At 36.0% G+C, this 60,948-nt stretch overlaps 1 protein-coding gene across 2 annotated transcripts; it reads left to right on the top strand.

Moving 5' to 3' along the window:
* Positions 1–3,143: 3,143 nt before the first annotated feature.
* Positions 3,144–51,354, top strand: TBC1D19 (TBC1 domain family member 19). Of its 2 annotated transcripts, none has more exons than XM_015625443.3 (21): positions 3,144–3,303; positions 13,164–13,236; positions 14,005–14,050; positions 15,805–15,880; positions 21,616–21,690; positions 22,616–22,679; positions 23,621–23,667; positions 25,232–25,342; positions 26,171–26,243; positions 27,065–27,103; positions 29,539–29,651; positions 34,722–34,796; positions 35,235–35,297; positions 41,091–41,175; positions 43,416–43,460; positions 44,643–44,675; positions 46,993–47,102; positions 48,164–48,255; positions 48,989–49,104; positions 49,919–49,989; positions 50,974–51,354. In XM_015625443.3, the coding sequence occupies exons 1-21, from the start codon at positions 3,205–3,207 to the stop codon at positions 51,046–51,048; spliced, it is 1,581 nt and encodes a 526-aa protein (XP_015480929.1). In that variant the 5' UTR covers positions 3,144–3,204; the 3' UTR covers positions 51,049–51,354. The 2 variants fall into 2 exon arrangements, with proteins under 2 accessions (XP_015480929.1, XP_033369638.1); XM_033513747.1 differs by lacking the exon at positions 3,144–3,303 and adding an exon at positions 10,045–10,121.
* Positions 51,355–60,948: the final 9,594 nt, after the last annotated feature.

The raw sequence follows: 60,948 nt of genomic DNA, 5'->3' as shown, positions 1-60,948 counted from the left end.
TTGTTGGGTTGGGTTGTTGTTTTTTGGTTTTGATTTGGTTTGGGATTTTTGGTTTTTGTTTTTTATTTTCCTGAACCTGGGTTTCTGTGTCATTTGGCTGATTTGGGACACAACCATCCTTACACCTGACCCAGATTGCCACTGGGGTTGGCCGTATATTCATCCTCCTGGTATTGTCATCCTTCTGGTATTGTCTCCTGTAGCACAAAAAAAGGGGAATAACTTAGAAAGCTACACAATATTTATGATACTCTGTCAGGCTGAATTCACTGTGTAGTGCTATGTAGTGAACTGCCTCCTTTGCAGTGCCTAATTTGGAGGTCAACTGCCATATTACATGGAAAAAGCCAAGCTGACTGACTACATAATTTTTATTTTCTGTTTCCAAATTCTTGATGCTTTCCAGACCTGTTGTAGCAGATTAATTAAATATGCTTGGGATACCAGTATCAAGTACTGTTAAGTGAAGTAGCTTGACACAAAACGCAGTAAAGTAAGGTAGATCACTGCAGCTGCAAATGGAGGAAGAATACAAAGGGAAGAAAATTAGTGTTCAAGGGTGTAAGACTGAGACACTGAGAAGGAACGACCAACAACCCAAAATAGAAAATCTATGACATCTACACCAGACCCCCTGATAAAACCAACAAGCTACCTCTGGTATGTGGTGCTGGACATCACCAAACCACTCTATGCTTACTGTACTTGCTTGCTTTCTTGCAGTTTACAAGTAAATCATGATGAAAAAACTGTAATTGTCAAAAACTTAACACATGAACCAAGTTAAACCAGTTGTGTGATACCAAGGGGATAGGCTAAAGCATTAGCTGGGATTCCTGCCAATGCCTGTTATTTAAGTGATATTTTCTAATAATGACCCTGTATTTCTCAAGCTGCTATGTAGTACTTTCCTTGTAAGGAAACAAAAAAGAAGCACACACTTAAGCATGAGATTTCTTAACTAGATATGGTAGGCAACACAAGAAGCTGTTAACAGCCCTTGGTAAGATTCTGTAGATTATCTCTTTATATCACCCTACTTTTAAGCTTGGATTGGCATTTACAAGAAGCAAGTTTTCCTACCCATACTGGAGATGTAACTGACCAAAGAGAAACCCAGTGGAAGGAAACCAGACTAGAAACAGCCTAAAACCATGAAGACTAACAGATGTGCATACGCAGAGGGTTATAAAGGCAACCTTGGAGCAGAGGTAGTCAACCTCTGCAAGAAATTACTCATCCACAGCTGCCGTTAGTTTTTTGTTCTGTTTTCTTGACCTCTAGTGATCGGGATGGCTTTTGCAGATCTGCAAAGTCTTATGCATTGCACGTGAAACTCACCTGTTGTATGGTTTCCCCATATTCCCCAGCAGCAGGGAAACACACCCTTCTAATCAGCACCGTGTTGTGTCTTCTGTCCCACTCCAAGGCCTGTCACGAGACTGTGTTGTGCTGCCAGAAGGAATGCACCCAGCCTCTGAGTCCTCACACATCAAGTAGCCCTAACAAGCAACACACTCACCAAATACAATGTAAGACTTCCAGCCCTGTGGCAGTCCACAGGTTTGCTTACCAATGGGAAAGGAAAACACTGCTGAGGACTGTGCCAGGCAAGGGGGGAGGGCTTTCTCTTACACTTGCAGCCGAAATGTAAAACTCAGCAGAGCTTATGTTCATGCTCCAGTTTTCTGCATGTGCTTTCCTTAGCAGGTGACATTCCCGCACAAACAAATGATCCAAAATAAATAAATGATTAAAAAAACCCAAAATAAATAAACCAAAATGAGTTGAGGTACTCTCTGTATGGGTATATTTTGCAGACTTTTTTTATGAACTAGCACAGAAAGCTATTACACTTTGTATACCTGTTCAGTTGGGAATGTAGACAAAAATATCATTAACCCTCTCAATACACTAGGAGAAAAAAAAAATGTGCTTACTGTTGCCCCTAACATCATACATGCACGTAAGCAAAGAACTGACAGAAAAACTGATGCAAATCAGAATAGACACTCAAGGGATTGGTAAACAACTGGGGGCTTGATTTCCCCATGCTCTTCATGAACTGAGAAGCAAACTCTCCTCGGTATCTTGATTAGCATAAGTGACATTTTCAGGTTTCTCTACAGTTCATTAAAGAATTTCATATCTGACTTTCTGGTACTATTCTTCCTTGAACTTCATGTTCATGCTCACAGATAAGTCAAAACTGGTTGCAGACAAATGAGTTCGGGTGCATTTTTGTATCTAATATATGCAGTTGTTTTTCCTATTGACATAACTGATGACAGTGATAATTTCCTCATATCTGTCACTCCCAACAGTGAAAAACTTACTCCTGATGTTTCAGGATCTTGAAACATTCTTTGTTTTACAGAGGTCATCCTCAGAGCTGAAAACGGGTCAGAGGATGCTGCTGCTTTAGAGGCCATCGATCAGCTTTTCCACGTTATCTCCTCTCTTAGCTCATTTATCAGCTCTTCTGGGACTTCAAAAATGGGCATGTTGACTTAGTAAATTAGTTTATAAAGTAAAAAATTGATTACATGGTTCTGTTAGTGGTGCACATAGGAATTTCCCAGAGAAGCTCAATAGATCAGTTCCCCGCCTGTACATCAAGCAGGGGTGTGCACATAGTGCCACACAGCTGCTCGGCTCAAGTGAGGATTGTGTCGGTTCTCGCTGCTGAGCCTCAACTAACCATGCCGAGCAGACAAGGCAAAATATCCAAAAGTGCAAGAAAACTTCGCGTCAATACAGGCCGACTTGTGTCCCTCAAGAAGCACACAGAAACGTGTCTTCGGGGTGGACAAACCTGACCATAAAGAGCTATCCTCCCAGGACCCTGGCCATCCCAGCAGCTGAATCGCCGCTGCGCTGGAACCAGGGCTCCTCATCTCTCTCTCTTCCCCTCTTTCTTTCTGTGCTTATATAGGAGGTGATGGCATAACAATTTCCAGTAATTTTCTAATAAAACTTTCTGATTTCTTGCGGACCCTCTGACTTTTGTCGCTCCTTTCGACCAGGAGCATCTACGGCTCTTGGGGGCTTCCTTCCCATCCAGGGCGGGGCGGCGGCGGCGGGAACCTTTCATTGCGGCGCCGCTTCCCGCCCGGACGCAGCCGCAGGGCGGCGCCGCGGCCGCCGTTGCCGGGTAACGCGGCGGTGCGGCGGCGAAGGCGGCCCGGCCGCGAAGGGGCCGCGATGCTGGACCCGGACCGCGGGCTGTCCCTCACCATCGCGAGGGTCGTGCAGCGGCTGCAGGGCTCCAGCCTCCACTCACAGCTGGAGCGACAGGCCCGGGTGAGCCCTGACCTGCCGCTGTGCCCCCACGCACGCCTCCCTTCCGCGCTGCCCCTCCCCGGCGCTTTGTTCCCCGCCGTCGCCCCCGGCCCGTGTGGCCTTCTCGTGGGCAGGGGGTCCGGGGCCTCTCGGCGCCGCTTGTCCCCTCCCTCTTTTCCTCCTTGTCCCGCTCCTCTCCCTCCTCGGCCGGCCGGAGAGCGGTGTGTTTGGTTTCCAGAGCCCTGTTTATTGTGTTTCCCCTTGGGACCCAAGGATTTCGCAGTGAATATGACGACTATCCGTCTGAAATCTCACTGCTTCAAATATAGGTCCTGGAACGAATTGCTTTTTTAATCTTTAATTTGGGGAGCTTTAAATTCCACCCAGCCTCCCCCGCTCCCCTAGTGTCCCTGAGAAAATGAGGATTTGGTGACAGGAAGTGAAAATAAATGAAAAACCACGTATGGAAGTAAATTTTAGTATAGCTGGGAAAACAATTGCGCTTTTTTTCTATTTAATAGCTTATCTGCACTTGGAGCCTGATTTTCATATTTCAGCTGAATTTAATTTAGAATGTTTCAGATTAAAATTGCATCAATTTTCATGATCATAATAACCTAGCCATGGTGCTGTAACAAATATTTGTGCATTATTGAAATATTTTGGGTAGGGTTTTATAAAATCTTGTACTTTTGGTTTTGGGGGTTTTTTTGGTTTTTTTTTTTTTTTTCAAACATTGTTTAAAATTATGCAGGGGTTTTTGGGGCTATTTTTTGGTTTGTTTCTGTTGTTGCTTTTATATATATATATATATATTTAGGATACCATGCCCATTATCTGTCTATTAATTTTGTTGCATTTTTAAATGAAACATGATTTTCCTCTTTGAATGTCCCTGAAGCTTTCTATAGCAAGTGACATCACTGCCTGTCTTTTGTTTGTTTTGTATTTAGATTTGCTGATTTGGTCTCTAAATGCTTTTATAAATGTGTGTCTGCCTTGCTTCTGTTGGCAGGGCTTTCTAAATATTTGAATAAGCCAATGTGCATGACTTGAAGGGGGCTGGAATTATCAAAGAGTTTAGAGGCTGGGCTCTGCTAAATGTTGGGAAATTGAGTATTCTAAATAACCTGACATGAGGAGTGGAGAGTCAGACTGTCTCCTCAAAGCCGGTGGTGAACAGGGCTCCCTCCTAACAACTCTGTTCCTGTTTCTAACAAACCTGAATGCACTCCCTTGCATTCTTTTATCCATGTCTCTGGCAGGCCTGCTTTCACAGTTATTCAATAGTTTGCATGGGTTTTTTGAGACAGGAGAAAGCTTGGTGTCCTCAGGATTGTCTGGGTGTTTAGAAGCTGCTGGTGGGTGGCTGTTTCATGGAGCCATTTTGTGCAGGTGGACACTGAGAATGTGAGCAGTGCCCTCCCAAGGTGGTGTTTGGAGTTTGAATGGGCAGTGAGGTGCCCAAATCCCTGTTGGAAGTGAGGTTGTATCTGCTGTGATGGCTTTGCAGAGTACTGTTTTACAGATTTCTTGGAGAAGAAAAAAAAGTGTTTATATAGGTCGTGATCTCCTAGTCATATGAAGTGCTAGGGGAAAAGAAAACAGGGCGACAAATATTCAAGTTGATTCTTAGAGTTGTGTTTGAAGGGTTTATAATAGAAGGTTAAATCAGAGCTATAGTTTAGTGATCTGAAAGTTTATAGATACATCAACAATGGGATTTTTCAATCCAATTAATTATCTCGTGGATATTGTAATTTAAATTGGTAGAGCCAGATGTAGACTGTGTTTGTCAGGAATCTGTATGTTCTTGTTAGAGAGGGGTTTTATATTGGCCTTGTGTGCATTTACATTCTTTCATGTACGGAAGACTTGTTTTGTTTATAAAGCTTGGATAGTATGTTAGTGCTGTACCATGCAGTTGCAAGGGCCCCATAGTCAGTGGCTTGTCTTCTGCCCTTCCCTTAGCAGCTGTACAGAATTCTGAAAGTTTCTGAATTTTGCTTCAGTATCAAGTTAATGATTGATATTCCATTACACGGGGTATTGCTGGAGTTCCATTGTCAAATATGAAATTTTAGCTGTTGCTGTGCATCACACCTGAACTCTAGTTTATTGGTAGGATGTGATGGAGTTTTTTGTCTGCTGGTTAACAGTGCTTGGTCTGCACCAGTTGTGATTTTGAAAGGTGATCCTTTTTAGCAGATTTTAAACTTTTTGGAGATGCACAGTGTATTTTGAGAAGTCTTTGGAAGCAATGCATCAGAGTGAAACTTACTTTTGGTTTGGATATTTATACTGCAGTTATACTTCACAAATATTCTTCATCTCTTAAGATGGAAAATGATGTTGTTGATATTTGTTCCTCAAAAATATTTACTGTCTCTGAAACAATCAGAATGGATCGTAAAGTCCATTGTAATATTGCCTGAAATTCTGAGAGAACATGTAGTCTCACAAACAGTATTTTAGCTGTGAGAAAAGCTATGTTTTACAAATTCATCTCTTCTTTCATTTTCTAGGAAGGAGAGTTCAGGATGAATGGTTTCATTGATGAGTTAATGGAATTTTGGGAAAAACACAGTGTCCTGACATAATTTGTGAGAGGTGATAGAGTAGCCCTGTGGTTATGAACTGATCAAACCAGTGCTTTGCTTGGCTGTCACTGGGAGCCTGAGCAAGTGTCAAGGGCTGTGATACACAATCTCTTTGAAATAACTTTGGCATGGGCATCAAATGATTTGCTGTCACAGCTTGACCTCTGGGGATACCAAGATAATCACATTTTTATCCCAAGGATTGAAGTAGAGGTAGTGTCATATGCTTGTAAGTGATGAGTGAATAAGTAAATTAATGTTAAGTTGGTTTTTGTAGGTTGAGTCTTGCTATATTTATCTATTACTGCAGTTAATAAGAGACATTCATTCGGGTAATAGTGCTAATGTGCATATCGTTTGATTTGGAATTTCTTCTGAACGTATTTTGTAGTGTGTTTGATAGGAAGGAGTAACAGTGACTAAGAGGCAAAGTATTAGGTAGTAACTTTTCAAACAGGTAGCATTGCTGCTGACATTAGTGGGCTAGCAGAGGAGAGACCTCATTTTCTGGACACAACTTCACTGTGCAAGTTTGTAATAAAATTTGCACTTTTTAAATCTCAATTTGTCTCTTCCCTTTCTGAATTGTAAATGTTTTTAAGGTAGAGATTAGAGGTGTTTAGAAAAACTAAGACATGGACATGGGACATAAGACAAGAACAAAATGCAGTTTTAAACCAAATTATTCTGTGAAATCTTGCAAAAATTCTGCTTCAGGGAGTATCTGTGCCAGTGAACTGACAATAAAAATTAAGCCATTCAGAGACATGAAAAAAAAGATACCTTTTTGGCACATTTTCATTTGCAGACAATTCAGAAAATTTATTTTTCATAATCTTTGAAGGAAGTTGGGCTTTATTAATCAGTTAAGATTAATCAATCTTAATTTTTTTCCTATGCAAACCTCTAATAGAAAAAAGTCTATTGCCCAGAGTTGCTAAGAACCTCTAGTGACCAGGGGCAAATAACAAAGTTAAAAAAATACCCTAACAAAAGCAACCAACAAACAAAAGCTTCAGTAATTTAGTTCTAAAGAACTTTTCTAGAACAGGAGTTGACAAAAAATGAAAGGTTCTAAATGAAAAGATAAAGGTTGTAAATTATGTTTTAAATGGTACAAGAAAGACACAGTGGAAGGAGTCCCCCTGGCATTGTCTGCATAAATGTTCTCAGATGTTTCCTGTAGGTATGGCTGGAGTGGGACAGGGGAACTTGTAAAAAGGCATGGTAAGGGCTGTTATAGTAGGCTAGAAGGGGTAATGTAAGTGTAAAAATCAGGCCTGATACCCCATCCCACCCCACTCCAGCAATTAATTTGGGGAGTGAGAACAAATTGATGGAGGTATCTGAGGGTACAAAGAAGGGTGGAGGGGAGATGTCATGATCAGAAACACTGTCCAGAGGAGGGGAATCTGCCATCCTTTGAGCAGACCTGCAATAAACCGGAAGGGTTTAAAGGCAATATGGATCAAAGGGAGAGGTAAGGGTCTTTACAAGACTTCAGATGGAGCAAAGGAAGAGAGGACTTGCTTTGGGAGCACCAGGAGCATTGGAGCCAGAGCAGTGCCTGTCTGTGCTTCTAAATAAAGGGCAGGTAAATAAGCTTCAAATAATTTGTATGAAGTGAATGGTTTGCAAGATATCTCAGAATGTTGTTTTCATGATATTTTTTGCCAGTTAAAAAAAAAAAAGAAATTTATATAAATCTCAACTTAAATAAAAGATCAAATTAAGAAGGAGAATGTTTCTGTGCAATGTAGCATTTATTTAATAAAAATTAGCAAACAAATGGAGGCTCATGAGTCATCATGGATAATTAATGGTTCATTTTCGTGTATTGTATTTGGCAAAGGATTTATTATCCCTGGTGATAGAGCTTGTACCTTTGTTTTAAGTGGTTCAGCAGTAATATTTGCATTACAGTGAATTTTAAATTGAATGTAGTTAAGTGTGTGTTGATCAGATGATGGAGTTCAGAAGCAATGCAAGCTTGATTGGCAGAGTAGTACTTTTTTAGTAATGTGGATTTTGTTTTTTGCCTTGTGTGTGTATTTTCAGCACTAATTTTATATTAAAAATCTAGAAAATTTATTAAACATTAAACTTACATCATTGAAATATATCCTTGTGTCTTGTAGTATAACATTTGAGGCTGTTTACTTCCATATGAGGCTGATTGAAGCTCTCTGTATCTGCGAGGTTATTTTTGCTTGTATAAGGAAGTTCACAATACTTTTTCCCTTAGTATATTTCATGTAGAAATTTAGAAGGGTTGGAAGATAGTCAGTGTAATCAGGGTTTCACGCACTGAAATTTGTTTAGTTAGGCTCAGAGTGATTCTTCTTTCTTTTACAGAAATCTATAACCAAATAAAACCTCTCCCTTAAAGTTGTGGGACTTTTAAGTTTTTAGTGAGTGTTAATGTTGAAATTGTTGTGATTGTGCTTGAAGTGGTTTTTACCAAGTCAGCTTGGTCCTGATAAAGTCCAGTTATGGTAGAATGAAGTACATAAAGAAAGGTGAATATTTATTGGCGTTCAATGAATTTACTTCTTCTAAAGATGGATTATATTTGGGGATTGTGTTTTATTGTAATTTGGGAAATAATAGCAATAAAACAAAAAAACATTGTGTACTTCTGCAAAAACATACTGAACACTAATAAATGCTTTGACAGGGTACATGTTTATCTAAATAAAAAAGGCTTTGAAGAGAAATTATGGTCGATAGCCTGTAAAAATATTAGGATTGTGTAAAGTTATTTACAGAACTGTTTGCAACAGGATAAAAATATGTGTTCACCTGATGTGATTCCACATTTCATTATAGTTGGATCACTTCTCTGCAGTGTTTATTCTTGTTGACAAAAGAAATAGTTTAACACAGGAGTTATGCTGGAACACTTTGTTCTGTCAAGCCTCCTCTTACTAGTATGTTGCTTGTCCTCTAGTTATTTTCCTATGCTTCTTTGAATGTTGTGGTTGATCATCTCTTGCGTGATCAATGCTGCTCCAGTCATGATGACTAAATGCCACAAATTTAGATGATAATTTGCAAATAGGTTGATCTCTGTGTTCAGTTCCTCTGTGAATCAATTTACTATTTCCACCAACTTTATTATTTTACTGTTGTGCTATCCTTTTGCTTGCTTTCAGCCACAGCAGTGTTGAATGTCTGGATTTTCTTCCATCTTGGCATCCAGGTTCAGAGAGATTACATTTAGAGTATGACTTAACGATGATGACTGCCCAGATCTCAGCGGGATACCTTGCCAAAATCAAAGACATACACACAAGATTGTTAGTGGTACCTTAAGCATCAGTGAATTTGGCAAAATTTTAAAGTTCCCTGAACTACCCTACTGTTCTGTAGGTGAAGGATGGGGGATGCCCAGAATGGCTGTAATGATAGCTCGTTTTATGAAGGAGTAGATGTGTCTTGATTCACAAGAAGCTGACCAAGACTGTAGAGGAACATAGACATCCCACGCCTGGACCTCAGTGCCCTCCATAAGATTATGCAAATGTTAGTTTTACAGGAAAAAATGTTAGGCATTAACATTTATTAAAAATAATTTGTTATTTCTTGCTGAAATGTTTGGCTTTCTTCCCCATTTCCTTTCAGGGCTCTGAAAGTATTGGCCTGACTCGGCCTGTGAATATTTGACTTTTTCCCTGTACTTGCTGTCACCCTTTGTCTTCATGGATAGTTCCCCTATATTGCTCACTTTCCATTACCCTGCTTGTGATAGACTTCTTATAGTAGTATATAGTAGTATAGTATAGTAGTAAAACAGATCATATTTTTCTTATAGAACTAAGATACCCTTTCATCAAGGTGTGTGTATTGAAATTGGTAGTTCTACATAGGTGTTTGCTGTGTTTTGAGCATGCAGGGAATTAATTCAGTTCATGAGTACAAATCTTGTCAACGTGGGATTTTCTCCCAATAAATCTTAGGCAGGCATTTTTATCTGTGTAAAACTGTAGTAATGTTTTTTTATCTAAATAAAATTTTGTCAACATTTTTTTCATTCTAGCAAAAAATCACAGGGAATGAAAATGCAAATGAACGTTAGTATGTTGTGTCAAGCAGTTTAAAACAAGCCAACCCTACCTAAAGTATAAATATCTAAATGTGTTTTCCATACAACACAGAAATAAATTAGATCAGTTAATCCAAAGGAAAAACAAGATTATGTGGGAGACCCGGACTAGCAATTTTGTAACATCAACTCTGGTAAGTCTCTTTGATTCCTCAATTAAGTTCCCATAAATACCCAAAGAAGTACTATACTGTTAAGTTACAGCAAAACAGTTCTGAAGAGAGTTCCTTTAACTTACCAAATGAGTATTTTTCCTTGTTGTGTTATACAGAGCTAGAGTATGGTCTGTGTTAGAGCTGGCTGCAGCTGCCAGCTGAACTGTTTGCCACATTCTCAAGTATCTAATTTCTGATTTGAAACCTCATCAGGAATCCAGTGGGCAATGAGTCCCAAACAGTTTCTGTGGCTCTCTTGTTCTGCTTCGCATTTAGGAACGTGTTGATTTTAGTACACAGGTAAACAACAGGGAGAGTGTAAAGTAAACAACAGGGAGAGTGTAAATAGGAGGAGGCTTTTGCAACTGAACCCTGAATTGGTGAAAGTGGAGGCAAAAGTGCCCACAAAATTTTGGGGGGAATTTTCAAATATCTTTTATGAAAAATTGTCTTAGTAAAGCTTTTTCAGCAAAGAGAAGCAAAATGACAAAGGAAAGGTGCTAAAGATAGATGTTTTGATAAATTAAAGATTAGCCTAAGAATATTGGCTGCTGCAGGGCTAGGGATAATGAAATAATACTTGATTGAATACACGGGCATGAGGAGGTGAAGATAACCAGTGCAGGTTGATGCCCTAATGTAATCTTTGGAGAAAATTTTCCCCAATGTGCTGTCCTGATTCCTTTTTGACTGCCTTTCTGCTACATACAGGAAAGTCACTGGATTTTATGTTCTGCAGCTGGGGAGCAGGCTCTGTTGGGAACAGCAGTTACAAGAAAGACTTCTGTTGTTCTTTTGGCCTGCCAGGGAAAATGGGAAGTAGTCTGTGGGCTGAATTCCTTAATGCCTTCTAATGTGATATGCTGTGTCAATTTCCAGAATTTCCAAGAATCTCAAAAAAAACCCCTGTTGTTTGTCAATAGGAGTATCAGATATTCCTTTATAAGCCAAGAGCTCACAGGTGTGTGGACAGCAGAGAATTAAAATACTGTTCTGATTGCAGTTCCATCATGTCTTGTACTGTTTTCAGTGTCAAGATAATTAACCCATTTTATAGCAGATTGTACAGGAGCTTTCTTTTTTGTGTGATTCATCATCTGTCAATGAGTTGTATTTGTGAGGGTATTTTTTTGTGCATCTAAAAAGTGTGCCAGGCCTGACAGGTGAACACCCCGTGGACCTTGGGATTAGAATTAGCCATATTTAACTCAAAGACAAAGCTGAACATTTACAAAAGGATGCACAAAAACTTCTGAGGAACAGTGTGGCAAAATCTGCCCTGCTTGATGTGTGTTACTTTATTTAAAATTTCTGCAGAAGAGGCACAAAACCACTGCCTTGCTGCAGAGAAAACCCTCAGCCTGACTATGTCCAAAAAGGACATAGGACTTCCCATCCTATGGGAATTCCTTCCTTCAGAAGGAATTCTTCATAAAATACTCCTTGAGTTTTTGCTTAAAAGGGTATTTTGTGAGCTGCCCATGGTCTCACATAAAAATCTTTGTTTCCTAGACATTAGCAACGATCCACTGCCAACTTTTACCATTGTGCTGAATGAAATACGTGTTTGTCGTCTGACATGAGAGTTATGCAACTCACCACACCCTCTGATCTGTACTTATGACAACCTTTCTTTCTCAGAAGCATGCTTACATTCTCTTTGCTATCTTGGGCAATAAACCAAACAAAAATGCCTTCCTTACCTGTAATGGCAAGGGGATTTGAAATAAGAGCAGAAGTGCTGATGCTGTCATTCTCTCCATTATTATCCATTCTTCATCTGGGGAAAATGGAAAGGTTTCCTTAAAATTCTGCATTGTGAATTCACCTAGACCGACTTTTCCAGTGCAGAAACGCCTTTTCTTTAGAAACTGTAGGGCAAATGACAGGATTTTGGAGTTTTAGTTGTGTGTGTCATGGACTTAAAGTATGCCAAGCTGTCATTAGTGCTGTTAGGGCTGGAAAACTGCACAAGTTGGTGAAAGATTATTTTTAATTGAATAATAATTATAGAAGTTATATTGCAGCAAGTAAGCTTTCTGCTTTCTTAGAATAGAATCAGTAGCTGATACACCTATAGCATATTGTTGAGTAGCTTTTAGTAAGAGATTTCTCACATTTCTATGTAGATTATATGGCCATATGCTTCTAACATATGCCTGGAGCTGTCATGGCTGTGGACACAGTTATTTTCAAGTTAGCATGCAACGTTGATATTTTTTTTCTAAACCTTTAACTTTATTATCTGATGATCAGCTATTGCCATGTACCATGCTTAGAAGAATATGTATTAGAAGGCACTTCACAGAATCTTCTGCGTTTCTGCTTGTTGTCCTTTTGGACCTTTGTGATATGTCCATTTTCTCCTCTTGCTCTAGCTGTAGAAGGAGATGCTGTAGCAGCTGGTCCTGCTGTTGCTGAAAGATGTGCAGCACCATCTGTGTGGTGGTGTCATGGTATGGTTGCAAAGCTGGTTAGTGTGTTGAGTGCATTTCATTGCAATATACACAGTAGTCACAGCTGCAGTGGGGAATGTTTGGCGCACAGTTGGTTTATTTGGTTTGAAAATGGCATTTCTTACCTGAAAGAGGTGAACTGTGGAAGGTTGAGTGAAAAATTATGGAATGTTTTCAGTTTTATTTTTTCAGGTGAAATACATTGACTAGCTTCTAGTTTTTCCCATGTGTACCTTATGACCAATTAATGTGTATAGTCTAGCATTGGGCTAAGTATGTGGGGTATTTGCTTAGATTATTAAATGTATATGTTTATATGCATTCATTGCATATTCTACTCTTTTCTTCTCTCTTCTTTCCCACATACACCTTTTAGCATTGATGAAAAAGATAAAGACATTGAGTGAGAAAAAAGTTAAGTGATATTTTTGGCTGCTATAGCCATTGCTCAAGAAGGGAGTTTGCTTTGTGTGTATCCTTAAGCATGCTTGTTACTTACTTAGTAACTGGAATAATGTAATTTCTCTTTAGTTCTTGATGCTTATTTATTTATTTTTCATATTAGGTTAGCCTACACAAACCAGAAATTAGGCTGGAATCACTAAAAGAGGATATTAAGGATTTTCTGAAGACATCAGGTTTGTAATACTTCGTTGATATATTTGTGAGTAGGATAGATGTATGTAAGAACGTATGTGATATAAGGGATGAAAACAGTAGTTTGTGGAGCTTGATGTCTCGTCACTGACAGTAGCCAGAAGCAGACATTCAGTGATTCTAGATTATTAAATCAGATAGAGAAAATTTAAAAGAGAGAGTGTTATTGGATTCCATCTGCATTTTGAAAAACATACTATGCAAAGTGCTTTTATAATTTTATAAGATACAGTGATTTTTTTGAAAGTTGTGAGTGAAGCGAGAGTTCAGTCACTTCTGAAAATGGAAATTTACTTCCATGGAGACACTCTTGAAAATTTTACCTTTAGTTAAATTTCCAATTTGCATTGAAAGTTGTAGGATATGTTACTGTAATGTGAGGAATTTATGATAAATTATCTAAGATTTATAATCATCAGGAATACTGTGTCTATTAATATTAATTGTTGGTTTAATAAAATGATGGCTTTGAAAAAATAGAATGTAAATTTTTTAACCAAAACTGTACTGTAATTATTTGAACAGCAGATGGAAATAAAGGATATTCAGTCTCTACAGAGGTTTCATCTTGCAGTTTTTTCCTGTCTTAATTAGATTAAGGTTTCCTTGTCTCTTCCTGTCTCTCTGGTAGGTAGACATGAACTGAGACCAGACATAAAACTCCAGTGACTGCAAAGCAACCTCTGATTGATGTTCCAGTAGTATTAATTCCTAAAGTTGTCTTCTGATTGTTTTTTTTATTTTAACAGGTTGGGAAAAGAAGCTTCAGAATGCTGTTTATAGTGAACTCAATGTGTGAGTTTATTTAGTATTTTCATTTAGTGAGTTCTACTCACATGATTTACTTTTGATCCATTCGTTTATAGAGATGTATGGTGTGTTACTATAATCTGCAATATCTATCATAGCAAGGGTACCTGCTTAGTTTCTGTTTTTAAAGTGCCATTATTTCTTTTTCATCCTAGTGAAAATACTGGACTCAAGTGGGTTTTAAAGAATAAGTTAAATAAATATCACCACATTTTGAAGTTACTTTAGTATTTTCCTTTTTGCTTTATTTCTAAAGGTTCCAAAGGTCTTAATAGGATTCTTACGTAAATGAGGTAGTTTCTGCAAATGGGTTTTAATTGAGGTATTTATCACAGCATTGCACATAATGGTTGTATTAATTATTTTTTAAAATCTTTAAGGTATGAAATCTCTAGGCTTCCCAGGTCAGTGCTCATCATGCTTGGGGTATGGTTATAAACACAGTAAAATTGGTCAAGTTTCCTTTTTATTAATGTTCAGCAAATGTCAGATTAGACTTCTGGGAAGCATAATTTTTTGTTACATTCTAGCACAGTGGAAAGGTGAATTTCATAACAGATAGAGCCATAAATGCAGCTATAAAATAAGAAATATGTATGCAAATCTGTTTGTGCTAATTTAAATAAGTTTGTTAGAGTACCAGTTTAGCATAATGTATATTTAGGAGTATGTGGGATTTAATTCAGCAAAATATTTCTATCTGTTAGTAAGGATTCATCTTCATCATATCTTTCCAGGGAAAAATATTTACCTGTCTCTAGGGCTAATGCACGGAAATAAGCAGCAAAATAACAAAATTAGCCCTTGAAAATTGAAATTAAGTATGAACACTATGATTTTATGAGCATTGTGGAAAAGCCAAGAAACATAATTTCTGAAATCTGTTCGTATTGATTCTATTTTACACACTGGGCCAGAATAGTCCATAACAAATTTGCAGCAGGTAAAAGAATGACTTTATCAGTTAAAAATAGGAAGAAATTTGGGGTGGATTTCCCAAAAAAAAAATCATTCTTTGATTGAATGCATTCAAAGAAATGAAAATTCAGGCTATTAGAGAAGCTGTGTGTAAATTTTGCTTCCTGAAAGACATTTGAGATACTTAAAATTAAGCTGGATGAGATGTTTGGCAAAAGCTCATTGGAAATAACTTGCATTGCTGAAAGATAAATTAGTGTTTTGGTTTGGTTTTTAATTTTTGTTCCAGCTTTTATATTTTTTCATAATGCAATTGATGAGTGAATATTCAGCTTTGCTTAACTCAACACCTCAAACTTCTAATTACTTTGGACATGTGCATGTTCACTACTGATTTTGAAAAGGAAACCCTAAAAAAAATTGTTTTTTTGAAAAAATGTGATGACTTGGAGACGGAAAGTTCCAGGGAATCATAAACATGACATGATGTGAAGAGAGTACACCTTTAAAACACCTGATTTGTTAATGTAATTATTTTATTTCTTTTATAAATAAGTGCAATTACAAGGATGTGCTATTTTTAATACAAGAAAAACTCACTTTGAAATGTTATCAATTCTTGCAAATTGTTATCTTATTTGTATCCATAGAATGGATGAGGAAAAAATACTTTAAAAAATAATACTCACTTTGATCAACATACACTTGTGGTTTTGTTAGTGCTCTCATGAAAGAAGTTATATTTAGGTTTACAAATACAGGATTAATTAAGCAAAATAAAACATCAGAATATTTAAAGTTTACCATATTTTTTTCTTAAGGTTTCCTTCGCCATGTCATCCTGCAGCACCACCTGAACATATTAAAGAACCTTTAGCCTATATGAGGAAAGCACAGGTTGGTGGTTATCAATTTTACCATTCATATCACATCTTTAATTAGACTGTTTGACTCTGTAGAATGTTATTGTCTTTCTAGGTTTTATATGTTAGGAAAAGCACAGATTTGTAATTGCATCAAAGTTAATAGTAGTATTGTATGGATATTGTATGTGACATTTTACATAAATACAGAAAATGCTCAAGTAATTCTCCAGCCATGAAAGAAGTAGGATACAGTGGCAGGTAGGTGAAAAATAGAGAATAGAGATATGTGAATATGTCAAAGAAGAGAATTTGTTTTCATTGGGAAGAAAAAAAGGGTTAGCTATAGGTCATTTCATTTAGGGTTACAAAAACATTTTTTTGAAGGGACACAGGCAGTTACATGATGAAAGATAACAGGCTGCAGAGATAGCAAGATCTTCAGAAAGAAGAGATATATTTAGTTCTAAGAAATGTGAAAGGAAGATGAAAAATAGAGAGCTAAGGAGCTTAAGGCATATTGAAGGAGAATAAGAGAAACTGGACTGTAAAGGTTAAATGAGGATTTTTGGTGTCAGGAAAAAATACTTTTGCTTTGTTTTATTTTTTTTTTCCCCCAGTATATGCCATTTGAAATAAACAAAAAAAATCCACATAAAAATATAAAAAAAATTATCAAGCTTCAAGAATATGATCTAACCAAAACATAGGTAGAGATAAAAGTGTATTTAACTGTGCTGTGCCTAGAAATACATTGCAGTATTCTTTTACAGAATATTCAACAAATTGTGTTACTTTTACAATCATATTGTTGTTTATTCCCTGATGTCTTATCTCTCTGTACTGAGTTTCCGTCTTTAGGATTTGGGGCTTTAATCAATTGTGTGGTGTGAAATGTAATGCCACAATTTGCTGTGTGAAAAGAATTACTCTCATTAGTTTATTAATGCAAAAGCCACAGAGATATATCTATATGCATGTTTCTCTGAACCAGTTTCTTGGGCTATTATTTTACAAAAGTGTATGTAATACTTGTAGTGTTTTTAGCCGTATGTAGAAAGGCCTGTTATTCCAGTGCTTTAAAAATGAGCAGAAGAAGTCCTGTCTGCTAGTTTCAAAATTTGATTCCCTATTTCAAAGGGAATTAGTCATCCATGTCCTCTGGGTGGGTTAACCCTGGTAGGCAGCTCAGCCACTCACTCACTTTGCCTCAGGAAAAGTAGAGAATCAAAAGGGCAAAAGTGAGAAATCATGTTACAAAGACGGTTTAATTGGCAGAGCAAAATCTACACATGTCAACAAAGCAAAATAGGAATATATTCATTACTTTCCATCGTCAGGCAACTTTTGTTTTGCCCAGCTTCTTTATTTGGAACATTATGTTGTATGGTTTAGGATATCTCATTGCCCATTAGGAGTCAGGTGTCCTAGCTCTTTCTCCTCCCAATTTCTTGTGCATTCCCAGCATCCTTGCCATTGGTAAGCATTAGAGAAGACCTTGAAGCTAAATATGCACTTCTCAGCAATAGCTAAAACCTTGGTGTGTTATCAACACCTTTTTGGTCACAAATCCAAAAGAAAGCACCATACCAGCTACTATGAAGAAAGTTAACTCTATCCCAGACAGACCAGTAGATAGTCTTTTAAACCCTTTCTTGAAATACAGCTTCTTGATGAAGATTTGTGAATCCTTTCCATAGAAAAATACTGGTAAATTAGGGTAGTTGTGAAATAGTAATAAATGCACTGTTAGAGAACTAACATTATCTTTTCTAAAACCACTGAGATACATGCTAGTGTTTGATTTTCAAGATGACACACATTTATCACTGCAGATAATAGCCCTGTAAGAAAACAAGCATAATCAGAGCAATTGAATGACAACTAGCTTTTGTTACTCTTCTTGATGAAAGATGAATAAATAATGTTAAAAGCTTACAAAGTCAGTGTTTTAATTATTTTATTTGTTTAAAATACTTGGAAATAGCTAAAATATAAGTGTACAGATTTCTAATACCTTTTGGGAGAGAAATAAAAGTGAAACCTTAATTTGCTTCCACAGGTATTGAAAATCTAATTAACATTTTTACAGTAAAGACTGGGGGATTTTTTTATTTGTAGGTAGATTTTTTTTTAATTTTTACTTTATTTTCATTTAGCATCACAGCTGTTGGAAAAATTATTTTGGTGCTATCATCAAAATTTGTCCCCATAGAAAAAAATTGTCCATATAAGTCATATTTGTCTCATTCTATTTTTATTAGATACAGTCACCATTTAAGATGCTGTTTTCATTGTTATAAGTTTGTTAAAAATTTCTTAATCCTTTTCTATCTTAATTAATTTTGCTCTACTTCAGAATTCTAGAAGTGAGAGTACTACTCCCAGAAAAAACATCTCTGATAGTTACTGGAATGACTTTGAATCAGTGATTAAAATGATATTAATATTTTTTCTAGAGTAGGTATTAAAATGTTCATAGTTAACCCTTTTTCTCCTCACATTGGTTCTGTTTTCTCATAGATGGCAGACTGAAGTTTTTATATTGCTTTCTTTTTCCTACCTTGAAAGAAAACCAGGTTTCTAGTGAAGGATAGAGCATTAATAGCAATGAGTAGTAGTGCTGTAAGTCACAGGATGATAGAATGGTTGAGGTTGGAAAGGACCTTAAAGATCTGGTTTCAGCATTCCCTTGCAAGGATACCTCCCACTAGATCAGGTTGCTCAGAGCACCACTTTCTGGCATGGGGCATCCACAACTACTCTGGGAAACATGTTCAATCTCTCACCACCTCACAGTAAAGAATGTCTTCCTCATATCTCATCTTTGTTTAAATCCATTCCCCCTTGTCCTATCACTACATGCCCTTGTTAATAATCCTTCTCACCCACTCCAGGTGGTGCCTTTAGGTATTGGAGACCATTCTGGGATGCTATGAAATAGTTTCCAAATTGCAGTACTACCTTTCTCAGTTTCAGCTATTTTACTGAATAATTGTAACCATAGCAATCCTAGTAGTGTGTTTTCTTAGTGTTAAATTTCTTTATAAATCTAGAAGAATCATCTTGTTAAATGTATTGTTCCCACCAGTAAAATGATTTTATGAGCTCTGCCTCTGCCTTTTATTTCTGTCAAGAACAGTGCATTCAGTTTCTGCTCACCTCAGGTGACTACTATCCTGGAGAGAAGGCATGGTATCTTGGTTGGAAAGGCTGTATAACCCTCACTTCAGTTTTGTCTTCTTTGCATTTATTTGAATATCTTTTACTGGGTCTTGAAAGCTGAATTATGTCACAGTTTATGACTGTGTATAAGTGGTTTATTACCAACATGTTGCAACCCCAGTGCAATAAGTGATTAATGTCTGATGTGGCAGTTTAAGTCAGACCAAGTATGTTGACCTCCATTGCTCTTTGGCATTAGATGGTTCTTGGTCTTGCAAAACTGCCATCTGTCTCTTCTTTTCATGTCTTTAAGCATATATTTGCTATGCCCCCACCCGCCTGTTCCCCTTTAATTTTGATGGTATCATGATGTGATGGTTCCAATGGTTGCAGAAGTGGCCACTTCAGAAGGGAGAGTCACTGTGCAGAAAAACTTGGATATGCTGGAAGAGTAGGCTAACAAGAACCTTATGATGTACAAGCAGAAATGTGAAGTCTGGCATGTGGGAAAACATAATCCAGGAGTCTAGCACAGGCTTGGATCTACCTTGGATCTTTAGGCTGGGGAGCAGCCTGAATGAAATGAACCTGAAGGACCTGGTGGACAGCAAGCTCCATGTGGGTGGACAGTGTGCTGCTGCAGCAAAGAAAGGCAACAGGATGCTGGGTTGCATCAATGTGGGCATCACCAGCAGAGATAAAGAAGTCATTATACCACTCCACTTAACACTTGTCACATCTGGAGTACTGTGTTCTGTTTTGGTCCTCACTGTACGATAAAGGATGTGGACAGACTGAAGAGGGTCCAGAGAAGGTCCACAGAGATGTTCGAAGAACTGGGAAGCCTGGCACATGAGGAAAGGCTGAGAGAACTTGTTCAGTCTTGAGAAATGGAGCTTAGGAGAGAACTTGTTCCAGTACTTAAAGGGTGGCAGCAAGAGAAAATGGGGACTCCTTTTCACAAAGAATCACGTGGAAGAGATGAGAAGTAACCAGGTACATGTTACTCGTGGGGAGATTCTGATTGGACAGAAGTGGAAAAATTTTCACATAGGGAACAATCAGCCATTAGAATAATCTTCTTAAGGAGACAACATTGGACACTTAGGATTTGACTGGACAAGAGGCTGGGCCATCTAATCAAGACCATGCTTTTACCAAAAAAGACTTTACATTCAACTTTGCTTTTGCTACTACTACCTGTGTATTCTCCATTTCCACTTTCTTATCCTATATGGTCTAGTAATGTTCATGCTCTCTTATTTCTTATTTCTCTAGCAACAAAACCTCACTTAGCAAAATAGTAAATGCTCGATGATACCATTTTGTGAGAGATGAACCAGTTTGTGGCATGGTGGTGTGTAACTGCAGCACTTAAAAAGAATTTAAATATGATAATACAATTAAGGAAAAATATTAAACAGAGCATGATAGAAAATATGCACTTTGGAAAAAATTCCTTATAGTCAAAACTCAGATCTCAATGTTTTGTTTATGCAAAAGAAAGTGAAGGGATGATTTGATTGTGAAGAAAAATTTCTGGTGAAAGCTATTTTTTTGATGGAAAAAAAGCATGAGAGGATCTTGTAAGTGAGCTTGTAAATGAAAGCTAAAATGAAACAATTATAGACAAGATTTTTAATTTTTCTTTTTAAGAGAACAATGCCCTTCCCTTCATTTGCTTCCTGTCAAATAAACTGCAGCCTCTTTTGGACAGAATTTTGAGGAGCATGGTTAAAAAGTAACTAACTGTTGTAAAATTTGTGTCTAGAGCAAATTACAAGTAATAAATAGTACTGAATGGAATTAAGAGGAGTCTGTGCGTTACTGTGATCAAGGTCTGGCTTGTATAAAACCCACCAGTGGTGCTCTAATCACAGAAACAAAGTAGTAAGTCCATTGACAAGGAAGTCAAGACTAATTGGCATTAACTTCAGAGGAATTAGCCATGGAGTAGGCACTATTGAAGCCTAATGCAATTGTCAGAAGAATCTGGTTGCTTTTTAAGCTGTCCATTGGCCACTGAGGATTGTCTACTTCTGGTTTTCTCTGACTAGAGAGCAATTTCCTGTGCATTGTGTTAGAAGAACTATTTTTTTAAGCATTACAGAATACTAGATTTCTGACTTCCTTAATTTCTGACAACATCTAAGATACTTCTTGTGGCGAAAGAGTACCAGTCTCTTCAGGCCCCAAAGTGGAGAAGGTATTTGCTATGCACAGTTGCTTGACCTTTTATAATTGTTTTTAATTTTAAAATTAAAATTTTAAATTTGTTAAATGTTTATCTATAAAGAAGCTTGATCATTAGGCATATATAAAAGATCAGTAATTGTGAAATACGTGCTTTTTTAAAGATCTGAAATATGAACTACTAAGTTTTCTGGTTCTTTTTTTGTGTTGTAAAGAATGAAATCTGTTTGATCTTGTTGCCATGCAAAGAAGCATGTAAATATTCCCTTCATGTATTTGCAGATGTCAGTAAGTGACTCTTGCTATCCTTTTATATATATCTGACTTCAAAAAACTGCTTGTTATTACCAAGTAAATTCAATTTTCAGGAAAAATAAATTCCTTATTATTTATCTTTTGTGTGTGTTTTAGGGAAGCTGGGAGAAGCGAATTCTGAAAAGTCTGAACAGCATGTGCACAGAGCTCAATATCCCACTAGCACAGAAGGTAATGCATTGATAATTTTCTCCTTTCAAATGACATTTTCTCTGAAATTAAGCCTCGTCTTGCACACTTGTAATGTAATCTTCATTTTAGACATGGTTATGAAGAGCTGCAGGTCCAGTATAAATAATGCAGAATAATTTTCAGAGGTGGTGGCAATGAATGCATCAGCTCAACTTGGGAGAAGATTAAGACTCTACATAGATTTTCCTCTTTGCTGTTACAGTAATTATCCTCTTGAGGGAGCAGCATGTTGGAAAGCTAATTACTGTGTTCATTGCTCTTAACAGAGTATTGTTTGTGCAGTCTGTGTGCAATACAGATGTGCTTTGTGTGCAGAGAAAGCTGTAGTTGAATTGGTGCACGAGGAGAGGGAGATACTGGTACATCACTGATTTTGTTTGTCATTCATTCTGGTCTGTTTTTTTGGCTTTTTTTTTAATTATTAATATAGAGGCTTTGATTTTAAAGGTCTTGGAATTAGGGAGTAAAATTAGAATGTTATGTCTATTCTCCTGTTATACCTTTATGATAGGTGGCAGAACCTCTATGGTTCATCATGAGCTAAAGATGAGGCTGTATTTGGTTTTCATGACTGCCAGGGACAGGAATTTGATAGAGTCCAACAGCTCTATGGAATGGGCAGTAAATCTCCAGTGACAAAAAACTGAGAACTAAATATCCCTCAATCATTACTAAACACCTGAAACTATTTAATGGGCTTCTTTCCTTCTGGGAACTGGAACTTGGGCTTTCTACAGTATAATGTATCTTCAGGCTAGGGATAATTTGTAAGCAAATAAGTTTGTATTGCTGTTTTGTAAAACATTGCATTAATGTATAGTTGATATCAATACCTATTTGGAATAGGCATTTTTTTATTCATTCTGTTTAAAAAAAAGAAGATACACTTTTTTGTGCCTTTCAGAGGCCTGTAAATGAACAAAAAGAACTGCTTAGTAAATGGAATGAAATGGGAACTGATGAGCCAGGTAAGGTCAACTAAATTTATATGCATTAAAGTTTGGCACATTGAAAGGTAGCATGCACATTTTACTTACCAGTCAAAGCTTAATCTAATCTGTTCAAGGCAAATTGATTTTGATCTTTCTTTCATTGGTAATGTGTCATTATGCCTAAATAAATATTTATTTCATTGTTATTTTGTTTCAAGTTAGTATAATAACATTAAATCATTACTGAGAGGTTAGTGTATAATACTTCATATTCCAGCACTTTAGAAATTTATTCAGCTAGGACACAGCTCCTCTTATTATAAACTCAGGCTAACAGAAAATGTTCAGAACTATGGATAATTAAGCTCAGATGTTTACTTGACAAAAGATAAAAACATCTCTTGCACAGAATAATCAGTGATATTATACTTTGGGAGAGCAAGGCTAACTCTCATGTTAATTCATAGCCAAGTTCCTTAAAAAAGATTTTGCAGAGGAGCTGGTTTGTATCACACTATCACCTCTCTGATGGAAAACACTTTTCATGGATTTTTTTAGTACTGCTCCCCAGTTTTCATTTGAGAACAGTACGTATAATTCAGTAATCTAAGCTGTTAAAAGATATCCTGCTTTTGAAAATCATATCTTTCCTAAGTCTAAGAATGATTCAATGTCTAAACACTTATGAGTATTAAGTAAAAGCTTCCTGTGACTACCGTTCACTTCACAGAATCATAGAATGGTTTGGTCTGGAAGGGATCTTGAAGAACACCCTCCATTTATCTGAGGCTTACAAAAATAAGGCATTATCAGTAGCATAATCATGACAGAATGTCGGTAGTTGTTGCAATGATATTTGTGATGATGTTATTTTGATCTTTAATCTGTTGTTTAAATTTCTAGATTGTGTTATTGATAAGGCACATGGGTTTTTGATGTTTTGATTTTAACACAGTGTCATTGAAATCTTAATTCAGATCTAAGTCTTTTCCGGCCTGTTTATGCACCTAAAGATTTTCTTGAGGTAAGTCTCCATAAAACAATACTCAGCCATTGGCTTATATCCAGTATAGTTATTTTATATGAAGTGGGAAAAATAATTTTTTAAGTGTATTTCATACTAGCTGTCATTCATAGGAAGTGAAATTTGGCATGGTTTTTCTGAATCCATGTTTGGTTTACAAAACAAAATGCTATTGTCCTTTCTTTTTTTAAACTGCAATTTTAAATTGTACCTGTGATAAACTTCTCTAAAGCATAGTCTGGGCCCAACTTTTTTTCCTTGGAGAGTGATTGTCAACTGATTTTGTAAACATTTTACATTTTAGATTCCAATATATTAAGCTCATAAATCATAATATGTGAAGCTAATAGACTGTTTGATAGTAGATTGCAGATTCGTATGCAGTTGAAATTGCAAGTCATCTAGGAAGGTTGTGAAAAATCAAACAGGAAATAAGACTGTGTGGAATTTCAGGGCTTTTGTATGTAATCAATCTGAACCATTAAAAAAAATGGTGACTGTGGAATCTTTAAAGTCTTTAATGTCAGTATTATTCATCATTTTCTATGACTCAAGCACAGAACATCATAGTAAAACAGTACTTATTACATACTAGTCCTTTTTTTCAGTTAATCAAAATGATGTTGAAAATGTTCTGTTTATTTTATTATCCATCAATGTACTAACAGCCATGATGTATTTTTAATCTTGGATCTGTAAATAAATCCGTCCTTTTTTTTAGCTTTATTCAGTGATCCTCATGATCACTCTCTTTTTCTTCTATACTGTTTTCTTTCCAGAGTTTGCAGTTTCTTTAAATTAACAAGTCTGACAGTGAGATTATATGGTCTTAGAATACTTAAAAGAGTGAGAATTGTAAAGGTATGATGTTACTAAAGAATTCCATGACAGCTGGAAATTCATGTTAGAAAGAATCTTTGCAGTTCAACACAATATCAAAATCTGTGCCTTGGAATAACAGTACGTACGAGGCTGTAAATTCCTTTATTTGTCTTAGTTATTTACCTTGACATGATTCCTTGTCCTTTAAATTATATTTGCTTTACATTTTCAATTCTGTAATTTCTTTTTCTTGTATGAAAGAAGGTATTTTGATATGTTGTTATTTAGTAGGGAATTACTTTAGCAGCAAATTATGTAGCACTTTTATTGGAAGCTCTTTAAGACTGCCAGTGTAAGAAGATGGATAAAAATTCTTTCAGAGAAAAGTAATACTGAAGAATATCCTGAATACTGTAGCCATCAGAAATATATTGTTGGCATAGCTTAAATAAGGAAGTAAATTTTAGTCAAGACATTACTATGTAGCCAGCACTTAATTGCATATAATAAAAATTATTTGTGCTTTTTTATTGAGCTGACTTTTCAAAGTAGACTATGTTAGCTTCCTTTAAAATTTCAATACTTTTTGATTTTGAAAATGTTGAGATATTATTTGATAATCTGCGTCTATATAAATGAGCTGTGGAAAATTATTTTATGCTGAATGTACTGTTTGTAATGCTGATAATGTTGAGAAGAGTTCTGAATGTAAGCAAGAAATGACAGAGCTACAATTTTTAAGGTACTAATGAATCTTCGAAACCCAAATTATGAAAATGGAGAGCAACCTAGTTTCAGAAATCATCTAGGACTAATTCAGGTTCCCTTAAAAGTTAAAGATATTCCAGAATTGGTAAGTATATTTTTTTCTTGTAAGAGGTTTCTATAATAGTTATTTGTTGTTGCTAATGAAAATGATTCTAACAAATAAGAAGGAATATTAGTATCATCAAAAATTCCTCATTTTCAAAGTGAAAATCAATCTAAGTATGTAGTTGAAATACAGAGCATAAAGAAGTTCTGTGAAAAAACATTTTTAGTGAAAAATAAAACATAAACAGTATATTTTCTGCCAGTAGGGATGTTTTCATTTTGTGCCACACAGGTTTAATTTGTGCCAAAAATACACTTCTGTACATGTTATTCACTTAATAATTTTTCTTCTGTACAAGAAACTTCAAATTTGTAGTACATTTCAATTCTGCAGATGTGTAAGAGATCAGTAGCCTGACAATGAGTTAGCTTCTGACTTCTCAATATAATGACTTCTCAATATAATTTTAAATCCCATTATTTTCAGGTTGTAAATTAAATGTTTGAGTACTAGTGTATTATATAGGAGTGCTTTTCTAAATGCTTCAGTGATGAGGCTCTTGGCGATTTTATGCTAGTAGAAAAACTTTCACCTGGGTTGGAAAAGAGATGGGAATTAGAGGTCCTTAAGCTGATCTTTCATTCACCATTCACTACATCTAGGTGTAGCTCATACTTGACATGCAAACTGGGGCTTATAACTAAGACTAGAGGAAGAATTTATGTGAGAGTCTATTTCAAATGTGTGTATTTAGAAGAACTTAATTTGGTTCAGAAAATATTCACATTAAGTGTTTCAGAAGAAATCCCAAGTGATTTAGAGAATTAAACATATTAATTATGTTGTTATGGTTCTTGTCCTTTTCAGAAAGAAGACTTTAGCGAACTAAGCTTAAATATAGGACAGCTAGGTATTGATGATTCAGCACAAGTGCCTCCTGGTAAGCTAATGCCATGCTCCAGTCATTCAAACAGAACACTAATGAGTAGAATCCTTCAAAATTATCAAAACATTTGTGTATTTTTCCCATAGAAAACCATAAATATTAGTTCTGTAACTATGATTGTAGTGATTTTCATAGTAAAATATAGCTAATAATAGAAAATATTGCATATATGAAGAGTCAGATTTGGAGAATATTTAAAGTCATAAGCTTAAGTAGAGAATACATTAATTTCAATATGTTTGAACACTTTAGGATCTAGAGAACCACACTGCCTGTTTCCAGAAATACAGATATTATCAGTAAATATTAGTCCAGCTAACAGATCGGCGCATAGATATATATAAATATGTATGTACACAAGTATACATAGAAATACACACACAAACATATTTAAAATAACTGTTGTCAAGAAAATATTACAGGACATATCCATACATTAATATTCAGTAACTTCAATAGTGTATAATCTCTCCTGGTTTTCCATGTATTTCTATTGCTGTAGAAAGAGGTTTTAAAATGGTCTTTCCACATAAAAATGGAAAGCACTGCTGTATTACATGATTTTTCTTTTTAAATTGAAACTTGCCTAATTGAAAATTATGTTATATAGTGCTGCTTTGATATTCATATTTTTGAAACACACAATTAGTTTTTGAAAAAGGACTTAGACTCTGATGCAGGTTAATTTTTAGTGATGTTGGCAGTAAATAGCAACTGAATGTAATGATGCGTGCCAAAAATATAAAATACGTTATCAGCTGAAGTGTCTTTTTCATTTATTTTTTGCCATGCTTTTCTGTATCTTTATTTTCTAGAGTTCTTTGAAAATGAACATGTACGTATTGGGCAGAAAGGTATGGATCTGCTTTTATCTGTAATAAACTGTGAGTAATTAAGAATGCATTTCGTAAATTTGTATTTGCTTGTACCTCTTAAAATTTTAAGAACTTAGACTAGCACAAAGCATTATCAGTAATACCATTGTAATTTAGATAGACAGCCACTAATACTGTTGTCATTTAGACAGGGACAGAAAAGCAAACATTTGCAGTCTACCAGTAGCTACCAGATAAAAAGTTCCACAGATATTTCAATAAAAACAAAATATGAAGCACACAGACATTTTTTTTTGGTGGCAACTTAACTTATTCCACTACTAAATTTCAGCTGAAAATCAAAATTCTGTGGAGTCCCTTCTCTGCACACAAAGTCCTCATCACTGTAATGAGATCTATGCCTTTGTGTCAGAATAGTCTTTTTAATAATCATTTGCAATTGCAGAATCTTGCAGTACTTAGCCACTATGGAGTATTCTCTTGTCTCTCTCTACTTCTTTTTCTGAAAACTTCCAGGATTGTTTTCATAGGTTAAGAAATAACCTACAAAAGGAAGGGGCAGTTAAAAGAAATAATAATTTAATAGTTTAAGTTTGCTTATAGAAGAAACATACAAGGAATGGTTGAAATCTACCAGTATTTACTCATTACTTCTCTTTTGTTTCCTGCTGAATATTAGCATCAAAGGGAAAAATAGGCAGGATGCTGTCCCAAAAGTGCTCCATCCTATTTTTTTTTGTTGCAGTAACAAAACAATGATCTTTCTTTCTTACTTCTTTTATTGTCATCTTTCCATCCTGCACTGTCAGTTTTCTAGTCCAAGAGCAACTCATTAGGTACTCTTCACCTCTCTCTTCTTTTCCCATTCTTCCAAATAAACTATATTTTCTGAACTTCCTAAGCCATTCATTCAACTCCACATTGTTGTTCACATTCATTATCTCCTGTCTATACCAAGCAGCTTGATTCTAAAGAATGCCTTAGCTTTTCCTATATTCAAAGGCTAAAAGTCTTGTAAATATATAAGCTAAATGCCTTGACCATAAACTGAAATCCCTTTTCATTCAGTGGGAATCCTGCTGCATGCTCTAATAGGTGTTAGTTATGACTTTATTTGCCACTGAGGTATTGATTTTGCTTTCATATTAGATGTATTGCCAAGTCTGAGGATTTTATTTTGTTGTGTTTAGCAAAACCCATCTTGTAAATACCAAAACTTTTTTTTAATATTTTGTATGTCAGTAAGAAATATTAAAGTCAATACTCATGGATGCCAGGATGAATCACAGTGTTTCTGAAGTTCTGTGGAGAATGTAGGAATGGGGTTTTTTTGCCCTCTTCATGCAGGAACAAAGGATCATAGAGAAGTCTGTGTTAAAGCTCTGCAAGTTAAACAAAAATTTGGCAAACTGATCTATTCAGTATTTAAGCAAAAAAGGAAGGAAAGAAAAATCAATTAGATATTCAATTCCAAACTTCATCCTTCTTAGTCATATCAGAGCAGATATTATGAATATCAAATTCAGTGAGATATAGAAAAACAAACTGTTTCATAGGCATTTCAGAAGAACTACAGGATATAGTTTTGGAAACTTCCGAGTAACGGTTGAACACCTATGTAATATCTAGATAATAACAGAAAAATTTCTCCCAACTCTCTCTCTCTTTTGTGAAAGATATTTTGAGTATGAGGGTACAGTTAATCACGTACCCTTGGTGAGGAACACTTTTACCAGATTACAATAGCTGAAGGTGTATGCCTTTCAAGTTTCTAGATTTAAGTATGGAACCAGATAATCTGTTTTATAGTATGTGCAGTACTGTATTCAGCATGAGGCCCTTGTGACAGAGTAGCCTAACGTTTCACAACAGTGACCCAAATAAGCAAATCTGTCAGCAGTAGAGTATTTGTTTTATGTCAATATAAAGGTGAACCAACATCTTTTGAGGTCTTTATCCTCTAGAGAAAATACACCAATAATGAGAGAACATGACAGTACACTCTGGAATGGAAAATTCTTGCCACAGTTATCTGTGAAGATCCTCATATAGCTAACATGAGAAGAAGGAAGGCACAAAAAAAGACAGAATGAGTGGCAATCTCCTATTTGAACTTGGATACCACTGATATTTAAACCAGGAGTATTTTGTGGCTATAAATGGCTGCTTGTTCAGTTTAGTAGCTGCAACTAGCCTTGATATAGTCATGTGTACATACTAAGTGCTCTTTTATGACAGAATGTAATACAGCCTTGCTGATTAATACCAATTAATACCAATACCAATTCCCAAGGAATTGCTTTAAAAATTGCACTGTGAAAAACAGGTATTTTCAGTATTTCCCTATTAGCTAATGCTTACAGCATAGTAAGCCAAATTTTAAAGTTAAAAATTAAGGTATTTGATGGAAGTCTTATACTACATCAACTTTTTACCTGCTTTGGTTCTTTCAGTTTTAGCAGAGCAAGATAGTGCTGCAGCTCAGCAGTATGTTCGTCAGGGATGTCCAACAGCACTCCGAGCTGATCTGTGGGCTCTCATTCTTAACATTTCTAATCAGCCAGAGGTAAGTAGCAAAGGGAGAGTAAAATGTGAAGACTAGGTGAAAACAAAAGTGCAAACAGGTATCTTCTACTGATATTTTTTCCAAAACAGAAATGCTCTACTGAGTTGTCACAGAAACTGATAAACATTTTATGTTTATCATAAAAAGCTCTGTGCTGTGGTGAAGTCCTTGCCACTCTTCCTAATTTTTAATAGATATGTGATCAAAGTACTGTAGAACAAATTATTCAACTGGCATGACTGTCTCTTGAGATTTTCCTATATGATGCTTACACTTTTAGAAGGGGGCAAGAAAAAAGATCTGAGAAGATTCATCCTCTCATATCTTTGCCAAATTTTATGAAAAGATGTGTTATATCTTTTTTCTGGTCTTCGCATATTTGGGGAAACTTTGATGTGAGGCTTTTATATGTGTACACGATAATTTACCTTGTGATAATTTTTTACATACTTAGCAAATTGCATTTCTCAGCTATAGATGAAAAAGAAAAACTATGTACTCATACATTATTCTGAGACTGAGTGCAGTAGAAATTTTACTTTAGGAGACATTCTGCAGGATACAGAGCCTTGAGACTGAACTGAGTAGATTGTGCAGGGAATTAGTGCTGAGACAATACTTTGTGATGATGCTGAAAGAACTCTAGAAAGGTGAGGGCAAGTAGCTAGAAAATGGCAATGGTAACATTGAGACAAAGTGATAAGGGTAGAAAAAGTGATGCAGACTGGGAAATTAGTCTACTACTTTGAGACTGTTGAAAGGAATGAAAAACAGTGAAATACAAAATGCACCCTCAGTCCCCATAAAAACCAGGAACTATCAAGCTGGGACAAGATACACTATGTTGAAGTAAATAATTTAAGCTGTGAGGTAAGTGCATGTAAATGTTTTTCTGTCATGCAAAACTGAAACTGTTCTTCTAATGTAACAACTGTCATAATCTTCTGTCTTTTCCAAAACTATTTCTGCATAGCATTTTTTATCCCGGGATCTAAGTTAAAGTTGTTTTATGGACTTTGAGTACTAAAAATAGAAATATGTTTAAAAGATCGATTTCCTGAGTGAGATCAAGCAGACTGCCCATGAATCAGGTGGAATGGCACGAGGGTTACCACAGCTGTAAGCTGAATATCTATGGTTCAGTTTAAGCAGTGCTTTTACTGATGTTTCTTACACAGAAGTGAGCTGTGACTGCTGCCGAAATGCTAACACCCTGAGATGTTCTTCTTGCATAGACTGAATACAGGACTTTATTTTTTGTAAAGTATAGCAAAGCAGTTTCCATATGCATGTAGCTGTTTTATGATCTGCTGAATTTCATATAGACTTTATGGATTTATCTGACACTTATTTTCTCTACCTCTTGAGAACAGTTTTTTTGTTGGAGTTGAGTTGTCTGTTTACAGACATTCCTTGCTGTAATATTTCTGATTTGCAGTTTAGGCTCTATTACGTTTATAGCTGTACGAGTCTCTAAATCACATGAACTTTGAATTTCCTTTCTTTAATGTGAAACATTATGAGGGTTTGGTATGGGCAGCAGTGTGTGTGCTAGCATCTGATATTTTTATTTGGAAAATTTTATTCAGTAAAGCTCAGCCTCTGTATAAAGCTAATTTACAGCCAAGCAAGAGATGATACTAACAATCTACATTGTAATCATAAAAATGATAAACTGTGAGCTCAGAATGCAGGATTATTTAGAAATGTATAAACACATTGCCTGACAATGAATTGTTTCTCAGTTTTCATTTGTAATGGTACACTTTAGAGGAACAGTGTTAAAAGAGCCTTTTTAAGGTTGCAAAGACAAACATTTGAAGGTGAACAGTGTCATAGTTAATACTGTCTGTATAAACAGTCCAATTTGCTGTATATATATTTTAATCATATGACCTTGAATCACAGGATTACAGTTATTTCCTGTGGGATGTCTGTCTCACTGCACAAAATGGAAGGCACAGACTTACTGAGAATCTGTTTAATTTTTTTTTCCTTCTGTTCACAGTGTTACACAATTGTTTATTCTCTGCATGCTACTGAAACAGTGTTTAGGAAAGAAATTTGTTCATTATCTGGTAGGCTTTTTGTCCCCCTCTAATTTTTTTGAATTAATTGGTGAAAAATCTTAAGTCTGGAAATTCCAGCATGCAAAAATCAGTAATGCTTTACTTTGCTATAGGTTTTACTGAATGTAGTTTGCAAGGTTTAAAAACTTACTAAGTAGTTGAGGTAGTAAGTTCATAATGGGACATTATGTGTATCTTATCAGAACGATTTTTTAGATTAGGATCAGTAGACAAAGGTCCCCACTGTACCATTCAAACAGCAAAAAAGCAGTTACAGTAGCAGACTGTCATCATCTTTGGCTGGAAAAGGATGTACTTTACAAGTAGATTTCACAGATCTCTGGTAAAAGGAGAATAAGCTTTGGACCCTCGTCAAGGATTTACCAGGAGGGTTGTCTTGAACTCTTATGTCTGTTTTCTCTTTATGTAATCTAATTAGGTTTTTGTTTTGTCCTTGTTAGATTTGAGAGGCAAATGCAATAGTGCAATCACATGGGAAGGGTAACTGAAAATGGGTCATGACCTGCCAACAGTTCATCAGTGAGAGTGTAGCTTTGGTACCAGGGATTTCATGTCCTGCACATGCCAGCACAGAGGCTGCTGAGTAATCCAAACCTTTATTTCAGAAAAGGTGAATATCCAGATTCTGCTTAAAGTAGCTTTGCTGGGTTCTGCTGAAAAGTACTTTTCTCTCTTGCCCATAAGCTCCTTTCAGACCTCCTTTGTGCTCTCAAGTGGATACTTTATGAATGTTTTGGGGGAAATTTTGGGATGTGGGATAAGGTCAAGAAGTCTGGTCACTGCAGTCCTGAAGTGTACTTGACTTCAGTTTGGAAAGATGAGGAGGTGTGGTATAAAAATACATCATTTTCAGTGAAGCTGCTGTCTATATAAAAATGCACCATATTTTTAAAAGGGAAAAGGTTTACAAAACAAAGTTGCATGAAGATTTGGCAAAGAAGAAATGTTAAATTAGATGAAAATGGTAAGATTTTTGTTTTATAACTGAAAACATTTTAAATAAAATAAGAAATGTAACACATTTTTTGACATTCCCGAAACTTGCCAGTAGTGGAATTTCTTATCTGGAGAAAGAAATGCAGCCAATAAATAGTAAAAGAGGACTTGAATCATTTTTAAAGGCTGAGTGAGGCTCTTAAAATATTCCTCACTTTTAAGTGATTGATCTCCAGAGAGTCTTATGTCTTGAAAGTAAATCTTGTTTATGATTCAGATCTAAGGAGTAAATCTATTAATACAGCATAACTATAAGCCTCTTGTCTTATTGAGAGACATGGGCAAGGTCCTCTTGTAGCCAAGTTGTGGCTGAAATCCTGGCATGATTCTCAAGCCCAACTTCATTTTGCATCACAGCAATCACAATTTAAGAGAGAATGAATGGCAAGTAAGGAGTTAAAACCTAGAAGGAGTTAAATTCCTAGAATGGTTATAATTGCGTAAGCTTTGCAAGTCCTTTTTTAATAATTTCTGATTTATTTCCTGAACTTTTTCTGCATTAGTTCTATTTCCAGTGAACAGTTTGTCCTTCTGGTCTTCTTAGAATCATAGAATTGGGTTGGAGAGACCTTAAAGATTATCATTCCAACCTCCTAACCATGGGTTTTGGTTTGTGGTTTCTTTGGTTTTGGTTGTTGTTTTGTTTTTTTTTTTAATACTAACTTTTTGTGTTTTAATACAGACCATCACTGGAGATGGCAAAAAAAAAGTTATTAATTTGGCAGTGTTAGACTTGATTAGACTACAGTATTGATGCTTTAAAATGTTCACTTGAGTATTCGAATAATTTCTTGTAGCTTTGAAGAGCAGAATGCTATGTTCATACTGCAGATACTTTGCATTTAGTAAATATTTATGTCTGATCATTCCTAAACAAATATTTATACCTCCCCCTTTTTTTTTTCTCAAAAGTAAAATTTAAATATTTTCCCTGCGGGAGGCATCAGTACTTAGTATATACAGCTTTTGTCCTCATTTCAACTTAGCAGTTTAGTAATATGTTAATTTTAATAGTTTCTAAGTGTGTACTATTCACCATTCTCTCCCTCTCAGGATTTCATCTTATTTTCCACTTGTTCTTCAAATCCTCACTCTAGACTTGTATTTATCAAAGAAATCAGCAGTAAATCTGTGATGTTTGGAATATACAAATATTTGTGTGGTGTCTATTTAGATACCTCAAAATCGAAATAGTTTTATGAAGTGGGAAAGATCTTTGGGATGGCTGACTTAATTTATCAAATAGTTCAAATCAATCAGAAATTGTTATTCATAGTTGTAGATGTAGTGGCAGAGAGATATTTAGGGATTTGTGAGTTACAGAATGACAATGTGATATTCTCTTTTTCCTTGTCAAGCTCTTTCTAAGAAGGAAGGGATAGAATTAGTAAAAGCAGAGAAGTTTGTTCTGATTTTTCCCCATTGTTTCACCTGTGTGTGTTCTATAGACATTCAGAAAATAACTGGAGTTTAAAAACAGGTCCTATTTTTTGTATTCTTCACCAGTTTTTTTTATATATTTATCATTTAATCTTTGCACAAATTTAAACTGTTTACAGGTTCATACTAGTTTAATGTCAAATATTTGCAGCAACTCACTAATGCTTAAAGATAAGGCAGAACCTATTGGTGGAGAGGTGCATGAAAATACAGGATAATAAAGAAATAAAACATAATGATTTTGGGCACTGAAATGCTTTTAGGTAGAGAGAACCAAAGGTTGGATTATATGGGTCTTTAGTTTGAACTAATCTCTTCATTCTCATTTTATTACTTAACTGAAGGCAAAGTCATTTTATAATGTCTCAATCTCAATTCTTAGGCTTAAACTAGAACAAACCATGGTAGATGCTTCATAAATATGCAGTGCCTTTTTTTCAGTTGAATACATGTTTTTTTTCAATTGCTGAAAAGAATTTTTTTTTCTTTAAATATAAATTCAGGTCATGTCTCAGATAGATGATGGTAATATTCTTAATTTTAGGACATCTTGTATTATGAACAGCTTAAGTCAAACGTGATTCAACATGACCTTTTAGTGGACAGCCTGATTTACAAAGTAAGTAATTCACTAAACAGTGAGTGATTTATGTGCTCATCATACTAGTGTCATGTTGTTTTTTTAACAAGGAAAATACATGATGGCTTGGTTTTGAGGATGTAAAAATAATTAGTGTGACTTTATTGTGAACTTATTCCTTGTGCCTGTGTTGTCTTTCACGTAAGACATTTGAGTTGAACCATTAATTATAAAGGAATAGTGTCTTCATTTGAAGGAGTAACTGGGTTTGGGAGCAAAAACAAACAGGGTATGACAGCTTCCATTTCAAGTTGCAATGCTGAATGCTTAATCATCAAGTTAATGTAGCATTTTTTAGTTTTAAAATGTGAAGTCTAAGTTTAACTGTAGTTATTTGAATGAAAGTGGTAAATTTAGCCTCCATGGGAGTCTGAAGAGAGGTCTTTTGGCTTCAAACTCTTGTATTTTTTATTACAGGATGTAAAGCTGACAGCAAGCAATGATGACTACTATTTTGTATTTGAGGATTATTTGTATCAGGTATGTAGCTATTTTTTGGTTAGAAAACCTAGGAGGTATACTCCTGTAGGATTGTATCATCTTTGGAGAAAGAACTGCCTTTTTAAGGCAGAGGACAGTGGTACAAATATATCTGTTTGCTGCGTGTATTTTCCCTTCCGAATAGTGAACTTGGACACCTAAACAGATTAAGCAAGGCAAGCTTCTAAAACTCCAGCTGTGAAAGACCATATGCAATGTCTTTTCAGTGCACTTAGCTGGAAAATATCAAGTCAGCCATATTTTTCCCCTTTCCAGCTTCGCAATAAATAACCTCCAACAATTAAAAGCTGTTGTGTACAAGAGAAATTAAGACTTGAGAAGTATATTCAGGGTTCTATTTAAAAAAAAAAACCTTGCTTTACAGTGACCTATTGCAATAAGTATACTGACATTTTTTAATTTAAAAACATTGATTCTGAGTAAGGTAGTGACAGGTATGGTTACTTGTAGGATTTCATCACAAAGCTGTTTCTAGCAATCAGGAGTCCAGCTAATTTATAAAGAATTACCTTTGTTGGTGCCTATCAAATGCCTATAATTAGAAGGAGATTACATCTGTGAATTTCCTAATGTGTAGTTGATTGCAGTGTCAACATAACTGTCATACAGCAAACTTAACATTTCCACAGTGCTTTTGATTTCATTAGTCATATCTGTTATGTCAGACTTGCTTATTTTTTTTTGTTTAGAGCTATGTGAAACTAAATAATTTCTTCTTTGGTGGGAATATATAAAACTGCTAGTAATTTAACTAGGCAAGAGACTGTCCTTAGCGCTGCTTAGTCCATATAGATATGCAAAAATATGCAGTACTGTTTAAGCATATTATCCAAGCACGTCTGCATGCAATTCAGCATTTAAACATTCATAGTTAAATTTATAACCTCATGAAATTATGACCTTTTTTATTTGAAAATAGGCACAACATTAAGATCTGTATCTGAATTTGTTTCAGAATTAAAGTTTCCCCTCAACCCCGATCACCTACCCAGTGCCGCTTCAGAATAGGTATGAGGCCCTGGACCTAGAGGGTCAGCCAGATGACAGAGAGGAAAATGATCTGCCCAGTGGGCCTCCCAATTACACTTCTTCATCAGACAGATCACCACCTCTAACATTAAAAAGAGAAGAGGGGAAGTCATAGTGGGTGACTCCCTTCTGAGGGGAACAGAGGGCCCCATATGTTGACTGGACCCATTGCACAGGGAGGTCTGTTGCCTCTCTGGGGCCTGGATGTGGGATATCACTGAGAGACTCCCTGGGCTGATTCAGCCCTGTGATAATTACCCACCCACTGCTGACACTCCAGGCTGGCAGTGATGAGATTGAAGAGAAGAGTGTCAGGACAATTAAAAGGGACTTTAGGGCACCTGGTCATGAGGTTGATAGGGCAGGAGCACAGGTAGTGTTCTGCTCAGTCCCTTTAGTGGCAGGGGAAAACAATGAAAGGAATAGGAGAGCCCACATTATCAGCAAGTGGCTCAAGGGTTGGTGTCATCAGCAGAATTTGGGGTTCTTTGATCGTGGGGCAACTTTTTCAGCACCTGGCCTGCTGGAACCAGATGGGCTCCATCTCTCTGTTAAGGGCAGAAGGATTTTAGCACATGGCCTGGCAGAACTCATTGAGAGGACTTTTTTCCTCTCCCAACCTAATTTGCAAATGCTTTACTGCCAATTTTGTTATATAGCCCCTGGAAAAATTTTGTAGTATGAGTCACTGTGATATGGGATATAATTTATTGATTGAATATGATAAATAGAATTAAATATTGGCTAAATAAGATAGATAATGAAAATGTTAGTTTAAACCAGATACATTATTTCTGGGTTTTCACTGGATTTATGGCTTTGTTTCATGACTAGTTACTGCCTCTCAAGTTGGCCAAGTCATTGAGCAGAGTGTGTCCTTTGTGTGTTGTGGAATAGATGAAATGTCCATCAAAACAAGAACATTTGGGCTTAAAATAATGATGACGATATTCTGTTGCATTGGTACCTCTTTAGTAGCATACAGTTGTTCATTACATCATTTATTTCCTTTAATATATTTGCTTTCTTTTTCCCAAACTTTATTTCTTTTTATATCTTCTTCATAATTATTGAAATAAAATGCAAGAGCTTTTTAATAAAGCAGTTTATTTTTGATAAAAGCTTTGATTTTGGGTTTTCTTTCCCTCAGTGATTTAAATTCAGTGGTTTTCTTTTCAGTTGGATTATAAATATCCAATAATTTGGTTAATATTTCTGTACTTGAAAAGGGGTTTGTGCCATTGTTTTCTTTAGCACTATCATTCTGTTAATGAGGAAAATAATACATGGATTAGTAGATTTGTAAATTCTTTATTTCAGGCCAGAAGTTAAATTTGAATACTTTAGTCTTACATCCTGCAGAATGAATACATGCAAAGAACCTCACCCAGAGATTTTGGGTATAGTCATAACTTAGGTTTGAGCTACAGTCTATCTCTTCTAAAGATGCAGAGTCTTCATTTAAAGGCTTCCAGATACTGTTACTGGACACTGTATTCCTAAAAAAAAAGGGCCTCAAATGAAGGTTACATTCTTTCCCCTATGAGAGAGCATAGTTTATGTCCTGTTCAGATAAGTTTCTCTTTTGTTCACCTCAGTTAACATACACATAGAATTACATTTGCCTGTGTATTGTTATTGTCAGTAGTATTTTGGCAGCTATGAACATGATTGTGTATTGCACAAAAATAATATTTAGCTTAAACTGTTCGAGATAAAGAAAGTATTAGTTGTTTTTAAAAAATGTTTGTATTTGAGAAATAGTTTTGAAGTTCATAAAGGAAAAAAGTCTCGAAATATGACCTGCTTTCCATAAAAAAAAAAAAAATTAAAACAATAATATTCAGATGTGTCATTTTGCGTGTTTCCTTTTGACAAATGCTGATATGCAGAAGATGTTTGCACCAATTAGTGGGAAGGAAAAATCCATTAATTTTATTCACAATAAATTATGTAATGAAACATTTCCTCCTTTCACACCTTGACTACAGGTAAAATAAACTCTTAAAAACTTCGAGAGCAAAGTGTCCTGGGTTCAGCTAGGGTAGAGTTAATTTCTTCTCAGTAGCTGTTACAGTGCTGTGTTTTGGATTGGGAATGAGAATGGTGTTGATAACACACTGCTGCTTTGGGGTATTGCTCAGTTGTGTTTATCCCAAGGACTTTTTCCATGTCTCATGCTCCGCCAGTGAGGAGGTACACAAAATAAAGTGGGAGGGAGCATAGCCAGGACTCATCAAAGGGGTATTCCACACCACAGAACGTCATGCCCAGTATATAAATTGGGGGGAGTTGACTGGAACTGGGTGGCTGATCTGGGTTTGGGAAGGGTCTGGTATTAGTCTTTTATTGTCATTATCATTTGCCATTATTCACTTGCTAAACTGTTCTTATCTCAGTCTACAAATTTTACTTTGATTCTCTTTCCCATTCCACCAGGGTGGAGGGGGAGAGGGAGGGTTGAGTGAGTATCTGCGTGATACTTAGTTTCCAGCTGGTCTTAAACCCCAGGAGGCTTCAGGTGCACAAAAGTCAGCAGTGAGCTGAAGTCTGCCTTATGACTGCCCTCTCGTGTATATTCTTCATAGTGCAGCCTTTCAGTGCGTGAAAACATGAAGATTCTAAAGTACAATACTAATTACTACATTTTTTACAACTCCAGTTAGGATAAGATTCTTTATTGTTGGGTTTTTTTCTATGAATGTGTCGTGGTTTAAAACCAATAACTAAGAAAATTACTTATTTTTTGCTGTGAGATATGGATTAGAATAAGGGCAAAACAGGCATAAAACTTAAAAGGAATAAAGAAAGTTTATTGACAAACAATAAGAATAAGAACACCAGAATAAACTTCTAGAAAAACCTTTTCATCCCTTATCTATTTACTATTCTCTCGTTCACATGACAACAGAGACAAAAACTTTGGAACTTTGGTGGTTAAAACAGTCCCAATTCTTGCTACAGTCTTTTCACCTGTCTTTGTAGAGAAACAGAAGTTTCTTCCTGTTAATTTATGGAGTTTCTCACAAGAAAACTATTTTTGTTATAGTTTTCCATTGCCCTGATATCAGCTGCCCAGAGCTGCTGTTATCAGAGCCCACCCCTCCCATTTTCACATCACTCTGAGATGTGTATGGGTCATGAGTCGAGGGATAGTATTTTTAAGGATGAGTATTCAAAGGAAAAAAAAAAAAGTCTTCTTCATCTGCTACTGTGAGCTTCACTAGACAGCAGTTTTCTCATTGCCTTTCAAGGCTTCAAATCTCTCAGCACTTCACTATACCATAATCACTCAAGTTTACACTTTGAATACTTTATTCCTCCCTGCATACTTATCATGAATTAAAGGAGTTTTTTTCCAGGACTTCATTGTCCATCTCCATAGTTTAACAGAAAGACATTTCAGCTAAATTAAAGCATCTTCTTAATTCTCTACCTTTCTTGAAGTTTCTTTTCTTTCTTGTCACTGGTAGTTTATAAAGTCTCTTTTCATGCTGATCATTCTCCTTTTCTCTCCCTGGATAAAAAAGTTAATCCGCAAGTCTCATCTGGGTAATGAAAGAGTTAAAATCTTGCCCAGGCTGTTGTAGGTAGTTCTGTGGCCTCGGCTGGTGCAGGAACTGGAGCCGTCTGTGATGGAGAGTTCTTCATGGCTGCTCTAGAGAGTGTGGTCACTGTCTCTGCTTGCTGCAGGCCCAGAGCCCCTCTCCTTCTTCACTCGGCAGTTTCTGGTGAATTCTATCACGGCAAAACCTGCAGCCAAGCCAGGAACCGGCCCGGCCCGGACAGGGCTCGGGACAAGCCCCCCGCAGGCCCCATCTCCCAGCCGGGAGATGCAGCAGGCCCAGCCCGGCCCCCGCCCGGCCGCATGGCCGGGCAGAGAGCGAGAGGCCGGACCTCTGCTACCTTTCACCGCCAGGAAACAAAGAGAACTCCAAGAGTTCTGGTTTTACACTTTAAGGTAGGGTTCACAAGTTGATCCTACTTTTCAATGGCCTAAACTGCTGTCAATTCTTGGAAATGACTGATAATTGGTCAGGAGGAAGAACTCCCATCAGCCATCAGCACTTCTAACTTCCCCTCTTTCCTCAGCTTTGCTTTAAAGGTAAAGCTACCCCATGACAGAATGCTTTTACTACTTAATTTTATACTCAGTTGCTGTGAATACAGTTGTGTTCATTTATGTAAACTCTAAACCCCATATATATTTTAGAGTATACAATGTGCATTTCTGATCTTTAGAATAGAAAGTGAACATTATAATCTGTTTTTTGAAAGAGCTGAATTGCATGCAAACATTTTGTAAAGGTCTGGGAATGAAAGCAAATGTAAGTTCTTCCAGAACTGCACACATCCAAGAGTGTAAATGTTTCATTTGTTTATTCACTTACTAGGACATCCCTGGGTCATAGTAACTGAATAGGAAAAGAGTCTAAAATATGTAAAAGCAGACAGGTACAGATACAGTCACTACTGTTGTGACAAAAAGGGATAAACACCTGCAGAGAGGGAAGGAGGAAGGTTAAAGAATGTGGATATAAAACTGATAACATATGAAGGTGAATGTAAAATTGCAGCAAGTTGAAAGTGAGTCTGGAAATTTGAGCAGGAAAATATGTGGTGAAGAGCTTTCAGCCTTATTGGCTCTCTTAAGTAGCATCTAATAGGTGGTAATTAAGATAGGTCCTTAATTTTTTTTACATGGCTTTGATCCTGTTGGTCAGCTGACTTTCTTTTCTGCAGGTATTACTGTGTTTTTCCCGAGATACATCAGTATTGGAGCACTTTACTTACAGTAGTGCAACCCCACCCAAATCATACATACAAGGTAAAAAGAGTTGTTTTTAAAAAGATCATGTGGATTTTTGTTGATTGATGCACTAATACAGTATGTGAATTTGCTTTGTGTTCATTACACCTAGTAGACTACACTTTAAAGAATGTCAATAAAAATTACTTCTGCACTGGTTCTATTATGACAGTTTAGAAGCTGATCACAGATTACAATGTTGTTCTTTTACTCCAGTTTTCTGTGTATTATTCTGCAGTGTTTTACCAGAAGGAATGGAGCACAATTATGACAATATGATAAAATAATGACAATATCTGTCTTCATCAGAGCTAAACATTTAAATAGATAATATTGTCCTCTGCAACTTCAATAAATTTCGCAACTGGAAGTTGTTGTAGAATGTTGTCTCTGCAAAGCTGTGAGTTTTGCAAATGTTTATAGCCAGGAGAAGAACATGTTGCTAAAGAACTGGGGCTCTGTTCAAAAGGGTGGGAGAGTACAGCTTTACCAAGCATATTTAGCACTGATTTTTTAAAAAAGGCATGGCATTTTCAGAGTATTAGCTTATCTTTGGATGTTCTTTGACTTGAGGTCTCATTATTTTTCTTAACAAACTTCAGATTTCTTGATTCAGTCCACTTGCCTTCTCTGACTGCTTCTCATGCCATTCTTCTGGATGTTTCCATGTGTCTTAGAACCTCATCTGCCTTGATTTTTCCTAGAGGTTCCTAATTTTGCCTTCCTTCTTGAGTCATTCAGTAATCCAATCAGTATTTTTCCCCATGTACCTTCATCTTCTACATTCCTGTTTATTTCCTTGTTCCTGGTGCCTGTGTATTTAGCCAAATATGATATCTAAGTACTTTGTTTGTTCAGGACTTAAGCTGACAGTTTTCATCTTGCTGCTTCTTATGTCGCTATAACTAATGTTTGTTTTCTAATTTTTTAATTCCTTTTTTATTGCTTTTTTTTACTGTCTTCCACTGAATTACAGAGTTTTCTTTACCTTCTTCAAATAAGCAAAGGGCTCACCTGAGAGCAGAACAGCAGTGGGATCCCAGGTCTCACTTCAGACACAGAGCCATGGCAGCCCAGAAACACAGCTATGGAGAACATCCTGCACATTCCTAGACAAATCTGGGAAATGATGTTGCTGATACCTAAATCTGTGCAGTGTAAATCCAAAAGGCTTGTATGTCCTATTTTTAGATGATTTTCCAAGAGATGTGCTTTATGCTAAAAATACTCATCCTCCTAAATTATAATTCCTGGCTGTGCAACAAGCAAACTATTGAAGGGAAAAGGAGAAAATAATTTTTAGTTTAATGAACCAACTCATTTGTATAATTGGAAAATACTGTGTTTTGTTTTCGTGGGGTAGTAGGCAGGAGTTTTGCAGGTTAATTTTTATTTTATTTTAGTCAGTTCATGCTATAGGAAAATATCAAGGTCCAGATTCCAGTGAACCTGACAAAAGTTCCATATGCTAAATTCTATTGTGAAAAGAAAATAGAGTACACTGAATATTTTATAAATGTTGATGTAATTAATTAAATTTTTAGTTGAATGTTCTCATTTTAGAATTAAATAATTGCAAGTTTTAATTAGTTGTAATTATGTTCAATAAAACCTTTATATTTCTAAATAATTTGTTAAATTTTATTAATGGATTTTTGATTATTAGTTTATGTAGTTAAAATATGGTTTAATAATATAATGTGTTTTTTTGCAGGGAAGATAAAAAAATTATATGATCGGTGTATATGATCAGTGATTTTCTTAACTTAATTAAGTCTTTTGCATCCAGTGGATTACTTAAATGTTTGTTTGCTATATCAGAACATCCATCTTCCTCTGTTGCAGATCTAATGAAGCTTTGAATATTTTTTTATCTGTGGTTGTATCTGTTTAAAGTCCTTTCCTGTCCCTAGGTCAGTCTGCCCCTATTTCCTCCTCGACCTCCAGTCTTCAAGGCCCGCAGCAATCACCTTTAGAAGCTCCTAAGACACACCCAAATAGAATCTCAAGGGAACAGCATTGCTGGAATTTTCCTCCTCTTTTTTGTTGTTTGTCATCCTTCTGTATTGGTGCTGCATTTCAGTTTTATATCTGACATTGTACCTGTCCCATTGCATTGCTTGCTACACTTTAGACAATGTCAAATGGTCAATAATGTAATCATTTATCATTTCTGTAATTGTTAACTTAAAATCTGCTTTTTAATTTAAATTATTTCAATCTTTATGACATTTTCTTTGTGGTTTGATGGTTCACAGGAAAACTTGGAATGGAAGAATATGCTGTTTTCTATCCTCCAAATGGTATGAATTGTACTATTGCCTCCTCTAGTGGTAGTTTGGAAATATTTTTTTTCTCAAATACCTGATATTTTCTTTTTCTGTTATAAGTTGTGTTTTGCTGTTACTCTGTGAAATTCATTAATTTAAAGGAGTAAACTGCATGGAAGCTACTCCAAACCCACATTCAGCCTGGTGTTAGTGATCACAAACTGAGTTTGTCTATGTTTGTGGGAAGGAGAATGAAAACAACTTGTGGTGGAGCAGCTTGTATTCAGTCTTAAATCAGCACTTAGAGGATTTAAATGATAAATGCTGAAACTGGCTGACCTCTCAGCTTTTCAGTACTTAAGAAACCACACCCTAGAGTCTTCTCCTTTCAAAATGTGTGTTGACACAACAGATCTATGTAATTCTAATACCATTGCTGTTGTTTTAACTTCAGTTATTGTTTTTTTCAGCTCTTATCTTGACCATTTCAATCCTTTATTGAATCCTTTCCTTCCATTTGTCTTTCAAGTTCAAGCTCTTTCCTCTTGCTTTCAAGGCTTTCTGTCACAAATCTCAAATCTGTGTCTCTGGCCTTGTCTTTTATGTCTTCTGTACTTTAGTGGAGTCAGTTGCAGTACATACTTTTGTTTCACTTTTCCCATGTTTGCCTTTGCAATTCTTGCAGCTCTGTAGCCATGAAGCATTGTTCTTATGCTCTTTTGCTAAAGCAGCCATCTTTCACCAGTCTTATATAAAATCTAGTGAATGGGAGCTAAGATCAGCTGGGAAGGAGGAGCAAGCTGTTATGCTACAAAGGCCAAGTACTGTGAATGTTCTAGCTGAGTACTGCATGAATTACAAGGTCTTGGCCTCCTTTTTTTCCTACTCCATTCTTGTCAGTGCATAACATTTATGGGTTGTCATTTATGTGAAATTAGGTTCTGATTTCAGCAAAGCTTCTGTGTAACAACTTCATGGAAATTTTCTGAGCTTTACTTGGCTTTCTAGGATCTGTAGTTTATGTTTAAGCATTTTGGTTTACGGACATAGGTGATACTGTACTTACGTATGTACAGGATGGAGATGCAGTAACAAGGAAATACTTTATTCCTGATGTAGGCAGAATACAATTTGATAATGTGAGGGGGAATAATATTTTTGCATGCATAAAGAGGATTATTAAAGAACAAAAAAAGAAATATTTTTGTTTTGCAGGTGTAATTCCTTTTCATGGCTTTTCTATGTATGGTAAGTGTGAGTCTCGTAAGCTAAAACCTCAGAACTACTCCTCATATTGTAGTTTAAAGCTGTATATACTTTTTTACAACTTCTAAACTTTTTTTTATGTGCTTTTATGGGTTTTATTGTGTATGAAGGTGTTAAATATATTTTTAAAATTTCAGGCTGTTTTATTTACTTATATTACAGCTTATTCCCATGTGAGAATTCCTTCTTTGAGAGCTAATAGCTGAGCTAAGCTATGCATCTTAATGGATATGAGTAGAGGGATAAAATTTTGAAGTGCTCTTTCCTTCTGTTTCACTTCTGGGTAGACCAAGTTACCCATGAAAAAAGTTCTTGAAAATAAGAATAATGTGAAAGGCCTGTTGTTCTCTAAGTTTACCTACAAGAGGTGTTAAAAGAGCATTACATAATATAATGGTTGCTAATTTACTGCACAGAGAAAAGCACAAATATCAACAAGATTTTTAGGAAAAAAAAGCAGAAAATTCTCCTTAGGTTACAGACTTACTGCAGCTATTACAGATGTGAGATAAGATGTTTTGGCTTTTCAACTTTTTCTTTTGGTTTATAAAAACCGAAGCATCAGAGGGCAAGCAGATTTTAAGATTATACTTAAAATGCTATGTTTTGCTATTAATAAAGTTTAATGATCATACACAATTATTAAAATAATTGAATTGAAATATGAAATGCAAATTTGAACCTGAGTAGGGAATCTAAAGTCTTTGGAGTAATGAGCACTTAAGTTAAAAACTCTCCCTTAGGGACTCACTTAGAGGCGTTCACTTGTTCTATGTGAACTGCTTTTCAAAATGTTTGGATTTGCCTCTGCCCTTGAGAGCAGTGTCTCCCAACCTCGGGTGTGAATTTTCCTCCCTCCCTCCTGTACTTGCTCTTTGCACAGGCTCAGAATATGCTGGCTTTGAGAAGGAGGAAGGGTGAAAAGCAGGGCAGCAGAAACATGGTGATGTAGCTCAAGGCTGTGGGTGCAGTGGCTGGGACCAAGCAGAGCATCCTCTATATTCCATGTTGTGCTGCTATATGAGGAAGTGTCTGGGTCCTTATGAAAATCTTATACCCTTTTTCCTGTTTGCATGCATACACTGTCAGGGTGCCAGCTGGCAGAGGCTGTTCTCTTACCCTCCTGGCCCTTACGTACATGTGCACAGTGACAAGTTTTTCACCTCCATCTTCAAGCATTAAAAACATGAACACAGATAACAACCTTTCCTTTTCTTACCCCTACTGAAATACATGTTTCTGTGAACATCTCACTCTACCTTAGCACCCCACTTCTCATACACAGACACCATTTTTGTTATTAAGCCACCTTCTCTGATATTTAGATATGAAAATAAATTCAAATGTGCATATACCCATATATATATACACAAGTACATAAATCTCTGTGTGTATGTGTACAGATAAATATATCCATTATCCCTAGCTTAGTGTAAATAAAATGGAGGAGAAAGTAAATGCAGAGATTGAAACTATGAGTATGTTAAAATGAATGCACCTGTAAAATGAAGCAGTTGTCATGATGACTGGACAGATCAAAAGGCTGTTCACAAAAAGGTATGAGAACTGTCTGTGAGAATGCATTGAGTGAATAGACTATCAGTCTCAAGGAATGATGGTTATGTTTGAGCACATACATATAACAGATTTATCTATATGCTAGACTTTAACGAAACAAGCAAAGTTTCAGAGCTACTGTTTTCCAAATGTAATCAATTATTATTTTGAATCAGGTGTACTAGAAGGCTTCTGAACAGTAAACTACCAAATGTCCATGGTTTACAGATCCTGTAAGGAATAAACATGTCTCTATGCATTTGTCATACTTAGTGATGTTATTGTGGCAACCAAAAGCTGTTCTTTTAATATTTTCATTTTCAAGATACCTGTCTTCAAGCAGTTTTACAATAGGGCATCAGTGTGGAGATGGTCAGTGGCCCCATGGCACACTCAAAGTTACAGACTTGAATGAAAGACTTGCACTGTTTGCATTTCCTGACACCCCAGGGGTGCTCTCCTTTTGGCATATTTGTTACGGTTCAGAGGCCAGCACTGTAGTATGCAGGTTCTAATTGGTTTAGCTTCTTGAAATATGTAGGGATATCTAGATATTCCCTTTCTTGACTCTTTTCATTAAGTGACAGATTGTGATTTAATACTTTTTACTTGGTTTAGTACTGTTTTTATAAATTGTGGTACTATTAATTACTTGGCTTTTCCTCATACTTCATGCGCTTAATCATTGAACTCTTTAGCAGTTTACAGTGTTGAGTCAATTATAATTCTTTTATCCTTTCAGTTGCTCCACTTTGTTTTCTGTACCATGAACCTTCCAAATTGTATCAGATATTCCGTGAGATGTATGTGCGTTTTTTCTTCAGACTCCATTCCATCTCTTCTCATCCCTCTGTAAGTTCATTAGGAATTAAATCCACTCACTTGATATCCTGTTTGCTACAGAATAATAATATTGTTATTAGCATGGTTTTCTATGTGATTGAAATGTATCCTTTTAAATATAATAAAATATTTCAGGCAAGCTTGGGAAAATTATTAGGTAATTCCAGTCTGGATGATGTTGTTTTCTATGTTAGTGTTAGTTTTTGCTATCATGTACCTTATTAAAATAGTAAGTTCTCATTTTATGAGGGTATGGGGTCTTTTATAAGTCAAGTTTTTTAATCTAGTAGATTTCTCAGTTCTAAATATAGGTACTAAAATATATGTATGGAGATACTGTTTCAGTGATACTGAGTTAGTGTCTGTTTCTTTAACTGAAGTATCTTCGTATGACAACACATGCTTTTTAGTACTACTAGATGAGTTTAAATAATTTGTGACAAAGCTGGATCAGCTGTCTTGAATGTACAAGAGTTGTAAAAATTGGCTTGTCTTCTATTTGTGAACAATAAAACAGAGTAAATGTTTCTTTTTTCCTTCATAACATGCTAAAGAGTTATATTGCTTTTTGAAAGTATTTCCTGGTTGAAAGAAAATCCTTTCCTTGGTATACCATTTCAACACTATGTATTGTGCTTTCCATCTTTAATAGCAGAGAAAACCAAACTCATCAGAGAGATACTTTTTCTCACATCCATTTTTTTTTAGTGCAACTGAGGTCTGTTTCATCAAAGTGGAAATATTTCATGTAGGTTACACTATAATAACCCATTAAGTACTTCAACCCTTACATACAAACACCATAAGTAACTCAGACTTCAAAGGGATTATCAGAACATATTATGGCTAATACATACACAGAATTGCAGGAGCAAGGCTTTAGTGACTGAAGGTATTAAAATTGCTTGTGCCTTTCTCACCTGAGTTGAATATTGTATCATTAATAGTGTTTTATTGCTTTCATGCAATAAATTTCATGCAGTTGCAAATCTATGCACACTTACACGCTGATACTGTTTTCTCAGATGTGACAGGATGTTAGTATTCACAATATGATCTTGTTCCTTTAGGGTATTGTGTCATTGTGTTTGCTTTTTGAGACTCTTCTACAAACCCATCTGCCCCAGCTCTTCTATCATCTCCGAGAAATTGGAGCTCAGCCGTAAGTGCTTCTTTCTAACTTGTTACAAATGCTGCACATTTGTTGTTCTGAAAATGCTTTTTTTTAGTATTTTAATTTAAGATCTGTGAGAAATTACAAAAAATTATGACCATCAGTGTGCCATTTTTCCTTGATAGTCAGATGGAGTGCTTTGTCTAACATGTATCTGTGCTTTGTGCATTTCTTCAGTATGCTCTCTGAAAGAGAGAGAATTGCTGTGTGAGAAATGCTCTATGCTGCATTATTTAGTTAAGTTTCAGTAATTTATGTTTGATCTGATGGAACTAAGTGATGTATTTCCTAGGGACAGAAGACACAGAGATGTGTTAGTTGCAGCAGAAGGTACTGGAAGAGGCAAGAGAGCAAGAGTCATTCAGTAGTGAACTCATGGCGCCAGGCACAACAGAACCTGAAAACCTTTTTGTCTTAATTGGCATCCATCTTAATAGTTTAATAGCAGAAAGGATGAAACATTGAAGGTGACAATAGCTGAGGATCACTCCAATGTGATTGTTTGATCAGAAGGATCATGAGAATGATATTAGTACTTTATCAAATGAGATGCTATGGTGGCTGTTGAAAATTAAAATATTGATTATTACTGCAGCAAGAGAAAATTCTTATTCTTCCCAGAAGAGAAATGCAGAAGGATAATGAAATATTTTTAATTTATAGACAATCTGATCATTATGGGAGGCCAAAATATGATAACTTGTTTGTCACTTGTTTGCAGGCTACGAATTTCATTTAAATGGATGGTACGAGCATTTTCTGGTTACTTAGCTACAGACCAGCTCTTGCTTCTGTGGGACAGAATCCTGGGATACAATTCTCTAGAAATTCTTGCTGGTAATAGAATTTTTTTTACAAAACATGTGAAGTTTGTGTGAATGTAAGGCAAATACTTGTTAGCTTTAATATATTTTGTGATGAGAGTAAAATAGTTGCTCTTTGAATGCAGATGGCAGGTTACATACATGTCAAAGCATATATCATCTAGAAAAATGGAATTGCAAGAGTACTGCATCTTTAATAAAAAATATGTCAGGTAATTTTTTTTGTATGGAAATACTCAAAAAATGCTAAGTGCTCTCTCTAATCAGAACATGGGATGTTCTCCCAGCTCCAGTGGTAGTGGAAAATAAATTCATCACCTTTCACAAAATACAAGATTCATGTTATTTATGGCAACTACTCTACAGTACTTAAAGCAACTTAGAGTCCCCCTGATTTTGCTGGATTTTTTCCTTTGAAGTAGCATCTTTTAAGACACTTTGGAAGTTTTGTAGCTAAATAATGTCCTCATATTTAGGAAGGTTTCAGGTGGAGGTTTTAAAGAAAACATGTATCTTCAGTTGAGTCAGTTTTTAAATACAAAGTAGGTGAGTGGAAGAGAAGAGGTTTTGGTTCCATTTGTACATATAAGACAGCTTGTCCCTTTTAATTAAAAGCTAGTCATCTTAAACTCAGACTTTCCTGAAGGAATGTTGTGTTTTTCTTGTCTGAGAGAGTAGTCAAAGAAACTCAAACACAGCCACCTGTTGTATATTATTCTTCAGAATCAAAATAATTAAACTAAGTGAAAAATGGCATTTTATATCAAGATTATTTCTAACCACTGCTTATCATGTCAGAAACTTAAATATTGGACATTTTCTTTCAGTCCTGGCAGCTGCTGTATTTGCTTTCCGAGCAGTCAACCTGATGGAAGTGACATCACTGGCTGCAGCTGAAGTAAGGATAAGTTTCACTTAGAGGAGATTGAAATAGTTTCTGATACTTTGCCAATAAGGGTAACTTAAGCTTCACATGGCACATGGTGCATAGTGCAAATCTTTCTGTCTAAATTCTTACCTTAGATAAAAAATAAGGAAATTGTGAACATGCAATACATAATGCTGCTTTTCTGGAGTAAAAGGAAGTAAAGCATATTTGCTATAAAAATGCAGTGTTATAAAATTATTTTGTGCAGTTTCTTTTTAATATATAATCCCTGTTAGTGGGATATATTGTTTTTGAAATATTGCAGAGGTTTGTACCCTTTTCCTCAGAACATTTTAGTTGCTTCTCTTCTACAAATGACAAAAATGTTACAAGATTAATTTGTCAATGTGAATCTGAAATTTCACTGTGTATACTGCCATAGGAAATGAAGTAAATGAAGTTATTACCATGAAGATTATTATTGCTTATTTCTAGTAACCTGTTAAATTTTTCTTTTTTTAAAAAAAAAAAAATACAGTGATGGATTTTTTCCTGATTTTGAGAGTTTGTGATCGCTTTCTTTGGCTTTTTTTAAAACATACTTTCATGAGAAGACATTGATTATTTGAGGCATTACGTTGGACTTACTTCACAAATACTAGCCAAGCCACAGGATAAGGATTCTTAATTCCCAATTATTTTTAGAAGCAAGTTGAAATGTTAGACTCCTTATTCACCCATGATGCCACGTATATTTGAAGTAAGGCTAAAGTCTAAAATAAAGTTACTTGGGTACTGTACATTGGGTAAACGTGTTTTTTCTTTGAAATGTTAGAATGAAAAATTATGCAATATGGTACTAACATAAACCAGTATAATTTGTTTCTAGCCATGTCCAGGTCTGACTATTGGCTGTATATTTAGTATTTGAATCTTTTCCTGACTTCTTAACTTGCTTTAAGGAAATTTGATTCAAATGTCAAGTTTAACAAGCCTTTTTAATTTTCATCCTAGGCTGTACTTGCTGACCTATCAACCCTAAAAGTTATGCCTCTTCTTCAAATCTTCTTGTTTGCTACTGTCACTTGATCCGCTTCAACAATACTGGTACCACATTCCAGTCTTTCTGGAGAACCTAAGCATCAACTATGCAATGTCTGCATAAAACCAAAATTAAACTCCATGTATAAAATCAATTTAGAAATAATTACCTTAATATTTTCTAACAGGAAAAAATAACTTTGCACACGATTGTGTGAAGTGCATGCTAATGAATTTTACTGTAATAGCAATGGTTATTACTTGTACATTGAGAATGACTACTTGTGCAAGTAAATAATATGAATCACTGTCTAAAATGCATGTAATATTAAATAAATGTAATTAATGATCTGAGTTTTGTGATGTTATTTTCAGAGTTGTAAAAGCTCTTATTCTTTTAATATGAAATTACTTTTTCTGGCTCACACCTTAGAGGATATCATCTCCAATACTGTCAAGTGAAAAAATAAAGATACTTTTACTTGCAAGATTATTTTTTCTAGTTTTCTAAAGAAAAGATGGGATCATACTTCAGTTTTGCTATCTCTATTTTATTTATTCTTTTCACAGAAATTTTCTCCATGTTGTTTCTCATGTTAACTGCTCCTGTTTATTCTTTTCATACACACAGATGTAGTCACCCATTCCCCATTCATCTTTGGTTAGGTGTAGAGCTACCTCAGTTGTCTGCTGAACTCCTCCCCAGAGTCCCATCAAAAACATAGATGGGACTGCACAGAAGGCCTGAGTATAGCTTCCTTCAGAACTTGTTGGAGCCAGTCTTTGCATGAGACGTAATATTGCCCTGACAATGATGCCAAGAGTCCTTTTGCTGTGCCCCACACCCTCTCTGGGAGAGCAATGCTACGCCTTTGACAGTTTTCCAGCCTCTGTGATTCAACAGCTCAGGCTTCAGTGCAAGAGCCCTGCTCATACCCTTGTATGATGGATTGTCACTACAGTCAGGCTGGCATCATCTGTTAGCTGTCATACCTTTTCATGAGGTCTTCCTCACAAAAAATGTTTGAGTTGTTTAATACCAAAGTTGGGATCAATAGTCTGATTTGATTGAGTGTATCTTAACACCTGAAAAAGGCTCTGAGTTGAAAAATGATAATGGGTTATATATTCACTGCACTTGCAATAGGACTTTTGTCTTTGCCTGGTTTATGAACATGTACATGCTTTTGTACGTGTACTTACCATTATTTGCCATACTGAATGTAAATCAGTGAAACATGAATCCTTCGTACTTTGCTCAAAATTTTACAAATGATCTAAGCTGTAGTCTCAGGTAGAGGTATGAGCTGTATGTTTGTGAATCTGGTCTCTGTCAGGAAAATGTAGTAGAAACTTACTGAACTAGTAAATTTATAAGGCTAATTTAAAAAAAGGTAAAGTTGTGGACTTGGTGGTATAACTTTCTGTATAAAGAACCAAACTATATATATATGGCAGATATAATGGGTGAGAATATTTGGGGAAATTTTGCCCTGGATAACAGAGAAAATTGATGTTTTCCTTAATATTTGCAAGAAGTTGTTTAACTAGAGGTTTTTCTGTGACATTAAGGTTTTAAAAAGACATGATAGCTTTTATTTTTTACAGCAAGTATTAGCTTGTTTTATATATGGGAAATGAAGGCATAGAAAGATTAAGTGATTTGCTAAAGATTACGGAGCAAATTCCTAAAGGAGGTGAGCAGCCTCAACTCTCTTGAGTTTCTGCTTTCATTTCTGGATATTCAGTTTGTGTATAAACCACAAGTTCTTATTTAATCTTCAGAATAACACATAATATACATCTACCTCTAAAAATGCAGCATTTTGCAGTTTTTAAAATCCATAAATTGGGTAGCAGTTCAGAAATTATAATGTTACAAAGCAGGCACAAGGATTGCGGCTCAATAAGGTCATGACAAGGTTACCATGGCGTTTTAAAGAATTAAAGGTATTTACTAAATAGCAAGGGAAATTCCCTACAGGCCTGCTGACCCTCTAATTCCCTTTGCTTTGTGCTAGTACATGGCACAGAATCTGAACAGTACCTTAATCTTTTCCAGATTAGAATTTTTGAGCAGTATCTTCTTTTTCATTTTCAATAAATTTGGAAATTATTTAAGTAGGCAGAGATAGAGACTGTTGTGTTCTTGTTTGAACAAGCAGTTCCATGACTAACAGAATATGATGTTTTTATCTCCCATCTCCCTTGCATCCCCTCCATCTTCCCCGCTGGGGCACTTAAAATGTTCCTGACCTGCACCAGTGTCTCTCCTGGTGACTGGACAGGGGATCTTGTTCTCTGGAGCTCATGAGGGTCCCCACATGCCTTCTTGGATATAGGAATACTGAGCATAAGTGCTTTAAAACGAGATTAAGATGAGATTAAAAAATGAACTAGACCCTTGCCTTAAGCTTCAACTGTGCTGTTATTTTTATATATTTTTTAAAATCTATTTTAAAAATGTTGCTTTTACTGAAGTGGTGGTGTTTTTGTGTTCCCCTCAGTTACTAATTTAATTCCAGCTAAATACTCTGTTTCAGATTCTGACTGATACTTGTATTTTTAATCACCTTTGCTTAAATAATGCTAATTCAACCTTTTTAATACTAAAATGACTGGTTTCTATCTTGCAGCTGGATACTTTTCTTATATATATAGGTAGTATCAATTATTTAAGTTTTAATTCTTTAACTTTAGAGATCAGTTCAAACTTCTTGACAACTGTAGTCTGTCATTTGACTTCCAAATTCCTAAAACTCCTTTTTCCTTTTTTTTGTTTTAAGTAATGGCCAGATGTGATTGTAGAATCATATTTAAGCTGATAATTACATTGGTTTAAACAGGCTCATCTTAATGTCCAATGGCTCAATTTAGTCAGATTATTTTGGTCTGTTCCTCCCTATCTGAAATCAATATAAACAGACATTTCAGTACAAGAACCAGTTGTCTTCATATTTATAGATAATGATCAAATTTTTTGCTGCTTACCTTAGGATTCTGGCTATGGTCTATCAAGGGTTTCTTGTAATGTCAAATAGACTGTTGTAAAAATGCAAAAGTAAATAGGCTTGTCTAAAAATGTACCCAAGTTATCTTCCTTCAGTACTTCCAAAAATATATTGAAGCTCAAATCTTGATGGCTGGGTCATGGAACAACTGAATAACTAGAACAGTTTATAATTTTTAGTAGATTTCTTTTTTGTCATAGTAACGAATTTTATTATGAGAAATGACGAGAGTGTAAAGACTATAACAGTTAGATATCCCAGTAAAGGGAAAAGGCTGCAAGGAGTCTCCAGTTTAAGACACATTTCTACTTGTTGCCAGAAAACAGCAAAAAAAGAAATATACTGAAACTTGCACCTATTTTACTGCCTTCTAATGAATTTTATAAAATGCTTCCAACAAGACCAAAGACATTCCTTTAAACAGAATTGCTGTATAAAGATCGGTTTGGGGAAAGCAATACAGTGAGCTGTTAATTAACAATAAAGTAAGCATTTTATAAAATATATTGAAGTACATTGCAAAACTGAAGGGCTGTATCTTCAGTATGGAAGGGGAAGAGCCTTTCAACATATTTTAACAAATCTGTAAAATATTCCGTCCAGTATTTTATGTGAGGAAATGGAGGAGGGAGGGGACGGATGCAGCTGGGGCGGTGGGAGCTGCTGGGCGCTTCCTTTTCCCTCTTTTCCTCCAGGGCGTTTCTGGCTGTGCCTGGCGGCTTGCGTGTGCTGCCTTCCATCCGCACAGAAGGGGCAGTCAGCTGAAACGCCTATCTGTGGTGCCCAGCCAGCTCCGACAGATTTCCTCCGGCCCCAGGAAGCTCCGCTGCTGGGCAGGGAGTGCAGCAGGGCCAGGGCCCAGGTCAGGGCCGCTGTGAGTGGCGGGCAGAGCGGTATTAGCCAGCCTTCCCGTCGGACTGGGCAGCACCGGCAGGAGGAACAGCCCCTGCCAATAATTCCCCCTCCAGTAGCCATAGCAATGGTACTGGGTATCATTCTTGGGGGTGCTTTCAGAAGAAGTGCTGAGGGACAACTCCAGCACTTGGGATTCAGGGTGTATTTACACCTCTAGTAGTCAGTACCGAAGGTGAAAAGTACCCTTCTGGAGGCTCCAGGCTTTCAGCACAAACTACTACTCATGTAGTGATGGGTTGCACATCTGTGGTCTGAACCACAGTGCAGCAAAGAACCATGGAAGAATCTGAAATCTCTAGAACCCAGAGTGCTGCTGTTTGAAATCACTGAAAGATTTTCTTTTCCTGTACACTTCCTGCTCAGCTTTTTCAGTACCGTAACAAAATAAATTGTTAGTGCAGAGATCATTTTGATCCAGCAGTGTGACAGTTGTGCTCTGCTTTAAAACATTGTTAAAATGTCTCCGTATTTTTTTAATTAGTCAACTAATAGTATACCTACCAAATTAAGGCATTACTGGCCAATTATGCTTTGGAGAAACATCTCAGGATACTTGTCTTTTCTGTGGAGGACACACTGCAGCACAAGTCAGCAGTTATTAATGGGGACAGAGTGAGTCTGTGCTTAAGACGTTTGTCTTGGGTTCATCACTATGCTTTGTAAGACTGCAACTAAAATGTGCTAAATACTAACCAGAAATCAGTCTTATTAAATTACTACAAAGGGAGAAATACTGCCTTTTTGGTTTTGTTTGTGGGTTTTTTTTGAGTCTTTGTTTAAGCCCAGGGAGGTTCACCTGATTCTGTGTCTTGTCAGACATTGCTGGTTACAGGAAGTGAACTTAAGATTCTCTGAAGAAAGTTGCAGAGACGCCTCCATGTGCCCACATTTCAAAATCAGCATGTTGTAGATGTTGGACTACTGATATGTGCAAACAATTATCTCTAGAGAATGGGCTTTATGGAGGACCACAGTACTTTGCCAAATGACATTGTATTTGGCTGAACAGTTCGAACAAATTGTTTCTTTTGGAATTATGATCAAAATAAATGGAATATTTAACAAAAGAGTTAAAGACACAATTTGTGCAAGACAAAGCATGCGACCAATTTCTGTACTTTGCTTTAAACAAAAAAGTGTATCATGTTGCTAAGAAGTTGGAATCTGATAGTCAATGGCAAAATATTATGTTTTATTCACATAATATGTTTTAGTAGTTATCTGATTGTTCATTTTATTCAAGAATTATGTTCTCTGAATGTTACATGCTGTGGGGGTTTTTTCTGAAAAGCTCTATTTGGGATAATTATAAATAGTAAATCAGCAGAAAATATGTTATGAAAAGCAATAATATTTCATTTTCTATGTGTTCATCTATTGTGAACACATATATGTGTTCATTATTCCTTATCTAAATTTTTTGGTAACAAGTCTAGTGTCACAACATTTTCCCTTTTCTCCCTTTTTTTCCAAGTGCATCTGGGTTACAAAAACAAGCATTTCTTTGAAGCCAAATCATGGTTCATTAATGTTAACCTCAAATTCTAGCTGTGGAAAACTGGCATAGTTACAGCTTGTGAAAGAAGTTCCAGTTGCTAGCAGCACTCACATTACTGGTGAAGTTCTCTCCATCATTTCTGACCTTAGGACATAATTAGATGTTTCATTTTAGTTTGTAATACATTCTAACCCTACCCTGAGTTTCCTGGGAAAGGGGTGTTAGGAGTATTAATGGGCCTCATTTCCATTTCCACAGAGGCAGGAGACCCCATTTGCCACCTCTGCCTTGCACAATGCACTTCCACTCTGAGGAAAGCAATCCTTGAAAGAAAGGGAAAAGGTGTGGGAAAAGGGTGTGTGGAAAAAGGTGTTCAAACGCTGTAGACTGTGACCTCTGCAACACAGAAAGCCATCATTTCCTATTTGTATGTTTAACAAACACCTTCTTCTACTGACTTTATATTGCATCTTTATTCAACAATTATTTTTTTTTTAATTTTGAAAGCTTGGGTTTTTTTAATCATACAAAAGATAAAATGTCTTTTCATATGTTTGTATAAATTTTGAAATTCAGTCTTGTATCACTAGATTTTTCTGTTCCAGAGCTTTATCTTCTTCTCTCCTCTCTTTTTGCAATCTTCAGCAAATATCCTTAGATAGTTTTGTCTAATCTGGGCTTCCTGTCTATGGGAATTACACTTTACAGTTTACAGAAAATAGGAACCTTTCTGATTAGGGTTGTTCTCTTTCCCTCACAAATGTTTCTATTCTGTTACAAAGAAATCCTGAAAAAAAAATAAATTTGGTATCAGTCCATTCCTGTATTAGGTGATAATAGCGATAAGGGCGTAAGTATTACAGTGGAGAGTTGCTTTATGGCAAGTATTATTTATTTAGGCAGCTAATCAATATTCAGTCTTGAAAACACAATTAAAAGGTGGAAGTGGTAGGTGTTTGGATTTGCAACAATCTAGGTTCAAAAATACTTAAATAGAGGTTTGCAGTCTTAGAAAGCCAAATATATCAGACCTTGTGTCAGTGCAGTCCTCCAGAAACAGTAGGAAGTAATGCCCAGGGTGATTTCTTGAGCATCCTAGACCATTCTGAATGCAGACACTGGAGAGCTCTGTACAAAAGGGGGTGCTACACTGCCTGCCAGGATTTCAGTTAGAAGGGAGTAGTGAGAGAGAAGCAGGGAAGTCTGTAGACACCATAGTAAGTGCAGATTTCCTCAGGCTGGATGATAACCTATGTGTTTCCAACTCAAAGTTGGAAAAAAACTGTTTAAGACCTTGGCCACCTTGGCTTTGAAAGAAATCACACACACAGAAGTATTAGGCTCTAACTTGCAAGTAAGTAATGGAAAACATTGCCAGATAACTCACCCCTACTACTAGACTTTGGGTGAGGGAAGGGCCAAGATGATAGATTGTACAAATAAACTTTGTTTTGTATACAGAAGATCTTTACATAGGATTCTAGAACATGAGACTAGAACAAAGTGAAATACTGTTTCCAGAGAAAAGACAGAGAATATTAAGGTTAGGATTAGACTTAAGTTAACCTAGCAGTCTGGGCAAAGAAAAAGCCAAGTATCATTTTACATGGTATCTACAATACTAATTCATAAGGTTAGTGGCTTGACACTTTTTTCTAGTTTGTCAGATTTTTCCTGGTCTTCAAAATGATGAAATTCTGCCCCTGAGGTTTGTATTTTTTTCTTTCTTTGTTTTTTCTTTTTCCTTTTTTTTTTAAGTAAACTGTGGAGAGCTTTTTTTTTTTTTAATATAAAGAGCAAGAGTCTCTCTGACGTGTAAGATCCATCTTGGCCCATTCAGATGAGATTTTTTTTGTTTGTTTTCATTGAACAATGAATTTTGTATTTGTATATTATTATACATATTTGTATTTTCCTAGTTTAAAAGCTTGAACTGTAATTCTCCCAGTTACTCTGTGTTTTCAAGGCTACTATTCTTGCTAGGCAGTTCTGAACATTATTATAAAATCTCGGTTCAGTTTGTTTTATTCTATAAAGGAAAATACACCTTCTTTTTCAGCAGCATAAATACATACAGTGTAAAATGTAGAAGAAATAGCTCTTCATAGATAGAGATCTTTTGTTTACAGGTTCCAAACAATTTAATAAAAAATATTCTGAGTTGAACTGGCTTTTTTAGTCTTCTTTTTGTAGAATTTACTGTAGGTCTTTCAGAAAACTGGGCACAACCCAATGAAATGAGTACGTTCTTGATGCAAATGTAAGCCATCTTTTCAATTTTCTCTAGGTGGAAGTTTTGTTCCTTCTTAGGAAACACCATGGTGATATTTTTAAATGACAAGGGCAGAATAAATTACTCTCTCCTGACTTCAATCCAGACACTTAAACAGAGATGGTTACTGATACTACTCAGGAAATTGTTCCAATGCAAACAGGTCAGTACTGTGCACTCTGCTTTTGGTGGGACCAGGCCATTCAAAGGCAGGGCTATTATGGAACAGAAATGTTCTTTCAAGACTCAATGCTTTATTATGATTTCAGTGAGGATTAATTATAGGCCTTTAAGCTTTTTATTTCCTCCATAATGTAATATATTCTAAATTTTCACTAGTCCACTTAATTTCACTGTGAGTTTTCAGGCTGTGAGATCAGTTAGATCTAAAAAGGGAACTTGATAGCATTTAAGAAGTACACCACTCATTTATTTTCAGCTTAATACTCTCAGGACAAGACAACTGCCCTGCCTTAAGGAACAGCACCCACTGCCATAGTTTGTGGCTTACTGCAATCTCTCTCCAGCAACTATAGGTGTCAGATCTGCCTCAAGCCTTAATAGTTCAGAAGCCATTAGCAACATACAAGGTGACCTGTAAGGTCCTTGCCAATCCAACCCATTCTGTGATTCTATGAACCCAGTTTTTGGATCATGTAGGTAACTGTTTCTTGAGCTTGTATCTTTTTACAGATTACAGAGATACCAAGATTGTCTAGAGGAGACTTGCTCTTCAGGGATACTGAAACTTTCAGTATAGAATGATCACAGACACTAATTCCAAGGGAAGGAGAACACTGCTGGTGTTAGATAATTCCACTGGGAGCATATCTTAGGAACCAAATACTGTTCTGAGTCTCTCTTTAGTCATTTTAGTTCTGAAGATATTTTCTGAAATTACTGCAGCACAAACATGAAAGCAGATTCTAAAACATTAGGAAAAGTTTACCCATTGCTATGGGATGTGCATTCCAGTTCCTTCATGCAGTGAGCAGTTTCCTTCATGGTTATTTTCTATCTGTATCAGTAAGGCCTAAAAGGTATTTTGATTCCTATGTCCCAAGAACATGAAATAAAGAAAGGCATCAGAGACACATTTAGTTGGTTATTTACTAATGGATGAGACAGAAGATACATTCTTTTTCCTTAAAGTTGATTTCCCTCTCCTCTCCATGTTTGAAAAGCTTCAGATCTTAGATGCTTATTTTAGTAAGAAATTAACAACCTGAAGTTCCCATTACTCTCTATTGATTCTAAGGGGTTAAGAGTTGACTGTCTCTGATTTAGACTGTTAGTTGAGCCCTTCCCTGCATTTCCTATTAACTATGAACAGTATAGAAAGAACTGCTCAAACTCATTAAGTAGAAAATAAAAAGTATAACCTGTCCTATACAAGTCATATCAGAAAGCTGAAAAACTTCACTGAATACACAACCTTTTTGTCCTACCCTAACCAAAATGGTCACAATTTCATAATAGGCAGATAAAGGAATAAAATAGTCCATGTCCAAGGAAGATCATGAAAGCTTGTTCAACTCGAATGCTCAAGGAACCTTAGCGCATTGCACACAATCTTGCGAGTACCACAGCCTGCAAAGCAAATAGAAACAAATTACAAATTATGTGTCTCCTTCTGAAAATGTAAGCAATGGATGAAATTTTACTCTTTTTTTAAAAAATTTTTTTTGGTGAGAAATAGAGCTGTTTGTACCATGTCATAACATCAAATGCCCAAGGTTGTGTTCTGACAGTAGGAAAATTATCTGTATCCAATGACCTTGTAACTGAGGATGCAGTCTCCAATGCTTTCTCTCTATTACCCAGCCCAACAACCTAAATCATATAAAAACTGAGGCAAAGAAAAAATATCTGTTATTTGATTTTCTCAGCAGTGGTTTCCATATGTCCTTCAGCTTTCTGGGTAATTTGAGACCAGCTTTCTCTGCCTCTGCAGAATGATCTTACTTATTAAAGTCTGTGTCACACACTGTACCTGATAGTGCGGTGCCACAGATCTAGAGCTCCACTTTACAGGATGTGCAACTTGCCTGCAGAAATTCCAGGAAACAGTCTGCTTGCTGTGACCTCAGAGCAGCCATTTCAATTTACCACAAACCATCTGACAATAGAATTGTATTTACATGATACACATGTTCACTAGGCTTTTTATTATTCTCTGTTAGTCACAGATCATGAGAATATAATCTCCTGCTCACCGAAGTTCTGACCTCTGATTGAGTGATTGCTCATTC

Source organism: Parus major, chromosome 4 (genome assembly GCF_001522545.3).
Source record: "Parus major isolate Abel chromosome 4, Parus_major1.1, whole genome shotgun sequence".
Lineage (NCBI taxonomy): Eukaryota > Metazoa > Chordata > Aves > Passeriformes > Paridae > Parus > Parus major.
Note: the sequence above shows the minus strand (reverse complement) of the source record. Positions and strands in the feature narration are given on the sequence as shown.

Bases quoted from the DNA above. Each gene is read 5' to 3' on its own strand.
- TBC1D19 (XM_015625443.3), top strand. From the start codon at position 3,205: ATGCTGGACCCGGACCGCGGGCTGTCCCTCACCATCGCGAGGGTCGTG. The intron at 27,104-29,538 runs GTATGGATCTGC...TGGTTCTTTCAG, and splicing joins TGTACGTATTGGGCAGAAAG to TTTTAGCAGAGCAAGATAGT. The intron at 43,461-44,642 runs GTATGAATTGTA...TTTGTTTTGCAG, and splicing joins TGTTTTCTATCCTCCAAATG to GTGTAATTCCTTTTCATGGC.